Source organism: Ambystoma mexicanum, chromosome 11, assembly GCF_040938575.1.
Source record: "Ambystoma mexicanum isolate Mex_15411 chromosome 11, UKY_AmexF1_1, whole genome shotgun sequence".
NCBI classification, from domain to species: Eukaryota; Metazoa; Chordata; class Amphibia; order Caudata; family Ambystomatidae; genus Ambystoma; species Ambystoma mexicanum.
Window position 1 is genome coordinate 492,840,463 of NC_090934.1, and position 72,089 is coordinate 492,912,551.

Genomic DNA, 72,089 nt, shown 5'->3' on the forward strand with positions numbered 1-72,089 from the left:
GAGTAGCGTGAACACATTTATTTGTTTAGCACCTGTTTTTAATGCAACAATATTATATGCGTTGTTGTCTTTTAAACATGTATAACCATTTTACTGATGTCCCTAGATGTGATTGTACTTCATGTAAGGTCACAACCAATGATCCTCTAGTGTACAAAAGATTGTGCTGTAACTTTGTATTACTTTGTGTGATGTTATGTTCTGTAATCTTTTCCTGGTGAGGCCCTGGTAGGGCTGGATGAATATATTTGCCAGAACCTCATTTCAACAGATGTATATGTGATTGTATGAGTATGAAGGCCAGACACATTTTTGAAGAAGTTCAACCCAGTTTGAGCATGTGGCAAATAAACGGAGAGACCTGGTTTGAGCTTCTTTTCAGTATTAGGCAGCTTTCAGAGAGGGGTCATTCCTGGAGGCAGGTGTCGGTCATTTAGTGAGGGGGCAATAAACTATGGCAAATGGAGTAGTCAGGAAGGAAGAAAGATAGGGAAAATTACTGAATTACTGCAGGGGACTCAGAGTTAGATTTTGGCTAGGTTAAGGTTTTGCTTACACCTTGATGTTTGACGCATTCATTGGTTTGAAGTGGAAGGCCCAAGCATGTTCAATAGGGAGAGGGAATCCTATGAGGGTGAACAGCTTGGGTGACTGCAAATAGTGTTGCAAGTCAATGCAAGACGCTGTGATAGACGCTCGATAATCCTGGTATTCCCTATGTAAGTAACTGTATGTGAGACATATGCCATTAGGAAAAAACACTTCATTGAGCTGGTGTTTCACAGTAGGGATGAGCAGGAGGAGCAGGAATCCTTGTGGGAAGCTTGTGGCAGATTCAGGTTTATGTCATTTCGGTGGGAGGAAGCTGCCGAGTTGCATGGAGACAGATGATAGCCAGTCAGTGGACACCTGTTGAAGTGATAGGACCAGACATACGCAGTTCTGTGACATGTTGTGAGGAGCAGCAAGAGGGAGACTGAGTTCCAAAGTGCTGCTTGTCAGAAAATTATGCTTGTTTGATTTGATGGGAGGAAGCTGCAGAGTTTTGGGGAAGTGGGTGAAACACCAATCAGTTTCTGTTTCTTGAAATGCAGGGATCAGGCATGTTATTTGAGTTGACACCATGGAGGAGGATTGATAGGAATGGATAATCGTTGAGGACAGCTTGTTGGAGTGTGATGCTCTTCTCATTTTAGTGGGAAGAGCAGAAGAGATTGGTGGAGTTGGGTGAAACAAACTCAATTTGGTGTTTGTCCTTTGAAGTGTTGGTCAATATATGTTTCACTGGGTAATACCAAGGAGTACGAATGGGCGGAGAGGGAATCCCTTGGGGATGCTGTGGAAGAGCCAATCTTGCATCACTTTGGTTGGAGGAAGCTGTACTGATTCAAGGAGATGGGTTATACACAAGTCAGTGTCTGTCTCTTCAAGTGAAATAATGGAACATGTGCAATCAGGTGTTACCTAGAAAGGGCAACAGAGGAGCAGGAAATCCCAGAGTGCTGTCAGTGGGAGAGTCACACATGTGTAATTTATGTAGGAGGGAGCGGCATTGATTTATAAAAGCAGGTGATACACAAATCATTGTTCATATCTTAAAGTGTGTGGTCTAGACAATTGCCATTGGGTGATCCCTGGGAGGCAGAGCAGGAGGAGAAAGGAATGCAACAGGGATGCTTGTGGGAGAGTAAAAATTGTATTGTTTAATTTTGGTGGGAGGAAGCTGCAGAGGCTCAGAAGTACAGCTGCAGCCTATGTCTGTCTATTGAAGTCATTGGACAAGAAATAGGCCATCAAGGTACACGTGAGAAGAAGAACTGGAGAAGCAGGGCAAGCCTGAGGGTTGCTAATTAAAGTGTCAGAGGTGTGCCATTTTAGCGAGAGGAGGCTACAGAGAGTGAGGGAGGCTGGTGATACATCTGTCAGGGTCTGTCTCTTGAATTAGTTTCACCTGAGGAGGAGGAGAAGTTGGGGAAGCAGGGATCCTTGAGGGTTGTTTGTGGCAGAGAAATACTTGCTTCATTTTGGTGGGAGAAAGCAGCAGCGCTTAAGGGAGGTGCGTGATAAGCAAATCAGTGCCTTTCTCTTGTAGTGAGTGGATGAGTCATGTGCCATCATGTGACGTCTGGGAGGATGAGTAATATGAGAAGGGAATAGCTAAAGGCTGCTTGTGGAAGAATCACACTTGCATAATTTTGCTGGAGGAGCTGCAGAGATTCTGGGACAGGAGTGATACACCATTCCTTTCTTAATGTATCTGCTTACTTAATCCCAGCTCTCACATTTATGTGAGTAATTGCAATGTAAATTGCACAGGAATGCACATTTAAAATTGGTCCATTGCTTCTTCCATGGGCTGCCAAATTACCATGAACTACTTCCCTCCCCTTGTTTTCCTCTTACCCAGCTAGTTACCATGTTATTGACTACAGACTGGATACAAATATAGACCTGATGTGGTAACTCCACCTGAACAATTATATTGTTTTATTGGCAGATAACCATTACACTGGACGATTTATTCATTGTAAATTGCCTTTCTAGTCTTTTTTCAGGAAGCTCACCACGACATTGGACTGCTGGTCTGCTCCCTTATTAAATTGCTTTAGTTTTCACCTGACCTTTGGTGCAACGATTATCAACGTATCGGTGGAGCAGCCTTTAATGTTTGACTAATGTAGGGCAACTCCCAGCGATCAGACCAAGAAAATACAACCTGTTACGGTAAAAGACTAGGTCCACAAACTTTTGAGAAAGCTGAGAGTTTTATTTTGTGTACAAAAGAATAGGGCGACAGGGTATTATAAGCCCACTGCCACAGAGCTCTCTGACATTTTCCGTGCAAGTTTGTCACCCATGACGTGATTGATATACAGTGTTAATCCCCCACCTTCATTGGCTACTGTCTATCTACATGCTAATGATTACATATAGCCCATTATCCAATTGGTTTTGCAATCTTCTCAGTCATCTTCACAACACATGGATAACATCCTCATCCATCATGAGATGCTGTAAAGCAATTGGTTAACATCAACTGGCACCACTGTATCTTTCATCCTAACCATGAGACATGCAACAAGTTATCAGTGAGAACTCAGTGAGCAATTTCGAAGTCAACCTGGTCCTTGCAGACAAAGCAGCACTTTTCTCATCCTAGACACATTGGTACCCCCATTATGCCCTCCCCACTGTACGGGCATCATTCTTAGCTCTCCTGGGCACAAAGCATAGATCATGTTTCTATCTGTTTTCCTCTTTTTAGTAGATCCCCTGCCCAAAAGTAAACCTAGTGTCCCACTAATTAACCCAGTTCACAAAGGATTTAGAGCCCATTTCTCTGCAAATTAGGTAGACCGTCATTCTTGGGGGTGCTAATGCCTTGAATCTTGGTTCATATTTTTGCATCCGAGTACCTAAGCCTTCGCTCTCAGGAATATGACCGTGGTCCTATGCTGCAGTCCTCTGCTACTTCAGCTGAAGAAATTCCTACCTAATTAGTTCAAAGGCCTAGTGGGTGTGGGGGCATATGTGTGTTCTTTGCCCTGCCTGGGAATCGGGATGCAATGATGAGGCAAGGAATGAGGCCTCAGTTGAGTAGATGGGACTGATTTGAATACTGATGTGTGTTCAGGGGAGGAGCCCTGAGTGCTGATTCAGTGGACATCCACAGACTATTCTAATGCGAGTCCTGAAGGGCTCTTGTTGGACTTGTACTGCATTCACTGACTGCCAGGTGACTCCACCCACCTTTAAAATTACCCCTGAGGATTGAAACACATGTTGGCTACATAAATAAAAAACACTGATTACACTACTCGAAGAACCAAGTTTCCGACTGATTAATGGAGAGATTGTACTCTCACTTAGTTTAAAGTATCTAGAACAACTCTGCAGGGCCTCCAACCTCCTTCCTACTATAACAATGTGATCCCATGTTAAGTGGCACCATGCACAGACATGGGAAGAAGTCAAAAGATCTCTAGCACATTCCTCACCACACCATCAGACAGACAGCGTACCAAGACAAGTCTGCACAATTACACCTTAAAATACTGGTGATGTGTTGTGATTGAGAATAGGACACTAAGCTCTACCCTTGCACCCCAATGATGCATAGCAGTGATACCCCATTATATCAAGCCAGTGCTGTGCAAGCATGTGACCATAACCAAAAATACCACAAGTCACATGCAAACCCCCTGTTTGATATTAACGTGGGTGTAATGTTGGCAACATATGTATTGCCCTACTCTTTTGTGGAAAGCAGAAATTTGGAAGCTTATGGTAATAGTTCCTTGACAGTGGGAAGACCAAGGCCCCAAGTTTTCTCTTGCAAGCTGGTACCAGAAATGTTTACTGAGGAGATAGATACAGTGGGGTATTTACTACAGATGTTCATGGGACAGACACTCCACTTCATCATGGGCATTTGAACCAGAGGTCAGAGATTTGACTCCATGTCCATCACAATGTAATAGTGTGACCATTCCTTCCTCTACCAGACAAAAGGTGTCAGGCAGTAATGCAAATGGAAAGCAGCGTATGCACTTGCCACCAGGCGAAATATAAGCACAGTGGATAAGTGTTCCTAATGTGCATATGGGCATTTTTGCAGCAGACATCAGATCAAATGTCCTTGCCACCTTATGAATTGGTAAGACAATACAGGTCTGCTACAGTGGGCTTGGCATATGCCTCATGGTCACATACCTAATCAGCAATTGCCAGCCTGCTAATGTAAAGGTTGCTGTGGCCCAGAATCTCAGCTGCCCTTTTAGCCAGGCTTACAATACCAGAAATGCACTTCACAACCTTCAGGTGCACCACACATTGCTACTGCATAACCTGAAGACCACAGTGGACAAAATAGGTGACCTTTCCTTCCTTTACCAGCCGAAAGTGGTCAGGGAGTAATGCAGAGGGACATCAGGTGCCTGTGATTTCCACCATTTAAAGCGACGATCCGTGAAGAGCCAATCAGAAGGTGAGTTTTGGTGTTACTGAAAGGCAACATGTATACTGTGTCCTTAATGATGTCCACAAGGCTCCCCTCATTGGTCGGATGCCATGTGAATGTTTGCCTTCACACCAGCTTAGGAGGTATTGTGTGTTTCCTATGAGTACTAACCAATCGCAGATAAAGTTCTGGAGGTCAGCACGATTACACACTACACATTACAATTAACTTCTGGGGTTGGAGAGGAAAGGAATGTGGTACTCCAGGGGATGTGATGAACAAGGACGGAGACAGGTCTATTTTCTCCATTCATCTTCAACTAACATATGTCTAGCTATAGAGGCCTGACATGGTCCTACCAATCAGCTCAGTTGGATGTTCGATAACTTGAAACACTAATGGCATCTCTTTCTCACTATGCAAATAATGTTCTAACTGTATACAAGATTTGAATTTAAGAGTGGTTTTGTCAGCTCTCATCAATCAGTTCTGTTCCACTGTGCTGTTTGATTTGTGCTTGCCCAGATGTAAAAAATGGCGTTACTTCTTGCCTGATGTACACTCCTTTTGGATTACTTGTGGTATATTGCTGATGACATGCTTGTGGAGGACCCCTGATACATTTTGGAGGCGGCCCCAGCAATCTCCTCAGTCCCCTCGGCCAACTGGGGGTATTCCCACTGGCGTAACACAAGATCTGGGGGCCCCCCTGCAAGCCTACTGAGGGCCCCCCCAACTCGGCAACAAATCACGAGTTGCGCCACACTCTGGGCGGGCCTAGATTACCACGCTTGCGCAATACGCACAAACGTGCTGCAGAAGGGGTGTGCCGCACACTGCACTGGGAAAAAGATATGAATATGTGTTTTAATGCAATATCTAGCACACTTTATGAGAAAAATTGGCTAAAAAGGCACATGGTTTGCTATTGTTTTATAGGGTAACACCAATCCAATACATGCAAGTCACCAACAGTGCACATGAACATTTATGTTTTGCTAATAAAAATGCCATGCCACAATGAAAGCACGTCCAACTGGCTGCACAATGCAGACCAGTGTAGACACATAATAACATTACAGTAAAGCATGCCAGGCCACATTTAGACATACCGAGACTGGTTGCACCAACATGCCAGTCGAAGCAATAATATTCATCAAGAAGAGAGCACACATTCAAGCCTGCGTCTCTGCGGCCTCTAACAACACAGCCAAACTCTTTAAAATCTACAAGGAACTGGCCAATCCTGTTGCAGTCTCTACCTCTCCTGTTCCCTCTACAGGCCCTCTGTATGGCTTTGGCCTCTCGCTTCTCCGCTAAAACTTAGGACATCCTGTCCACTATCTCCTCTTCCTCTCCCTCTCCTCCTTCTTTCTCCTCTTTCTCCCTAACACCTGACAAGGTATCTAGACAAGTCCCATCTATGAAAGTGTTGTCGAAACATCTGCTTGCCTGCTCCTCCAGAACCATCAAGGACCACATTGACACCCTTGCTCCAGCCTTGGCTGATATCTGTAATCATTCTTTTGCCACTGGAACTTTCCCCTCTCCCAAACTCTTAGAAAAGCTGGCCATCTCCGAACTTACTCTGCACACTGAATCTGTTGGTTGTCTCCATGACCATCAGTCTGGCTTAAGAGCTGCCAGAGGCATGGAAAATGCTCTCCTGAACACATGTTAAGATCTGATCTCTAACCTTGATTCCAACATTCCTTCTGTCCTCATCCTCCTTGATGGTTCTTCTGCTTTTGACACAGTCAACCACACCATCCTGATAAATCGACTTCATGAGACCCTGGGCATTATGGATCAGGCCCTGGAGTGGCTGACCTCCTTCCTCTTGGATCGCCCCTCCCAGGTCCAACTTGGTCCCTTTCACTCCACCACCTCTCTCTACCTGTGGCGTTCCCCAGAGCTCTATCCTCTCACCCTGGTTTTTCAACCTCTACTTGGCCCCTTTGGCCCACCTGATCTCTACCTTCTCCTCTAACTTTCAGTATTATGCTCCCCTTAGCCTACTCTACACTCTTGTTTATTCCTGCTGTCATCTTCAACTCCACTCTTTCTTTCTCTCCTCACATCTCGGACGTTGCCAAGAAGTCCCATTACCAGCTGCACCTCCTGAAAGGGACTCTTTCATTTTTCAAATTCCTCCAGAAGCTCACTGTCTCCAGAACCCTGGCTCTCTCTAGGCAGAACTACTGCCAGTAACTTTCTCAATCTCCCTTCCTCTACTCACTGCCCACTGCAACTAATCCAGAACAGTACTGCGAGACCTATCCTTGGCCTCAAGCCCAGGGACCGTATCTCTCCAGCCATGAAATCTCTCCACTGGCTCCTGGTGGCTGCAAGGATCAATTTCAAGACCCGTTGCATTGTCTGCAAGGCTTTCTGGGGCTGGGGTCCGCACTACATCCAACACTCTCTTCCAAAATACCTTCCTTCTCAAGCCCTAAAGGTTAGATGCTTTTCCAGACAGAGAGTGACGGGTAGATCCCTGTCCCCTGTATGTGCCTCCCTCTGGAATGGCCTCTCTGCCCCTCCCAAACTTGAGCCAGATCACATGAAGTTCCGGAAGCAGCTCAAAACGTTCCTCTTCTCATCTGCTTTCTCTCTCTCCCTCCCGTGCTGACCTACCTGTCGGCTGTACCAACTGGTTCCTTGGCTGCCCTCAGTCTCTCTGAGTCCTGGCTCTTTCTTGATCAGTCAACCTTGCACTGCCTCTGGGCCTACCATGCAGTTAGGGCTGTAACTGTAACCCTACAGTCCCTTGTTCTCCTTGCACTACCCAGACTCGCGCTGCCCTGGCTGCACTTACTCAGAGCAATGCTGCCCTGTTTTACCCTCCCCTCTCCCTTGCACTTCGCCCCTCCCTTTCCCCTTGAACGTCTCGTTCTCACACTTGCACGATCTGAATGACACAAGACTAAGTAAGATCATTTGTCTTGTCCTCCCTTTGTTTTCCTTCCCTTATCTTGTCGTGCCTAAAAACACTTGTGTACAGGTACGTTATATATGTCATATTATATCATTTTATCACAGATTCCCTGAAAAATATACAGTGCCGCAGTAAGAAACGGCTAAACTGGCAGAACCCAAATGCCAGTCTAGCCAGGTAATTACACTTAGCAGGACTGCTTTATCAGAAATGCCCAGTTAAAAAAAGCCATAACAAACTGGTAATGACTAGACAGGCTGCGCCAAAATGCCTCTCTAGCCACTAATACCACATATCATGCCTGTTTAGCATGGACATGGATGATCATTATGATTTATTGCACAATCCCCCCCATATGATATGATATGATATGATCGTTTATTTATATAGCGCCTATACACCATGTGTTTCAAAGCGCTTCAAGGCAAGGGAGGGAACAAGGGAAAATACAACCACATTCTTACAGGCCATGAACAGTAAGGATGTGAAATTAACTATCGTACTCGGCCTGATGACATTTCAGATAGTGCAAGAGCTAAGACATAGATAAGGAAGGGAGGGGGAGAGTGGGAAGGAAATGGAAACAGACAGGCGACTACCGTACTAGGCCTGACGATATTTCTGGTAGAACTGTAGAAAAACAAAAGGTGAGGGAGGGGGTGCAGAAAGGGAGGGGAGGAACAAAACAAGCGACTATCATACTAGGCCTGACGACATTTCAGGTAGTGCTGGAGGGGTGGTGAGGAGGAAAAAAACAGTAAAGGGAGGGTGGAGAAAACAGACAAGGTTGCTATCCTATTAGGTCCAGGGACAATTCTGATAGAGTAAGTGCATAGAAGAAAGTAAGCGGAGGAGATAGGAAAAGGGAGAAGGGAAAGGTGGAGAGAACAGAGAGTAAGCAGTCAAAAAGAGTGGAGAAGCAAGAGTGGAGAGCGAATACAATTCAGAAGTCAGTAGTAACACATTATGTTGCAAGTCAGGATACAAGATGAAGATGGGAACAGCATGATTCAGGGCCACCATACATCCCCTCTCCCTCCCACCCCCTACCCCAACCTCCAAAATCTACTAATTGGCCCAGAATTAGCTCCACGTCCCTCTTCCTTGTCCCAGTGCTTACGTATGAGACTCCTTGCCTCATAGGTAAGTACTGGGATGAGGAAGAGTGGGACTAGGAGTAATGGAGATTACAGGCAGCTAAGTCGGGCAATAACTTCATGTACCTCTACCGCATCCCAGTACTTGTGTATGAGGCATAGTGCCTCATACACAGGTACTGGGATGAGGAAGAATAGGGCTAGGCGTAACGAAGATTACCAATAAGTAATCAAGGCATTAAACGCAAGTAGTGGTGCAACACCTTTGAGCTGACTGGGCTTCAGCACTCCCCCACCCCCTGAAATTGTGGGCTATGTTGACTTGACCAGGCTGACCTACAGAGCAGTTGCCGGACAGAAAAGGACACGGATGTTAAACAGCACCTGTGTTTCGCTGTTAACAACGGCCCGGCACAGCAATTACTAAAGTGCAGCATTTCACTGTTAGTACCTGCATTCAAATGCCACATTTTTTAAGCAATTGAAATTGTGATGTGGGTTTAGTACTTGCATGCCAGGGGAGTGATTGGAAGCGTAGAGAGGGAACAGGAGACCAGTCATTCTCACAGCAGTCCATAAATGGGTGTTTTCAGACTTTAAGGAGAGAGTTAAATGCTTGTAACATTGAAGCTGCACTAGAATAGTCTCACTAAAATGTGTAAAGAAGTTAGATACCCCCACACAAATATGTATGCTCCTCCCCACCATACGTGAAGTTAGCGCCTCTCCCAACATTTGAAGGACTAGCCCCCCTGAAATGTAGGTTTTGTTGCAACCCTACACAACACAAGCACACACACCATTTACAATATATACACATGCACACCCAGCCATCCATACATTTAAGTGTGGAACCTTTCACCATACATGCACACACACCCAGGCACCCACCCAAACATTTAAGTGTGCATCCTTTCACTGTACAGACACACCCAGCCACGCATATTTGTGTGCACCCTTTCACCATATATACACACACACACACACACACACACACACACACACACACACACACACACACACACACACACACACACACACACACACACACACACACACACACACACACACACACACACACACACACACACACACACACACACACACACACACACACACACACACACACACACACACACACACACACACACACACACACACACACACACACACACACACACACACACACACACACACACACACACACACACACACACACACACACACACACACACACACACACACACACACACATCATGTGGTTGAGGGGAGACATATTACTTCAAAAATAAATTGTTTCTTTTTGAAGTTACTCTGACTTTATAAAGAAATGAGTTCTGTTAAGGCCTGAACCATAAAAGAAATAATGTTTTATGAAGGCAGAGTGAATTAAAAAATAAACAATTTATTTTTGAAGTCATAGGGCTTCCCCCACCCCATGACATGGAAGCCTCCAGCCTAGGGTCTTCATGTCATGCATGGGGTGGGGGTATACCTGGACTTAAAACATATTTTTTTTGTATTCACTCTGTCTTCATAAAGAAATTACTTCTGTTACAGAAATAATTTCTTTAAAAATGCAGAGTGAATTCAAAAAGAAATAGAAAAAAGATAAACAATTAAAACATTTTTTTTTTCTTTTTTGACTCCAAGTGGGGCCCCCTCCCAGGATATATGGTTGCGGGGCCCCCTGCACTGTGGGGGCTGCAGGGGCCCCTGTTACACCAGTGGGTATTCCGCCCACCCTCCTGTGGGGTCGTGGGTCTGGCTACCGCAGACCAGTCCAACGTGCACCACCGAGGTGGCCCTGCAGCCGCTAATTCACAAAGGTCTGTCTGGTCTGGAGCGCCGCCCGGAGGAACGAGCCAACCAAGGAAGGCTTTGTGCCTAGAGGGCTTGAGGATCACCAAGACACGTGAGTTTACCCGTGCATGAATGTGCTGTATCGTGATTATATGCTGTAAGGAAGGCATGCTCCCAAAAGTAAGACAGAAACAAGTGACCACAGTTCAAGGGTGTTTATTGAACTTTGAAAAGCGTTTGATAAACACCTATCTAATCCTAAATATACAGATGGGAGCAAGAAATGACCATCAAATAATAATAACTCAGTCATATTGGTGTATTGTCAAAATAAAAGGGCCTATACTAAAAATAAATCTATTGCCAATCCTTACCTCGAAATACACATTGGGCCTCATTACACGGTAGGCGGTAGGGGATTACCAGCACCGGTAAGGGCACCGGTGTGGGTAATCCCCTACCGCCCTACTAAGAGGTCCCTCAGCGGGTCCCGTCCTTAACATGTGGTCTGCCCAAGTGTTATGGACGGTTCCCGCTGAGGGACCTCAGAGCTAATAACGGTACCGCAAATTGCAGTACCGTTTTTAGCTCCTTCCCCATTCCCATTGAGCTCTATGGGGGCTGAAATGGGAATGGGGAATGGTTCCCGGAATGGGGACTTACCTGTCCCGCAAAGGTCGGAATAGACCAGTAAGTCCCTATTCTGGGAACCCGGACTCCGACGGCGGTAGGGGGTAGCCATGGCGCTAATTGCGTGTAATGAGGCCCATTTTGTGGGGAATAATGTTATGAAAAAGAAAGAAGTGTTCAAAATGATAAGTTAGGATGTTCAGGCCGTTAGCTTCCTTTCCCCATGTTTTCAGCAAGGGACAAGGTGGTTCACTTGAGTATAGCACAGTCTCTGGCTTCTTTAGTATGGGGATACAGTTCAATCATTAGCATCAGGGCCTTCAGGGCAAAAGTCTCCTTGCTTCTCAAAGTCTCTTCACTCAGAGGGCCTGATGCAATCAAATAAAGAACAAGTTATTTTCCTCTTTAGATTTTCACAAGTATTCACTTCAGATGATTCACCCTGGATCCCCCTCAGCTCGGCTCAGATCCCTTTATCACTATGTTTGTCACCTTTGATCCCCGCATCCGGGCAAAGATCCCATTCACACAATGCTCGCCTACTTGAATCCCCCTCATCCAGGCTCAGATCCCTTTAAAACAATGTTTTTCACCTCGGATCCCCCTCATCCGGGCTCAATTAGTGTCCCTGTCATGGATGAGTTTGTACAGACAGAGGTATACTTTAAGTATTGAGTCCACTAACCTGAATCAGGTTCAGCAACCGATGTAAATGAGAAATTCCCCTGAATGCCCTATCCCCCCCTGGGTCCAATGAGGACATGGAGGAACAGAACCCCCAGGCAAACCCTCTGGGGTATAAAAACCCTGATGGACGAGATCCAGATGAGGGCTGCGTGCAGGTCCGGGCCCGATCCGTCTAGTGGGCGTATGACTCGTGACTGGAGAGGATTGACCCTAAGGAAAACGAGCAGAGATAGGTTTAGTTCTGAGTCTTCCTGAAGGGAAGGTCTCAATGAAGTGACTCGTGGAGTACAGGAGTGAGCGTGGAATTCCAGATGCCTCAAGTGACAGCCCTCCATCGGAGTGCTGCAAGGTTGCATTCAGAGAGAGATCAGCATAACCCCAGAAAGAGAATAGGGAAGGGGGAGACAGGAAAGACCCTCACCTGGCTGGAGCGCTAAGTGGAATCGGGAAAGGCAGGTTGCTCTGTGTGCTGTAAGAGATTGAGTCCGGGCTGCAATGACTATGTGAGAGAACAGCCGTAAGTATCGTTGGATGGAAAAATGGGAATGGTATCTAGTTTTTGGTAAGTCTACCGTACCGAAGGACTGGTATTGATGTTTGGGCCTACGGAAGAGGAGTTTCTGATTATCTGCGAGTGCGGGTTTGGAGTGGGAGTAAATACAGTCATGCGATGCTCGGGGGAGGCGCCGAGGGTAAAGCAACTGGAATACGAGAAACAAGATTAAGAACGGGGTTACTAGTGAGCTGGGAGGAGAAAGCTAGCAATCGGTCAATTTACTGAGAGTCCCTAAGGAGATTAGCGACGCTAAGATCTCCAGCCGCTGGCAGTTTATATCCTTTTTTCGGCACTGGAAGGGGTGGAGCCAACATGCCAGTCCATGTAGAGCCAGAGACTGGAACGGTAACCTCAGTTCCCAGCACCTTCTTTGAAAGGGCCATAGACACCCTACACTTTAGCCGCCTGCGGCGCCACCAAGACCAGCATTGCAGCAGAGACATGACAGTCCCTTGGCCGTACTCTGACCAATTTCAATTTACTTCACTTATCGAAGACTCTCGAATGAGCACAGGGTTTGGCTTGACCTGTTGCAGGACCACTTCGATTTTACAATTCCTTTCATTTTAACATTGGTCACCTTTTAGTTGGATACCTAACAGAGACTTTCGAATGAGCACCCAAGTGATACCTGACCACTCTGTCTACGGTAACACATCTTAGCTTCAAAGTTCAGTCACTCATCTGCTGTTTTAATTATATGTGCATCACTTGTCACATACACTTCATACACTGTTCTCTTCAATTTTCTTTATACAATGCTGCCGCTTGCAACCTTGGTTTCAACACAGACCAGACTTGTATCAGTCTTCTCAACTCACCGGCTGTACTGACTTCACTGATGCTGCTTTGTTGTAGGAGCCAAGGACAGTACCACAGTGGCAAACAATTCTCCCCACCTTGACTATCAACACAGGAAAGCCCTGGGTACCTCCGACACAGAATGCAGGATTCTTCAGCTTTGATTCCTGGTCAAGGGCACTTCCCTCCTTGCAATCCCAGAGATGTTTTTTATAGGAGGGCAAAAGGGGCACTTGCCCAGGGCCCCCACCTTGGAGGGGGCCCCACAAGGCTAGCTGATCTGAAGAAGTAAGATTCCATTGCTCACCAGTCTTAAATAGCACACGTCAGGATATTTTAGGGGATGCTGTTGAGGCTATAAATCCATTGCCTTTCTGTTTTGGCAAGTGCATCCTGCCTAGATCAATTCATCATTTATTGCTTTCTGTGTTCACTGTGGTAGACATAGTTTGTGTGTTCATTATGGCACAACTCTGTAGCATTATTTCCTTCCTGTGGGAATTATGTGGGAATTATGTCAATCATGTGCGATAGGCAATGGTGAAATACATGTTGATAAATTGAGTGCCGCAATGGTTCAGAAGTTAGCTCAGTGTGTGAAGCACCCATTGCAGAGATGTGTGGTCATATACAAAATTAGAATATCACATTCCAGCAAGGCTGGCTGAGCCTTTCCTATGTCTAAAGTCTATACACCTGCCTGCATGTGTACTTGGTTTTGCGGAACAACATCTGCTATTATCAGAAATGTACCTGTACCAGATAGTGGTTGCTATAATAACTAACATATCATCTGTATGGTGAAGGTCTAGAAATTGGTTTGTTCAGATGGGGTGTTGTAAGTCCAAGAGGTGAATAAGTATCCAAATTCAAGACTATGGAACAACAGCGTTCATGTTTGTATCCTGGATTTGCCAGCAGACGATACAGTGGTCCTGGACAAATCGTCTAATATATATTAGACTACTGTGTTGTATTCTGTGATGTTTGCCTTCTTGCATGTTGCTGGTATCGTTTAGCCCATTACTTGATCTTTCTTCTTATGTAGGCCATTTGCGTGGAAGGGTTGGTAGACAGAAGAGAGTGGACCATATGTTGCAGGCCTAAGGGGGATGAACAGTGGATGCCGGACAAAGAGAGTAGAAGGGGACACAAGCAAAAGGGGAGGGCATACCATTGGCAAACCAAGTAGGAAATGGTCAACTATTCTCTGCAACCGGAGGGAGAAAGTGAAGATAGGACTGGCACAGGGGATAAGGGGGGTGAGGGGTCGCGACAGGGCACTGGGAAACGCAGATGCAGCTGCTACAGAAAGGGAGAGGAGACGCACACTATGTATCATGGCAGACAATGGAACAAAAAAAACAGCAAGAGTGATGTTAGCAATAGGGGACATTAAAGGTTTATTCACAGCACTCATAGGGGAGCGAGGAGATAAGATATGAGAACAAGCGGGATACAAGAGGTGAAATTAAGTACCAACACGCATGATGGAGCCCCATTTTAACATCTGCCGTGCCCACGTGTGGAAAGTGTGAAGGAGCATGTATCCGGACAGCTCAGATTTAGGGGTGGTCATGGCCCGGAAGATGAAGCCAGATGAGGATAAAGCAGAATATATAGAACAGGTTCAGGAGCGCTAGACGATGGAAACACAGACACCTTGGGACAAGTATATACCTCTATTTTACTATATATTAGTCGAAGGACTCCCATCGGATGTCCAGTCTTCCCTAAATATAATAGTAGGAATAGAGGCAAAGGGATGGGCAGAAATACATGCTACAATAGTTAGTACACTATTGTAAGAGAAAGCAGGAGAGTGAGAGACCTACAGTAGAAAATGCCACAAAGGCAGAGAACAAATTGGTACAGAAAGAGCTTGTGATATATGCAATGGAAGGGACCATGCTCATACCTGATGCTGCCGCAGTGGCCCCCGCCCAACAGGGAGGGTTCCCCATAGGGAATGTGCCCCATCAAGGGGGTTACATACTGTTGCAGTACATTCCACAATGGGGGACACAACTGCTGGGAGTTTACCCACAAGGGGGGATGTACCCACCCGGGGGATACTTTCCACAAGGAAGAGGATGCTCAAAGCAGGGGAAAGGGGAGGATATAAAGGGGCAGGGTACCAATTCCTTGGACCATGTTTCATATGCGGGAACCAGTAGCATTTCATGCGCACCTGTCCCTTGGGCAGCAAGTGCAGGCATATCAAATTACGCAACAGCAGGGCCCCTTCATACAGCAGTTCCCACTTCAGCAGGAACAGCCCCCACAAGCACAAATGTGAAAGGGACAACAACAGCCCCCAGAGCCACACCACAAACTTTAGCAGTGCAGGTTGGGAGCGAGGGAACACCCCCAGGCATACTATTCGCCATCTGCACAGGTGCCAGGAAATACAATGGCGCTGGGACAGAATGTGGTACCCCACTACACTGGAGTCAGTGTGTTGGGAGGGAATCCCTTCTCATTCCCACCAAACATAACACCACAATAGGAAAGCCCACAGGGAGTGTGTGTGTGTCCTGTGCTACCAGTTACTGAAGGTCAATTGTCACGGTTCCAGTAACAAAAGATTTACCTTTAATGATAGGGACACAACTTGTTGTAGCACTCCTATTGTCCTCAAAAGACTCCCCCATAAACCTACTGGGGAGGAACGTATTGAGCAAACGGGATGCAACAATATCTTTCAAGAAAAATGGGCATGGTGTGCTCAATACCGGTAGAGTATTATGCCAGAGTGGCAGCCCTCCTTTAGGCAGTATATGCCCACAACACACTGTGAGGACAACCCACGCACCCGGAGTTATTACTATATGGGGTCCAGGTTCTGCAGTGGTGGGTGCTGGGGATACACAGAAGACATTTCGACCAGCATCAGAATTTCTATTTCGTTCTCAGTGCCAGAAGAAATTGCCCCGGGCACCCTAGTGTTGTTACAGCTTAAGAAGTAGTGATCCACAAAGATATGGAGATACTATGTGGGGCAAATGATGATGACATAGAATGGTATAGAGTGCTTTGCTTTTATCCAACACTGACAATAACAGGTGTGTCTGAAAAACAGCTTTTCCCAGATGGGGAATGTGAGTGGTAGGTAATGCGAGGTGCATAACTACTTGTAGTTTTCTCAGTATTTGACATATTATTTTAAACCAAAAAGTTCAAATAAAACCTAATAAAAGCCTACTCCACCAGGGGATTACCTGCCTATTCCATGATCAAAGGGGAAATCTCCTAGCATACACAAAACTGGTCCTCACCCTAAACATCAAAACAGTTAAACAAAGCATAAACAACATAAATGAAACATTACCAAACTACCAGTGTCGTGGATGACCTTTGCTTATCCTGGGTATGTCTCGTTCCCCAGGAATATTGGAGTCGATTATTCTCAGAGAAAAGTGAAGTCTTAAATCAGTTCTTGAAAACCTCCGAAGAAACAAAAGATTGTAGGGTTTAACCCTTTTAGAGACAGGTAGAGTAGAAAAGACTGCATTTCTGTCTTTCAGGTTGGTATACTTTCGATGTTGGGAAGGATATTTGATTTTAGGGGTAGAAAAGACCTGTTCTTCGGATTTAACACTTTGTTGGATTGTACCTTTAGAGTTTATCCTTCCATCTTTAATAGGTGGTTGAGCTTTATCAATCTGACAATAAAGCAATTCCTCCTTCAACCCAGTGGTCAGAGTATCCCTCTCTAAGGAGAAATGCCATGTCTCACCATGCTTAGTCTCCCCACTATGCTAGGCCTTATCTCCACCCAGATGACCCTCCCACAGTACACCACCCCAGGATTGGGATCAGGAAGGGTATTCCCTCTAATGGCCACCACAGAGGAGACTTCATGCAGGGCTTTAGTGGGGGATCTGCAAAATTCTCCACAGGAAGAAGAGGAAAATGGAGAGATTGTGTTTCAGCTTGATATACCCTGCCCTATAAGAGTGGTAGAGAAGCTAGTACCACAACTAACACAACTGGTAAAAAAGGAAGGCAGGCACACACAGGAGGATTTTAAGAAGGTCCATGAGAAACTGTGAACAACAGGATATAGGGGTGCTAAAAGGAGGAGAGGCTTTAAGAATAAAATTGAAAGTGGGATCATTGTTACCAAGAGCAAAACAGTACCCATTGTCCCGCAAAGCAGACCAAGGTATATACACCACCCTTCTTGCATTATGGCAGCAGAGCATAATACAGACATCAACGTCCCCATGCAACATGGTCATATACCCTATAAAGAAATCAAAGGGGGGATCATGGAGATTCATACACGATTCACACCCCATGAACAACATTGTAGAGGCCATTGTTCTCACTTGTGACGAATATTGCCACAAGATTATGTAACATCCCTACAAACGCAAAATGTTTCACAGCCTTCAACCTTAAAAATGGCTCCTTTGCCATCCCATTACACCCAGATTCCAGGTACCTGACAGCGTTCACGTATCCGGGTTTCGATTTGAACACACTAGGCTACCATAAAGGTAGTGGGAGTCCCCAGGTATATGTAATAGAGTGAAACAAATGGACTTGAGTAACATGCAAACGCCAAGCACAGTGATACAATACGTAGCTGATTTAATGGTGTGCAGTGAGAGTGAAGAGGAGTGCAGGGCCGACTCAGTCCACATCTCAACATTATTAGCAGACCCAAGGTACAAGGTGGATAAGGACATGTTACAGTACTGCTAGGAGGAAGTGGTGTACTTGGGACAGATAATATCCACAGAAGGATGCAAGATAACCCCACTGAGAGTAGAGGTGATACACAAGACCCCACATCCCCACACGGTGAACGAGATGCAGCAGTTTCTGGGATTGTGCAACTATTGCAGGGTATGGGTGTTCCACTACTCCACATTCACAAAGCCTCTCTTTCAGGCACTAAAGGAGGCGCAGAAGGAGAAGAGAGCAATAAAGTGACTGCAGACATGATTGACAATTTTGCAGAACTCAGACAGGCATTGGCCCATGGACCAGTGTTGTCTAGCCCCAATTACAAAGACATTTTATTATTTGTTTCCCCATTCAGACGTCTTTGTGATGACTGTGGTCCAAACACAGAAGAAGCTGCAGGGACACAAGCTTCTAGCCTACTACAGTGGTCTCCTAGAGGATTAGAGCGGGGTGCCCAAGTGGGGACATGCAGGGCTCTGGGTGTGTGGGGTAGAGACACAAGATAAATATGGTGGCATAACACTTTGGGTTTTGCTGTGTCGTCAGTGTCAGGTAAAAACCACAGATTAGTAGATCACATAGGGATTTAACACAGATAGGCCCAACATGGCAGCCCACATAAAAAATGCGCAGACACGATAAAGCTCTTGGGTGCTGGAAGAACAATGCAGGCTGGCCATGCACAGTAGACAGCAGTCACTGGGAACGGAACCTGCTGATGCATACAAGGTCGGTGAGCCAGCTGACCAGGGGCAATTACACTCACAAGAATATGTTCAGAGAGTCACACTCGTAGGATGATCAGCGGATTTGAATTGCCCTTGGCAGGTGGGCTTGGCAAGAAGGATGTGGGGTGAAGGAACAAGCCATGAAGAGCCAATCAGAAGGTGAGTTTTGGTGTTCTCTTTAGGCAACATATATACTGTGTCCTCGATGGTATCCACGAGGCCCCTCATTGGTCAGATGCCATGTGAATGTCTCCCTTCGCACCAGCTTAGGATCTCTCATGTTCTTCCTTTGTGTGCTGACCAATGTCAGATAAATTAATTCGGGATGTCAGCCCGATTACATACTACACATTAAAATTATCTCATGTGGCGGAGCGTGGAGGAATGAGGCACCACAAGGGAGGTGATGAACAAGAGGGGAGACAAAACTGTTTGCTCCAATCATCTTCAACTAATACATGTCTAGCTATCGGGAACTGACGTGGTCCCACCAAACAGCTTAGTAAGATGTTCAGTAACTTGAAACACTAATGGCAACTGTTTCTCACTATGCAAATAATGTTCTAACTGTATAAAAGATTTTACCATAGTGGGCAGTTTTGTAAGCTCTCATCAATCACTTGTGTTCCACTGTGTTGTTTGATTTGTGCTTGCCCAGCTGTAATAAACAACATTACTTCTTGCCTGGTGTACACTACTTTTGGATTACTTCTGGTATATTGCTGACTACGTGCTCGTGGAGGACCACTGATACATAACCTTGCATGGGTATCACCAGGTAACTAGATTAAAATATAACATGGTGCAAATGATGACTTTATTTAGGGACACGTTTTAAAATAAAAGTACACATTTTTCATCTGAATACATCCTCAGAGGAGGATTTTCCAAAATCATTTCAAGTACGAGACACTATGCAAATGCAGAAGGATGCTTTGCTGCAGTGTTTTCGACATCACTTAGATTAATAACACAGACAGCAAGAAGAATAGCAACCAACCCAAATGTTCCCAACTGCAAAAGGAATGTGAAACTCAGCAGGACAGACATCAACAATGACTAGCACTTCACTGACACTTGTTGAACGCTTATTGAACAGTGCAGGCACAAGCAACAGAGAGGGGATACTGTGGAACACCCTCCTCGGTGATTCAGGCATATTGCATTCAAACTGTTCATCAGCAGGAATAGACAGAGTAGCATCAACCACACGGTTTCCTGATGCCTATCTACTGGGCATTGTGCCTGTGGGATATGATATGATACCCAGTACAGTAATAGCACAGTAAGTGGTCCTTCTTGGAACCAGCACGTGTGCGAGTACCTGTGGAATCACTAAGCTGCCCAGTGAAAGTATTCAGTCTGAGAGAGTTTTTAGTGTGGCTAAAAGGAAAAGCCTCACAGTGATGCACGTTAAACTATTGGCATTTATAAAATGGAACGTTCACTCCATTGTGGAAGAGTATGGAATGTCATCTTCCCATACCTATCACAACAGCTCAGATAATGACAGTGGGCCTCATTACACGGTAGGCGGTAAGGGTTTACCGGTACCGGTAAGGGCACCGGTACCGGTAAACCCTTACCGCCTTACTACGAGTCCCCTTTGCGGGACCCGACCTTAATGGCTGGTTTTACCAGCCGTTAAAGTAGGGTGCCGCAAAGGGACCTTGGAGCTAATTACGGTACCGCAATTTGCGGTACCGTAATTAGCGCCTTCCCCATTCCCATTATGCCGTATGGGGGCAAACATGGGAATGGGGAAGTGCCTTGGTGAATGGGGAATTACCGCCCCCGCTCACCTTGGAGTAGGGCGGTAATTCCGCCATCCACCAAGGCGGACACGGTAAAATACCGGCCACATCCATGGCGTTAATAGCACCATGGTTACCGCCTACCGTGTAATGAAGCCCAGTGATTTGTTACCTGGTAAAAGTCAGACACAGAAATATTGAGTGATGAATGTTTTGTGGCGTGTGTGGCTTAGAAACAGCTTGCTGTAGGAGTGACTGAGAGGTTCTGACAAGTTGCTGGCTTAAAAATACCATTGCCTATTATGACAGAAATATTTTTGAATCCTACTATTTTCACAATTGCAAGCACCACTTGTCAACTGTTTTTAAGCTTTCTGAAAAGGTTCCGATACCCACTAAATTTCTCAGGAACTGTCACAGTCTGCAGCCGTCTACTAAATTTCTCTACCGCTCTCAACATATTCAGCCATCCACTGTGGTGTTCAGGCTCTCTCACAGGACATAGCCGCACACAGAATGTCCAGGCCACAGATAAACATACAACATCCGGGGTGCTCTTACAGGGCTGTGCTGCACATTGTGCCATCACCAACACTGAGTGGTAGCTGGTCACTGGTGGTCTCAGGAAAGGCTGGGGAACATTTCCTTTCCTGAGACCACCAGTGACCCAGCTTCCACTCAGTGTTGGTGATGACCAGGGAGTGGACTTCAGTACATGCTAGTGTTAGACTGCAGCACAGCAATGGCATTGTGTATGGTATGCCAAAACCACTGCACTCGTCCTGCCTTTCTGTTTTGCCACCAGGAAATCTGGTTCCTAATGACCCAGGGCAGCCCCTTTTTCCATTATATACCTGCTTAACCTTCTTCCTATATGCCTCCACTAACATCCCTCAGACTCCTTTTCCCTAATGGTCTTTCCTGGTAGCAAGGAAAATAACTCCCTCAACAAGGGCGATGTGGGATGTGGGGGCTGGGGTGTTCATCACTGCTTGGGACTCACCCTGTGCCTTAATTGCACCCACCACAATTGGAGGCACATTGTAAAGCTCCTGCTCAAACACATCCACATCCTCCCGCCCTGCAGGTATGCCTAAAGCCTGCTGATGTGACTCCACTTGGCTTGTCCGCCAACTGAGGCTTCTCCTGTCTGTCCTCTTCCATGTCCTCAGGACCCCTTCCTCCTCGATACTCCCCACAGAGGCAGGACACTTTCCATATTACAACAAACATACACTAGGACCGGTTACACTAATAACCTTACTTTTTGTAGAGTACACCCTAACAAAAGAGTCAACTTTATATTGAGAGACTAGTAATCAAATAATCTCTCTGAGCCTGTCTTGCTTATTGCAGTATTTAATACAAAATTTGCAAAAAAATCTATTTTACTGAATGATTCAAATAAAAAAATCTGGTTCACAATTTATAAAGTTCTCGACCAACAATAATGCATTTATGACATATCATATAGCATTGTATACAGTTTATCCCTTGATAAGCAAATTGTGTGTACAACTCATACAAGAAACCTACAAGCTGTTTGTTTGTTTGTTGGTTTATTCATTTCTAATGCGCACCAGACCTGGGGGTATCGGGGCGCAGCAGTTAAAGAAGATGCAAGGCTTAGGTTACAGAGTTACAAGTTATGAGCAGAAATAAAAACATAAATACAGGTTATGAGCAGGGGTATTACATATATACATCAGGGATAAAAGCATATATACAGGTTATAAGCAAGGAACGTATATATATATATATATACACATCAGGCCTATGCTAAGAAGTACTTTGAGGGAATATACAGATACAGTACAGAGGTATATGGGGCCCATCGGTCCAGCCCACAGGTCAGTCAATTTGAGCAAGTTAATGTAGTTGCGTCTAAAGTTCAGGTATGGTTGATCTTCTCTCAGAGTGTGTGGCAGAGAATTCCAAAGTTGGGCTGCATTCACAGGGAAGCTGCTGCCACCTACCTTGGCCAGCTTGAATCGGGGATATTGAGGCAATTGGCGTTACTAAGTCTCATGGGTCTAATGGATGTTCTCCTGAGGAGTCTATCCCTGAGGTAGCTGGAGGCAGCATTGTCTAGTGCTTTATGGGTGAGGGATGCTGTTTTTAGTAGGATTTTATTTGGGTCGAAAGCCAGTTTTTTTGGTGCCTAGTCGCTGAGATATGTGATCTTCTGGTCACACCAAGTGCAGCTCTTAAGGCATTGTTTTGGAGGATTTGTATCCTGTGAATGATTGATGTATTGGCGCTGATGTAAAGGGTGTTGCAATAATCTAGCCTGGAGAGTATTAGGGCTCTTGCCAGGATCATGCAATTGTCACTCGACAGAAAGGGTTTGCCAGTGCTAATGAGCTTACAGGTTTAGGCGGTGGCCGAGGCCATCGATTTAACTTGTTTTTTAAAGGAGAGGGTGGAGCTGAGGCAGAAGCCGAGAGTCTTTACCTCCTTTGCCACCTTGATGAGGTTCCCATCAATTATGAAGAATGAATACTCCTGGCCTAGTTTCTTGAGGATGGTGTGGGAGCCCAGGATGATAAGCTCGGTCGTGTCATCATTCAGACATAGACCATGAGTCGCCATTCATGCCTGGATGATGAGATACACCCCAATCACCAAGGCCAAATCCTTGTCGTAATCCCCGGAAAGTGGGAGGAAAATCTGAGGCTCATCTGCGTAGTTGGTGTAGGTGATACCCCGAATGTCCAAATCAACGAACAGGGGCTTATTGAATACATTGTATAATGTAGGGGAGACACAAGAGCCTTGAGGGACACTGCACGTGATAGGAATAGGGTCAGCAGCTGCTGAGGGGGAGAAGATCCTCATGGTCCTGTCAGTAAAGATTCAATCCATCTAATGGCTTCTTTGGAGAAGTGGGCTGAAGAGTCCAGGTGGCCGCATAGGACCTTGAGGTCCACGAGGTCGAATGCGGCAGAAAGGTCTAGCACTAGGAGGAGCGCTGTTTTCCCTTTGTCTCTTAGCTCATCAACCTGTGTTTTCAAGTCGATGAGGGTGGTTTCCGTACCATGTAATGGGCAGAAGCCTGATTGTCTTGCTCCCAAAAGTTTATGGAGTTCCAAATATTTTTGAATCTGAATATAAGCAACCTTGTCAAGTATTTTAAGCAAGAAGGGTACTGTTGTGATCGGACGGTAGTTGGTAGGAATTAGTTGGTCCAAGGTTTGCTTCTTTAGCAGTGGGAGCACCCAGGATTGCTTTAGATTCATGGGGATGATGCCAGATGCAAAAGAGGCATTAATGAGTTTAGATATAAAAGGGGCAAGATCTATTGCAGCATCTTTTATGAGCTGTGCTAGGCAAAGATCGCCCTGGCAATTAGATGGCTAAAGTGAGGGAATGATTTTTTTTCTACCTCAAGTGTAGATGTTTTAGTGAAGTGGAATCTGGCGGGAACATCAGATAATGTTTCACTGGGGGAGGTCTAAGTTGTTCAACTGGGGTATTGTGTTAAGGATGGCTTTTATTTTGCTATTTTGTTTTGGGTGGTTACTTTGTTGGAGAGTTCCTGTTGAATATCTGAGCACCATGTTTTGTTTTTGATGCAGATATCAGGTGTGGGGATAGGAGACTCTAATTCTTTTAATAGGATGAATAGTTCCTTCATGCTGGAGTTGGCGTTCGAGATACGTTCATTGTAGGAGTTGTGTTTGGCCAAGCAGATTTACTTTTTTTATTGGGATGAGACTTTAGTTAGTTTGGATTTGTTGGCTTCTGAGGGGAGTAATCTCCAGGCGGTTTCACATCTACTCTTAGGTGTCGTAAGGAGTCGTAAGACTCTTAGCTGTGGGGTGAACCACTTGTTTTGGTGGGTTTTAGGCTTGCTGGGTCTGAGTTTAAGTGGTGCAATATTGTCAAGCACAGTTAGCATAATTTTATTGTACTCATTGACCAATGAACCTGGATCCAGGTTGTCAGCCAATGAGTTGTGGGTCGGGAGGATGGCTGGGATCACTTTGTCCACAGTAATGTTTTTTATATTACTTGTTTAGCAAGCTGAAGTAACCAACGGGAGTGGTCTAGTAGTAGACAGTGTGAAAGACACGAGGAAGTGGTCTGTCCACAGTTGCAGGGGGATGGAGGTGCTATTGGCCATGCAATTGTAGTTAGCCATCCAGTCTAGAGTTCTTCCTTTATTGTGGGTAGGTTCACTGATTTTTTGGGATTGGCCAAGTTCGGACAGGATTTTAGCTGTGGTTATGGCGTGCTTATCTGAAGGGTCATTGAATCCTAAATTAAAGTTGCCTAGTAGTAATAGTTGAGTGTTGGTTTTAAGGTTGTTGGAGAGTAGGGTATGGATGTCCTCCTCAAATGTACCAAGTGGGCCAGAGGGTCTATAGATTAGGTGAATAGTGAGGATCTGTGAGTGGAGCAGCAGGAGTTTCACAGTGAGGACTTCACAGGATTGCATGATTTGGAGGGGAGCAGGTCTCAGAGAGAGGCATGTTTTGGATATAATGGCAATACCTCCACCTCATATTTTGTCTCTGCCCTGTCTAAGTATTGTATAGCCGTCGGGACAGCTAGTGAGAGCATTGGTCCTACCGCATCATGTAACCATGATTCCGAAATAGCAAGTCCAGTTTATTTGCCAATATTAAGTCATAAATGTCTGTTGCATGGGCAACCATGGACCTGGCATTTATAAGAGCTCCTTTAAGTGGGAAGGCCTCAGTTGTGGCTATGGCAGGGATGGGAATATCCATGATGAGTCAACTATCTTAGGTTTCTGCACAGTGTCATGCTTAGTGGTGGCATACGGGCGAGAAGGGAAAGTGACAGTGCTGGCATTGTTAACTTTATTACTGGTATGGAGATTCATTTTCTTGTTTATCAAGGGCAGTTATCTAGTAAGGGGTTCAAAATGTTTGGTTAATCTGGAGTGGAGTCTGGAAGTCCTGTAGCTTAAAGTGCAAGGGTTGCTTGCGAATTAACTCGATATAGGCGAGTCACTGGGTTGCCTGGTGGTAGGAGTGCTATATGCTGACATTTTAGTTGAATTAGGTGGGACTTGTGCACCAGTGTGAAGGAGCCAGGTGCTGTGCAGTAGAAGCCAGATGCAGTACACTAGGATGCTGATTGTAGGTAGTATACTGGTAACATAGACGTTATGGGTATTGGTGTGCATGTTGTGGAAGGATGTTTGGTGGTGGTTGATGCAATTAGCTTGGGCGCTCTAAAACTCATCAAAATAGGCTAGTTTGATATTAGTATAGGTGGCCGAGTGAAGTCTAATTTAGGCTAGAGCATTTGAGTGGGTAGGCTAGGCTAACATTGTAAGTATGGGTCAACTACATAGTGGGCTAAGACAAAGTAGCATAAAAGGTTAGTCCAGAGCTATGGTCAAATAACAGATAGGTAAGGTCCGTCAGCAGTTGGCAGATGCAAAGGGTGATTCAAACAACACAGAGGGGCAGTAGGCTAGTTAGATGGGCAGTTCGAAGTGCGCTAGTGTGACTAATTTAGTACTCATTGAGCATTCATAGAGTATGCGGCAGCCAGTGTGGAGTAGCAGCAAGGCTATACAGAAGGTGTGTTATGCGAGGCTTATCGGGTAGGCTAGTTCAAGTATCCCAGGCAGTGTAATTAGCACAGGCAATCTAAGGAGGGCTAGTCCAGATATCACAAATGGTAGGACATCCGTAGGAAGGTCAGAGTAGACAAGTTCAGATATGTAAGTATATATATGGGGTTTTATTGCCAGCATACAACATGCAGCATGGAAATGCAGCCATGCCCAGTTTTTCAAATTGCAGACATTATTTCAGTAACAGCCAGCAGGCAAAGTTGTCAGAACAAAAAAAAACAAGTTTTAGCACAGTGTGATGCCATTTCAAAATAAAGAGGCGCACAGTTTTATAAATTAGGTGTTTTCAGGTGTGCAAACTGCATTAGAAATACATAACTGATTAACCTTGTACTAACTCCATTACTAGTATACTAATTTCAACCCATAACATTATAATGCAGTTTTCTACGTGCACAGTTTGAAATTCATTTTTCCATGAAGAGATGCACACTCAGTTTATGTGAGCATTTTCTTTTTTCCTCTTTTGGAGAGCAGAAATATGCACCTGAAATCTTCATTGTCTTGAAAAACGAAGGCTGGTACAGGGCACATTCTTGTTCTGATCGGTAGGGGTTGTAGGTGGATAATCATTGTCAACAGAGGGCTGTTTTCGAATTTTCGTAAGGAATGAACAGGTGGGAGGATTCAGTTTGTGCTGGGCAGAGAGATGGACGGTGCTACAGCTGATGAACTCCAGGTGGGTGCGAGTGCTAGCTACTAATCTAGACAGCTGTCAACTCTCCACACATACGAAATACTTTGGCTGTGGGTCTGCAAAAACAGCAACGTCATACGGGACTTCAGATATCACTGAGGAAAGCTGAACGAATGTGAGTTGATACAATTTATTGGTAGTGCAGGGAGTTTAGGAAAAAGAAAAATACTGTATGTTTATTTCTCTTTATGTTCAAAGTGCTTAAAACTAAATACGTTTTTGCAACATGCCTGTTTGTTTCTGTTCTCTTTTATATTTTAGCAGGTGATGCTGTAATAATCATGTGGTAATATGTATTGCTGTTTAAAATTGTCATTTAATACAGAGTGTACCAAAAACAAAGACTGAGACTTTGGTGTCATTGATGCATCTGTGAATCATTTCTATATAGGGGAATCACATAGGTGATGTTTATACCAGAGTGGTAGCGCATTTGCCAATTTACCACTGTATGTAGAATAGCAAGCAAGGGAAAGTGAATAAATATCTGCAAGGTAGGAAGGTGTGTACGTGTTATGAGTGATTCCTTCTTTGCATGCTGAAAAGAAGGAGTGTCAGATTAGGCACATAGATTACTGGATGTACATAAGCCAGTAATACCAGCCACAAACCATAGGTGGCGTTCTGAATAAACTCATTGGGTTCTCTAAAGTGTCACAAGTCTATCGGCTCTCTACAGGTGACTAAAATACATTTTAATAGAAAGGAAAGGTTTGTTTTTATGATGGGGTTGCAGTATATAAAAAAAACATGCTCACCACTATACAACAATAAGGTAATTCTGAAAATACCACTAAGTAAGTTACCACTAAAATTACCACCAACCCAAGCTAATAATAAGTAAACACCAAAATAGAGTAATACCAAACTATATCTAAAGGTAAGGCCAGTTTACTGCCAATTTACCACTAAATAATATTATGGTAATAAAAATACCGCCAAATCCCAAATTTACCCCAATAAAACAAATCCTCTTACAAGATTTGTGCGTTGGCCAGGAAAGTGACTTTACTGGGCGTGGCAAGCATGTTCCACACTACCATACGTGCATTAAAGGGAACTCATTTTGTGAGAGCAGTGTGACAGTGAAGTGAATCTCAGAAGGTCCCAAAATGATGCCATATTCCCAGAGTTGGTAAAATATTTGGAGGCAAAATAATATGCACATGGAACATGGTCATCAAATAATGACACAGAGTGGCATGACCGTATCTATGGGGAAGTTCAGAAAGAACCATTGGACATCATTTGAAGAGGGTAGCATAATTCAAGTTTCTCTTCTGAGATTATTAAATGCTGCTGACAAACCTGCAGAGAAAGATTGTCTGCTACGGCTATGTGCCAAACATTGTTCATTTTAAATAGGACTCTGTGAATGCAAGAATATGATGCCAAGCTAATTAGCAGACTAAAAGTCGAATTAGATGAAGCTATTGAACAGGAGAAAAAGTTAAGAGCAGAACTGGAGGTATGTCAAAAGGACATGCAATCAAAGTATAGACACTCAATTGTCTCAAAGGAGAAAACAATTTGAGGACAGTGAGCAAGAATTAAAACACTTGAAAGGATTGGTAAATCACATTAGACAAGATAAAGACAAGGCTATTTTAGAAATACAAGTTTTACAAAAAGAGAACTTAGAGAAAGAAGGCGAGCTTCAGAACATTGAACAAGAGATAGCTAAAATGTTTCAAGAAAGAGACAAGCGAGACAAAGAGTTTAATGAATGTCAAATGCAAATGAGTGATATGCAAAATGTTATTAATAAGATGGGTGTTGAAAACACATACTTGCGTAAGGAGGCAGACCGACTCCTAAAAAGTGCAAGGATTTGGAACAGCAGATATGCAATTTCAGATCCCAGGACAAGCGACAGGGCACCACATTCAATGGGATTGAGGTGTATTCCATGTCTACATGGGGAGATAGCGTCGTAGTGGTTGTGCCGGTGTCTGAGCTTGGTTGCAGTGCCTTTGGGGGGTTTGATACACCCATTGGGGGTTACCACCAAAACCATACACCTGAGACAAGGGTTAAACCACAAAGTAGTGCAATCCCAAATATAGCGCCAAATAGTCCTATCAAGATAATGAAGTCAATCAAGGCCCTGATCAAACCGTGCAAAAAAGGAGGGGAGTGCTGTATAGAGGACCACTTGGAAGCGGTGCACAATATATTTAAAGCCCTACACATACCTAAGGAACAATACAGACAATACTTTCACTTAACTCTGGATGCCCACACAGCAAGCATCATCAGGGGATTAAATGAACAGCAGAACATGTCATGGGCAGAATTTGAAAAAGAGATTAGGCGTCATTGTTCTCCATTCCATTCATTACAGGAGGCAAAGAAAGTTCCATACACGATTACAGCTGGGCCAAATATGTCCCCTGCCAATTTCTTCAAGACTTAAATAAAGCTTTTTCTCATTTTGATGTATCTTTTGATCCCAATTCCAATGAGCTTAAAAGTGCCTATTTTTATGGTTTGCAGAAAGTCATTATTTCACAGTTGGTCCGCGAATTTGATCGTGAGAAGTCCCTTGAATGGATTGTGCACCAACGTACAAACTATATGAAGTGCACTATTGTCAGGGTAGAGAGAGTGATATAATGAAAGAAACAAGATCAAAATCTAAAGAGTCCTCGGCAACAGTAATGGAGATCAGGTCAGCTAAAATGTCACTTGAGCCCGCTCAAAGTCCAGGCAATAATAATGTGACACCCGAACAGAGGGGTACCCCACAAAGGCTGCCGCCCTCTGCACCGATGTTTCAGTCACATGATCCTAGTAATAGGGAGAGTAACATTAGCCCTAGATACTTAGGAGACAGACTCCGGGCAGGATATCGACCCAATATATCAGGCATGAACAATAATCAGAGACAAAATAAAGATCAACAAAGTAATAGTCCCTTACTAGACATTGGGGACACAGAGCAGATTTGACCCTAACAGCATGATATATGGTAACCAGGACAGACCCCGGTATGCGGATTGTTTTACTGAAAATGGGAATCTGCATAGGGGACAGTACTCACAAAATGAGAGACAGGACACGAGAACGAATATCAAATATGCTCCACTTCAATACAATCGATCACCGCCACCAAGGGATTACAACCAAAGAATAGGTAAACCCCGCTCCCCGCCCCACATGAATCAAGAGTTCAAAAACAATTCAAATATGAATCATTCTCCTAAGAGATATCAGAATAGATTTAACCAAGGGGAGAACAACCAATATTGGCATTGGCCGCAAAGAGAAGATTCTAGGGATATGGAAAGATTGCAGTATCTCGAGGCCCAAGTGAAAAATGTTGGCTGAACAGATATGAAAACTCTGTACAGCTCAATAACAGTTATCAAATGAAGGGGCAGAAGGTCATAGAAGTGACCTGGTGGCTTCTGATAATAAGTGACTAAATATTCATGACACTTGCAATGATAAACAGACAGATTCCCCTAATCCGGTTTTGCATAATGACCCTGAGCTGTTTAATGATTTAAAAACGAAAATACCTGCAAATGAACATGAGGCAGAAATTGCAAACACATCTATAAAAGAGATTTGGTTTAATCTAGCGTTGAATCAAATGTTGGAAATTTGTACAAATGAAAAAGGAAAACGAGAAGAACATGAAATTCCAAAGGTACAAAGAGACAGATTTAAGAAAGACAACTCATACACGGATAAAATAATTGATGAGAGAGTAGATGTGAATGTTAGAACAACCTCCCTAGACAATCAAGATGCTAATAAAATACAGACAGGAAGATTAAGTACTAAAAAGGAGGGTACAGAGCTGTCACCTGAAGAGTTCTTTGAGCCATAGATTTTTGAAGAAATAAAAAAGACTGGTGTTATGTCAAAAACCAACAAAGGCCCAGAATTAGAAAATGACAAATTATCAGGTGATTCTTATGCGCATATTCAGTTGGAGAATTTCAGTGTGAACTCTGATGATCCCAGGATTGAAGGGTGAACAGTGGCCACCCTCCAAATGATCTCTAAACATGGGGAGATGAGTAAGGTTTCTCAAATGTAAATGGACAGAAAGGATGGAAAAATGTCCTTTTATTAACGATGTGCTTAGCCAAGAGTGAGAAGGGTCTAAGAAAAGTGAGTCCTGAAATCAGTAAAAATGCAAACTTTTTGTGTGTATTAGAAGTGAGAAAAGACATATATTATGCTCCCATTACTCTGGAAGAGAAGTGCAATACATTTGCAATGATTGACACAGGTGCACAGGCCACAATTAGGAATTGGTCAAAAGTATTAATGAAGGGACATCTCCACAGAATCAGATCAAAGTGAGACAGAGTGAAGGCCCAGTACATAGCTTTAACGGTGAGGAGGTGCCTATCGAAGGTGTCACTGAAGTTGACAAAGATAGGAAAACACAGAATGAAACAGGTAGTATTGATCACATCTATTTGTGAAATTCCATTCTTGTTGCGAACAGATTGCCTGAAAAGATTGTCTCCTCTCATTGATGGGGTAAATGGGGTTCTGTTGTCTTTAACCAAAAAAACATTAAGCCCTAAGAAAATAAAGTCACAAAATGGCAGTGTAAATGAATGGCATACTGTTGCCAAATGGAATGATCCAGTGGAGGTATGCCTCCAGAATAGCTGTGTGCCTAGTATCACAGTTATTTTGAAGTGTCAGGATAAAATGCAAAGTGAAAAAGAAAAAAAAAAACAATCTGTGCATATTTATTTGGATCCTAGGACGAAATGGCCAACTGAAATAGATGAACACACATTGCACTTCTATTTAAAAGAGAAGAAGTGTAAATAGAACACCATCCCTAAAGCAGACACAGAAAAACACATCACCACTCTTGCTGAAATACATATGGAAGATGAGCAGCCATGGATTCATATTGGTATAAATGGGCATTCTAAAATGATAAAAGCCATTTTGACGCTTGAACAGGAAAGGAGTTTTAATAATGAGAAACTATTGCTGAGTATAATGGAAAGGGAGGATATCCTGAAATTTAAAATTAAAAACCAATACATCTCTGGTTTGGGCAATCCAAATATTGAAAATCGAATTGCAGGGAGGTGTATGCTAAAAATGTATGTTGGACAAAAGAACATCTACCACAATGTGTGGATAGTTAGTGGAACACAAAATGATTTTTATTTGGGCAATGATATCATGCACAGGATGTGTATTGTGTTAAATTTCCTTAACCAAAAAATATGGTCCCGGCAAGGTGGGCCTGCACCCGAATTTGAAGACAAAAGAAAGGCTTATCATTGTGCACAACTGTTGCCATATGCAATTGAACTACAAGTGAAGAAGGATATTAAAGTTCCTGCATTCACCATGCGGGTTGATATAACACTAAAGTGCAAGAATGGACAGCAAATGAAGGATTCTGATGCATGTGATTGCTTGAATGAATCCATGAAACAGCAAGGGCTGGATTATGAATATACCCCATTGATAGATGTTGGGGAGGGGTCCATCAAAATCATGGTGGATAATATAGGATGTCAAGATATTCATTTAGAAGATAATTCCTTGCTAGGAATGGCCATACAAAAATCACATTATACTGCAGATTTCAATAATATGGTGATTGGAAATATACCTGTGAGATATGTGGATGCACAGGGTGTGTTGCCAGAATATCTGGATTCTCAACCAAAAGGGGTGTTCAAAATTCAGTCTGTGTACCCTTATGATTCCAATGAGACAGTATGCTGTCACCAGGAGAATTGTATAATATTTGACTTAAATGAAAATGAAATGGGAAATCAGCACATTGAAATAGAGGCTGATATGCCAAAATATTTAGAGGTGACAGCTCTGTAGAGAGATACAGCCACACAATTGGAAGAAAGCACAGAGGTTCCTCCATTGGAGGATTTCCCAGAATTTTCAAAAATGGTAGAGGAGCAGATTCTGTTAGCAGATGCCTGTGATAGCGAAGAGGATAAGAATGAATTGAGAAAAATATTTATGGAAATTAAGGAGGTTTTTGCCAAAGACACAATAGATTGCGGTCTAAATGATTTACATGTTGCCACATTACCAGAGGGGTTTGGTAGAAATCCAGTATTTGTGTGCCAATATCGATTGCCACTGGCATGCTTGGAGTCATTGGCAGAGATAATTAAAAACTTGGAGTCTAGGGGAATTATAAGACCTATTCATAGTACCTCCAAAAGGTCAATGGTGTCTGTGTGCAGACTTGAGGGAATTAAATAAAAGGGTGCCGGTGTCTAGATGGCCACTGCCATTCATTGATCAAGGCCTTGCTCAGGTGCATGGGTCAAAGGTATTTACCACATTAGATCTTACCTCTGGGCACTGGTATGTGCCATTGGCAGAAGACATTCAGAATTTATTTGCATTTTCATTTGATAAAATGCAATACGCGCTTGGTCTAGAACACCATTTGGGTATGTCAATAGTGGGAGCGAATTACCTTACCTCTGTGTACTGTTGTGTGCCATTGGCAGAACAAATTCAGAATTTATTTGCATTTTCATTTGATAAAATGCAATACGCTTGGTCTAGAACACCATTTGGGTATGTCAATAGTGGGAGCAAATTTGGCATATTTTTGAGGAAAGCTATGCCAGATGCAGGGGAAAGAGGGACCATAGGATGTTGTAGATGAAGTCCTGAAAAAAATTGAAAACTTAAAAAGTCATTTTGATGAAATTAGACATGAACTTGACCAATTGCAAAAGGCTGGTGCCAAAGTATCTTTAAAGAAAGCCCAATGGTGCAAGAAAAAGGTGAATGTCCTCGGCCATGAAGTAACTGAACACGGGTTGAATCCACAAAAGGAAAAGGTGGAGGCCATACAGAAATTAAAGATCCTAGAAACATGAAAGGTTTAAAAAAGTTTATTAGGAATGACGGGATATAACAGAAAATGTATTGAAAATTATGCTGAAATGACTCAACCATTAACTAAACTATTGAAGCTGAATACGCCATGGAAATGGGAAAAGGAGCAATCTGAGGCAGTTGCTAAATTGAAAGAATGCCTCATAAAGGCATCATGCTTGGCCTATGCATAAAGAACAAAGATTTCTTTATAGAAATAGGATTCACTGAGCACTGTATGTCAGCAGTGTTATCTCAGGAACATGATTTGAACCACAAAACTATTGCTTATGCGAGTAAGGCATTCTCTCAGGTTGAAATTAAATTCAGTGAATGTGAAAAGGCTCTTCTGACCACTGTATGGGCGTTACAACATTTTCGTCCCATTGTCCAAGGGGAGAAGGTGATCATTGAGACAAATCATCAACCATTGCAGTTTTTACAGAATAAATGGATTATATCACGCAATATAGCACAGTCCAGAATTACTTCATGGACATTGACATTGCAGGGCTATCCTGTAGAAGTGAGATATGACCAGAATAAAAAGAGCCCAATTAACTCAAGGGTTGGCAGATCTACATGATTGTGCAGCTGAATGTGTATCAAATGAAGTAGAGGTTGAGTCCAGTTTGCAGGAGTTTGAACAATCACCACAAAAAGCGTTTGATGAAAATACATGCAAGGAATTACCAACTGTATATGTTGATGGATGTGCTTTTCACATTGAAAATTACAACAATAAACAGTTGGTGTCAGGGATAGGAAATGTCTGGTTGAGATGTGAGGACATTCCTAGTATAGGAATGAGAATTGGGTTTAGGAGTAGCCAGGTAGCAGAGTTGGCAGCCATTTATAAAGCAATTACTATTGCAGTTGATAACAAATTCAGTGAAATTGTCCTAGTGACTGATTCTGATTATGCACAAAATAGCTTTGTAGAATATCTGCCTGGCTGTAAAGCAAGAGACATGCTCACTTATAACAAAAAGACCCTCAAACATGGGAAAATGATACAAGCTATAATTAGTGTCAGAGAATGATTTAACAGTATACTGGAGGAAAATTTGTGGACATTTGAAAGCTCCAGAAGAGGATAAGGAGAGAAATGATAAAGCAGATAAATTGGCCTAGATTGGGGCTGTTGTGGGAGAATTGTTGCCCATTGAACACTTATTTGTGACATACAAATAGATGCAATTACACACTCTAAATCTCCAAAAGAGGTTGAATAACCCGTAGTGCAATGGAGTTATGATACACCAGATCAGGATCTGATTAAGGAACAAAAAGATGACCCTGTTTTGGGGGTCTATTATAATCATTTGATGGACCCCGAACAAAATCCTTTAACTGAAAGTGATTGTATAGGAAAAGAAGAGTTGAGAGTGTTATTAAAGAATAAAAAAGGATTAAACTACAGGATGATCTAATGATCAGGGAATCCATAAAAGGGCAGATACAGTGGGTTGTACTTCTTTCATTCAGCGAGCTAATGTTGCACCATGCACATGATGCAATAACTGCAGGACACAAAGGTTCGAAAAAAAAACTTTAGACATACTGAAAGATTATGCTTACTGGCCCCACATGTCCCAAGATGTGGAATTATATATCAGGGGCTGTCTGGTATGTGCAGAATTTAAACATGCTTCACCAATGCATAGAGCTCCATTGATGAAAAGAGGTCTAACTCTTCCATGGTTGGATGTACAAATCGACCATGTAGGGCCTGTAAAGAGATTGAGTAGGGGAAACTGTATGTTTGATGTCGAAATGGGTAGAATGTATTCCTGCACCAGATTGTAGTGCGCGAACAGCACCTACATTGCTGGTAAATCACATATTTTCAAGATTTGGATTACCACAAAGAAAAGAGTCAGACAGAGGAAGTCATTTCACAAACACCTTAATGAGCAAGGTGTGGCAGATATTGGGGGTAAAAAGGAAATTGCATATCGCTTATCGGCCCGCCTCTGCTGGGAATGTTGAAAGTTACAATAGATCTGTCGTGGAGATACTGAAGAAGTTTGTAGCGGAGGCAGGTTGTAGTTGGGATTTACAATTACCTTTAGTATTGATGGCCATTAGATCAACTCCTGCTAAAGCGACAGGTATCAGTCCTCAAGAGGCGTTGACAGGAAGGAAAAGGGTACTTACACAACATTTATTATACAGGACACATGAGCAGACAGTTGTGAGTGCATCTACAGTTCATGAATATGTGGAAGAACTGAGAAAGCATTTACAACATGCATTTGCATTTGGAAAGGGCTGCTGATAGTGCAAAGTCATATTACGATAAAAAGACATCTGTGAAAGAGTATAAAATAGGTGATCAGGTATATAAGTTTCATTTTGGGAAAGGTAAACATAAAAACTCTAAATTTCATGCGGCATGGCAAGGTCCCTTTGAAATAGTGGATAAAGTGTACCCGGTAGTCTATAAAATATTAAAGACAGAGGGTGAAAGGGTGACAGAACAATTTGTTCACGTTAACCAAATCAAGGCCTGTCATCCGATACATGAAGTCAGAAGACTTGAACAGATAGAGACAGGTTAAGTGTACTGATTACATGGAAAAGAAAGATGCAGTTGACTTTTTCATAATGCATGTAACCTAATGATAGGGTGGGATATGTCTCACACCATGAGAAACCGGATATATTGTTTAATGTGGAGATAAATGCAAAGGAAAGTACCACATTTGGAAAAAGTGTGGTAATATGCATTGATGGAAGGTGCTGAATCAGATTAACTTAATATGGTACAATATGCTAAAATAATTTACATGAACATTGTTGTGATGTATAATAATGTGAAATATAAATATTATAGTTTTTTCTCTAACATGTGCTTAGTTGCAGGTATTCAGAAGAATAGATCATAATATTTCGGGCCACATTTTTGTTCTTGGCAAAGTAGTAGAAAGGGTTCCATGTAATAATGTTGCCACAAAAATCTCGCCATACAAAAATATCGCCGAAAAATGGCCGTTTTTTGTGGCAACATTATTGCATGGAACATGCGGAGAACACCCCCGCAACCCCCTATTTATTTTGTATTTAATTATTTATTTATTAAAACATTTTTTTGCCCCTGTCCCCATATATATGGTCATCCAAATAATATCGCCACAACCTTTTCCCGGCGATATTATTTACGGCGACCACATATATGGGGATAATATTACCTGATACCGTAGAAAGGGTAAAATTGGTAGTGTGTTATGTACTTAATCTGTTCCTTTTCTATTTGATTTAGAAACAACTAACTGACATATTGGTAGGGGTCAGAGATTGCAGGACAGGAGGATGCAAGAGGTGATGGATTCCTGGAATCCACGGGAGGAAGCACAAGTAAAGCCTCTGGACTGAAGTATGGAGGTGAAGACACAGAGACTGGGATGCCAAAAGAGGTGATTTCTGTAAAAAACACCCAAGAGCGCCAGGATGAAAGAATTCCACCGAAGGGATGATGTAATGGAAATTTGGTGATCAGGACATCTCAGAGGTGTGGTCATGAAGATGGTGAATGCCAACGGAACAGTAGTGAATTGAACTTAATACTGCAGCGTTGCTGGTGGAGCATAGTATCCTATGTGACTGAAAATGGGAATAATGGAGACTCACAAGTTTGTTATTTTATTTAATTGTTTTAGTTAGTTATGTTAGTCATTTGTTTTATCTATTTATTTTATTTTATTGTTTTGTTGTCATGTATAAGAAATGTTGATTTCACACATATAAAAAGACTATGATTGAAAAGACATTCAAACATACGTGGACACTTCGGTTGGAAATATACGTGTACAATATTCCGTTATACATGCACATGCACATGTGTGTGAGGACTAATGAGCCCATTTGGGATCTGTTACTTTTGTTATGATTAAGCAATAGTTTGTTATGAAATGTTTAAATATTCATTTTAATAAGATGCTATTATTTCAATCGTGGTTTATCTAATAACAATGGAAAAAGAGAGATGTACATTTTAAAAGGTTTCTTCCAATTATGGGTTTGTTAGCCAGAATTGTCGGTAAAAGGAGGGAATATCTAAGAATGTATATGGGGTTTTATTGCCAGCATACAACATGCAGCATGGAAATGCAGCCAGGCACAGTTTTTCAAATTGCAGACGTCATTTCAGTAACAGCCAGCAGGTAAAGTTGTCCGAACACACAAAAAAAAAGTTTTAGCACAGTGTGCTGCCATTTCAAAATAAAGAGGTGCACAGTTTATAAATTTGGTGTTTTCAGGTGTGCAAACTGCATTAGAAATACATAACTGAATATTCTTGTACTAACTGCATTACTAATATACTAATTTCAACCCATAAAATTATAATGCAGTTTTCTCTGCACAATGAAATGCATTCTATGTTCTACGTGCACAGTTTGAAATTCATTTTTCCATGAAGAGATGCAAACTCAGTTTATGTGAGCATTTTTTTTCCTCTTGTGGAGAGAGAGCAGAAATATGCACCGGCAGGAAAGAAAAACAGAAACAGTTGTGGTTCAAATGAAATCTTCATTGTCTTGAAAAACGAAGGCTGATACAGGGTGCATTCTTGTTGTACTGATTGGTAGGGGTTGTAGCTGGATACAGAGGGCTGTCTTAGAATGTTCTCAAGGAATGAACAGGAGGGAGTATTCAGTTCATGCTGGGCAGAGAGACGGACGATGCTACAGCTTATGAACTCCAGGTGGGTGCGAGTGCTAGCTACGAATCTAGACAGCTGGCAGCTCCCCACACATGCGAAGAAGTTTGGCACTGGGTCTGCAAAAACAGCGAGGTCGTACGGGACTTCAGATATCACTGACATTGGTGAGTTAGTGCCAAGTAAGGAAAGCTGAACGAATGTGAGTTGATACAATTTATTGGTAGTGCAGGGAGTTTAGGAAAAAGAAAAATATTGTATGTTTATTTCTCTCTATGTTCAAAGTGTTTAAAACTAAATTCGTTTTTGCAACATGCCTGTTTGTTTCTGGTCTCTTTTATATTTTGCAGGTGATGCTGTAATAATCATGTGGTAAGATGTATTGCTGTTTATAATTGTCATTTATTACAGAGTGTACCAAAAACAAAGAATGAGACTTTGGTGTCATCCATGCATCATCTGTAAATCATTTCTATATAGGGGATTCAGATAAGTGATGTTTATACCAGAACGGTAGCGCATTTGCCAATTTACCACTGTATGTAGAATAGCAAGCAAGGGAAAGTGAATACATATCTGCAAGGTAGGAAGGTGTGTAAGTGTTATGAGTGATTCCTTCTTTGCATGCTGAAAAGAAGGAGTGTCAGATTAGACACATAGATTACTGGATGTACATAAGCCAGTAATACCAGCCACAAACCATAGGTGGCATTCTGAATAAACTCATTGGGTTCTCTAAAGTGTCATAAGTCTGGGGGCTCTCTACAGGTGACTAAAAGACATTCTAATAGAAAGGAAAGGTTTGTTTTTATGATGGGGTTGTAGTGTATATTAAAAAAAAACCATGCTCACCACTATACCACAATATGAGGTCATTCTGAAAATGCCACAAATAAAGGTACCACTAAAATAACCACCAACCCAAGCTGATAATAAATAATCACCAATACAGAGTAATACCAAACTATCTCTAAAGGTAAGGCCAATTTACCACCACAATATTACGGTAATAAAAATACCACCAAATCCCAAATTTACCCCAATGAGACAAATCCTCTTACAGATATCACATTTAGGGAGCAATACACAGGTTAGATCAAAGTAGGCTAGTTCACCTTATCGCATACGGTAGGCAGTGCACAGGTAGGACAAGACGAGTTAATTCAAATATCATATGCGATAAACAATACACATTTGAATCAGAGTAGACTAGTTCAGGTACCACCCACAGTGTGCAATCCATAGGTAGATCAAGTGGTCTAGTGCATATAACACATGCAAGTAGCAAGGTACAGGTATAATGAGGGTATTGTACTATGCAGGTTAGTAGTCTAAATTACTGTGACTAGACCTACACAATGTAAACCAACAAACATAAACACTCGATAATTAACATTGGTGAAAACACACACTGTGATCATTAAGAAAATGCTAACACCAAATTGAAAAACACACTAAAAGACACAATAAATTAATCTCAATTCTAAGCATTTATCCAACATGTTTCTTTCCCATAAAAAAACTATGAAATAGATGTAATAAGGGAACAATTCTTCAGGGGGTTTTATAGTCATACGGTAGCCGTGTTACACTTATTACTGCATCTGGTAAAAATGTGTTTTTTTAAAGTCCACTTCTCAGGCTGTGAGACTCTGCAGGGGAAGAGAAGGAGAACAAAAAGCACAACTAATTACTGGTGGTGCTTGTAACTAATAAGTCAGAGTCGTTAGTGCTCACATTTTCATTTCATAGTGGCATCATTTTAACACTTATCTGAGTTTGACTCGGTGAGTAGAGTAGTAGCGGTCTTAATCTGCTGACCCATATGTGACCTAAGGGGGGCATGGAAGGGTAAACCAGAACTTGGTTTACTTTCTTTGGGACAGGTATAGTGTAGCCGGTCAAGTGGCACAGCGAGTAGAGCGCTCACTTTGACACCCGTGCAGAGCTTGCTAATGCAGGTTCGAATCCCAGCAGGGCCAAACTCATCTTTCGAGGTCGATAAATGAGCACCACACACCGTGGGTAATAATAAGCAGCGCTCAGATACCTGAGGGTTCGTAGCTCTATATAAGTGCCAAATTATTATTATTATAAAAGCTTCAATTTCAAACGATTGTTCATAATTCTAATTAATTGGATAATGGTGCCTTGACACTCTTAGTATCAATTATAGAGCAGCTACTAACAGGAAAAGCCCATTATTTCAAATGTTTATAATCAGGTAGGCACTTACTGTCAGTTGGTACTCCAATAGGTCTACTGATTCTTCGTCCACTTATCGTTGTCGACTGTTAGGTACTGCCTGCCATGCTCAAACAATTGGAGTTGTGGTCAAATAATTGTAGGCGCACCATCATCGTGGGGATACTCACTATAAGTAAGAATAATCCATTTTGTAGATAACGTGCTGCATGAAAATACTACTTTTTATTCTCAGTCCCATGTCACCTCGTGTGCTGCTGTGTGCAGTGAACAGTCAAGGCTAGTGTCTGATCTGTTTTAGGAATGAAATATAGCAAGGGCTTTTTTTTAAAAAAAAATCACTAATTTTGTTGCCCTGTTAGGATGGATGTTGTTTATTCGTACCTGAAGTCAATACATATGTCTGCTAGATTCATTTTGAGCAAACACGCCGATCCCTGGCTGCATCGCCACAATTGCACGCGCCATCAGAAAAGCATCACTGTGCTATATCGCATGCATATGAGTACAGTGTGCCGTCATGGCTAGTATCCTATTAGTTAGTTTAAACCATGGGGTCTCTGAAAGGCTAAAAAAGATTGCACTGTCTGATGCTAGACAGAGAGATGTTAACCATACGTGCCTTCGTGAAACTGACCGGACATCCGGATTTCAGTTAAAGGCATGGTCAAGTAAAAGTGTTATTGTCCCTACGGGTCGGCCATGTTTTTTTAAGCCTAAGTGGCTCGATTTTAGAAAACTTTCCTATGGACCTTACCCGAGTTTTCGTCCATTTAACGCACGCAAAAACAGGCACCAGGGAGCTGCCATTTTGTGATAATCCTATCATTTCCCCCATCGCCCTGGCTGACCTGCTTTTGCGGCACTAAATCATATCCCCCGCCCTTGAGCCTGTCATCAGCAGACTAGTACCGCCCCTTTCCCAACGCCAAAGCACGTCTTGTGTCAACATTCGCTGCGCTTCAGCTAATGACGTGTCACCATGGAAATGGCAGGACGCCTCTTTCCTCAATAAGTATAAACAGACCGTTTCACAACACACAGCAGCAGATTTTCGATTCCATTCCTCTCTCTGTGTTACTTAGAGTATTTTGTGACTCGTTTCTGTGCTCTGGTTAGCTACCTTCGCCGCTTGTAGCCTGTGTGAACACCTGTACCATCTCGGAAAAATTATTTTACTTTGTTTACCACACAATGGCTACAATAATGCCCTACATGTACGAGCCCGAGTATACCAAGGAGGAACTACTGGAAAGGGAAGCACGCTAAAACGATGGGGATTCGGACGGCAGTTGGCAGGACGAATCAACAGATGAAGAGCCTGGGCCTAGTCGCATGGACGGCGTCTCCACCTGGTGCACATGCAATCGGTGCGAGCTAATGCCAACTGAGGAGGAGGACTGCTGCTCCCGAGAAAACTCGGGATGCCTGGCCTACATTTCGGAAGGCGAGCCACGACCGCAATGCATCACCGAGCTGCCAGACTTCAGGGCAGCCTGCCTCACATGGGCCGTGTTGAGAATAATGATGGTGCTTATGCAACAAACGTTTATTAAACTTATCTTGGTCATTTAAAAACAGTTTGTTTCATTCCTTTTCACAGGTGGTACAGGCTGGTGGCCTATCGTTCCTTTACATGGTGGCTCCACGGGAGGCTTGGACACCCCGTTCGAAGAGTGATACCCGCCTGTGCCGTTCGTGCCATTAGAGAAACGTTCCCGAGTGACAGCGGTCAGTACAGGGGATTTTCTCTCGCTGTGCTGCAACCTGACCTGTATAATCTTTAAAGTCTTGTATTTTTGTGTCATGAAAATAAGCTACAAAATAAAACACCACATATATTTTAACAACCGTTGTTTCGATTTTTTAAATGAATCAAGTGTGTCTCCATTCAAGGATGGACGTCAGACATCTGTGCTCCGAATGGGTGAAGCTCTGGTCACTGTGAAGCAGGGTGGTCACTATCTATCTAAGCTAACATAACATATCCCCGATAATGCATGCACTAAATAACACTTGTTCAAGGTCTTTCAGTAGATTATGTCTCTATAAAAGTCACACATATATCTATACTAACAATTACCATTGGATTATACAGGCCTTGGGGTCTTGACCACTATAACACACTGGTTGAAGTGTGGGTCTGTGCTCACAAGAATCTCCGGTATGTGGCATTTGTTATTGATAAGCAACAACATACTATCAAAGGCGGTTCGTGCCAGTGGATGAGCGCTGGCATGGGGGGCTGTCAGGGGCGCGAAAGTCCAAGGTGCCAAACTGCATGTACACTTCAAAAGGTATCCCATGCCAAGGGGCCATTGCTCACATGGCCTCCTCAGACCCCGTGTCTCCAGCCAGGCCTCCCCTTGAAGCAGGCCGCCCCCCTGCAATCCACATAAGTGTGTCTCCATTCAGCAGTCTTCCTTTGCCTTATCTGCACGCCCCAGGCCCATCCATCCCACCCCCTCTATCAAAGGCGGGTCGCAGCCGGGGATGCGCGCTGTCAGGGGCACGAAAGGCCAAGGTGCCAAACTGCATGTACACTTCAAAAGGTATCCCATGCCAAGGGGCCATTGCTCACATGGCCTCCTCAGACCCCGTGTCTCCAGCCAGGCCTCCCCTTGAAGCAGGCCGCCCCCCTGCAATCCACATAAGTGTGTCTCCATTCAGCAGTCTTCCTGTGCCTTATCTGCATGCCCCAGGCCCATCCATCCCACCCCCTCTATCAAAGGCGGGTCGCACCCGGGGATGCGCGCTGTCAGGGGCGCGAAAGGCCAAGGTGCCAAACTGCATGTACACTTCAAAAGGTATCCCATGCCAAGGGGCCATTGCTCACATGGCCTCCTCAGACCCTGTGTCTCCAGCCAGGCCTCCCCTTAAAGCAGGCTGCCCCCCTGCAATCCACATAAGTGTGTCTCCATTCAGCAGTCTTCCTGTGCCTTATCTGCACGCCCCAGGCCCATCCATCCCACCCCCTCTATCAAAGGCGGTTTGCACCCGGGGATGAGTGCTGGCATGGGGGGCTGTCACGGGCACGAAAGTCCAAGATGAAAAACTGCATGTACACTTCAAAAGGTATCCCACGCCAAGGGACCATTGCTCACATAGCCTCCTCAGACCCCGTGTCTCCAGCCAGGCCTCCCCTTGAAGCAGGCCGCCCCCCTGCAATCCACATAAGTGTGTCTCCATTCAGCAGTCTTCCTGTGCCTTATCTGCATGCCCCAGGCCCATCCATCCCACCCCCTCTATCAAAGGCGGTTCGCACTTGGGGATGAGCGCTGGCATGGGGGGCTGTCACGGGCGCAAACGGCCAAGGTGCCAAACAGCATGTACACTTCAAAAGGTATCCCACGCCCAGGGGCCATCGCTCACATGGCCTCCTCAGACCCCGTGTCTCCAGCCAGGCCTCCCCTTGAAGCAGGCCGCCCCCCTAAGACCACGACATACATACGTCATTCATTCACAAACACACCCCTGTTTCTAATACTTTATAAACCACTTGATATGTCTCATGAGAACATCTTTGTGCTTTGCAAGTCAACTCCTGAACGTGCTACCTGGCAACCACTGAGATCTATGCTAATCTGCTCGTCGTCGTGCTATCCGTGAACTTCTGTGACCGCTTAGAGCAAACCCATCAGTGTGTTACCTGTGGCCACCCACCTATTCTCCTGCAACATACTGCTCTGCTTGCTGAATCCAACTGTTTGTTGGTCAAGGTAAGGCCATGTATCCTAGTCATATTTCGCAGATTTTTAAATTTCTATCTATTTGCGAGTAGAGTACACAATAGTGCTATGTTCATTGGTCTCATTGCTATTGACTTGAGTTTCCATTGCTATGCTATCAATAGATCTATTTATTTTCATCTGTGTCTATTGTCATCGAATTGCATCCTTCGGGGTCCAGTCTATAATGTAAGCATATTTCCTTCTCGTGCAAGACAGAACATCCAAGGGACGAGTCACATGTTCAGATTTTAGTCACATCATTTATACATTTCTGCAACTTATGCAAATACTAAGCCGCACATAATGAACTGGTATAGTTACTGCGACCAAAACAAACCTTGCATTGATCATTGTATGATTCATTTACTTTTGTATCAAATCTTTATTCTTGAAGATTGTATAATAATGTCGATATTTACTTTTCAGATTTATCAACAATGCCTGCCTGTTCGATTAGCGGTTGCCCTTCGAAGACCCATGCGAAATCTGAAGGCACTACAATGCATGTATTCCCGAAAACTGTTGATCGAATAAGAGAATGGGTCAGACATTGCGGATATCCACTGGATGAGCCGGAAAGTAGAGTCCAACAAGTCTTACAGGACAATAGGGGTGATCGATACCGCATCTGCAGCCGGCATTTTTCCTTGGACATGTACACAACATCTTGGGTAAAAAAGAAGAATAAATGGCGAACGACACGGAAATTGCTCGAAAACGCTATTCCCACTCTATTCGTCCACATTCCGCCACCGGTGAGTCAAGTGTCCGGATTTAGCTTTAGGCCTTGCGGTAGTGTGTAGGTAGCCGAATGGATTAATTGATATTGTAGGTGTTCTATCCCTTGTAATAATTTCGATATTGATATGAGTGTATAGTTTTTTGAATAATGACATTTATCATATATTCTTTTTCGATTTCATAACCCACAAACGCAATGTATATATATATATGGGAACTGTGCTGTATTGAGCATTTCTCAAGTATTCTGTCGCCTTACATGGCTATTTTTAATATTGGCATTTCATTATCAATCATTAATTTACCTTTACAACTTCTTGACTATCCCTTGAATCTGAAGCAAGAACATTCTACATCCTTGACGTGGTCGCAGTTATCAACCACTTCTAGCGCGTATCAGGTAATCTTACTAGGCTAATCCGCTACAGACTTGTTTTATGCATGTCAAGTAATAGTTTTATTCTATCGTGTAATTATTTTACCGAATGTTTGGTTAGTGCTTTCCAATTGATATGCACCTTAGTTATCGTCCACTGGTGTTTGTTTTCAGTTATAATTAGTGTTATCCATACTAATGCAAGTACTGTCTTTCAGGGAGATGCTGAAGAGTCCGACACATCTACAACATTTCTAGATGTTCTTCACCAGCAGGAGGTATGGATACTGACAGCTCCATCGAGCGTCATCATCAGAGCTGGAATTCTTGTTGTTTGATTGTTCTACACAATGTTTCATTCGTGGTTAGCCGTTGATATGTACCTGTGCTGTCGACCCCAGGTGTGTGTTATGTTTTCACTATTGTAATCCTCACTAATGCAAGTACTATGTTTCAGGCAGTTGATGGAGCGTCAACCCCTGCACTTGATGCAGAGCCTGACATTCAAGTAATTCCAGGGGAAGTGGAAGCGGGACCATGCGTATACGAATCGGCGCAACAGCTTTCGGAAGTGCGCACTACATTTGCAACATCCATATATATTCTTCAGCAGCACGAGGTATGGATACTGACAGCTCCATCATGCGTGATCATATAACGTGATTCCATTTGCTATACTTTCTTCCCTATTAACGCAAGTGCTGTGTTTCAGGGAGACGACAAAGCTTCCACTACAATCACAACATCCAATTTAGATGATGCAGATGTAAATAAATCGCAGAAATAAGTCGATGAAATGTGATCATATTTAGATTTTCCTTGATTCTTTTAGACAATGCATCATTTGTGGTTATCTCTTTATATGTACCTGTGCGTTCGACCCCAAGTGTGTGTTATGTTTCCAATATTGAAAACCATACTAATGCAAGTACTGTGTTTCATTGAGATGATGGAGCTTCCACTACAATCGCAACATCCCATTTTTATGATGAAGATTTAAAGGAATCAGAGAAATAAGTCGATGAAATCTGCATACTTATATTTTCCTTGATTGTTTTAGACAATGCAGCATTTGTGGTTATCTCTTTATATGTACCTGTGCCGTCAACCCCAAGTGTGTGTTATGTTTCCAATATTGAAAACCATACTAATGCAAGTACTGTGTTTCAGGGAGAAGCGGATGCCTCCTCTCCAATACAACCATTCATGGCAGTCCATGCAGAGCCAGAGGTATGGATACTGACAGCTCCATCGAAATAGATCATCACTGGTCGAATACTTGCCGTTTGATTGTTGCACACAATGTTTAAATCGTGTTTGGCTATTGAGATGTACCTGTGTGTTCGTCCTCACGTGTGTTTTATGCTAACAATATTTTGATACATAGTAATGAAAGTACTATGTTTCAGGGAGACGATGGAGCCTCATTCCATGCTGTCTATGCCGATACAGAAAATATAGTCGTTGCAGCGCAAGAGGAAGGGAGGACATGCGGAAACGAATCGGAGCTACAGCGTGCAGATGTTGAAGGTCGAGTCAAAAAAGTTGCAAAGAAAAAAAAAAAAGGTTAGTTACAAACAGTTCATAACTTTAAAAAAATGTTTGTGCTGGGGACTATTTTATGTTTTTTTCCAGTCAATTGGACTACACTTTATCTTGTGTTTAAACTGAACATCCCTTTTCCAATCTCTCCTCCACTTACCCGTGGGTGTCAGAACTATACATACACAGACAGTCAAGTGAATGAGAGATGTTGCTTGCCAGACCATGTACACTATGGAGGAACTATTAATTGAGGCGAGGCGTGTTCAGGCTCGAGATGCTCATGTCCAATGGCCAGAACATGAATTAACTGTGTTTGGAGACTACAGCAAAGTTGCATTGGACCATTGCTACAGTGCGACCGCACCACCACAAGAATATGTCATTGAATGTATTGAAGATAGCTCTGAAGTAGTTGCAGATCAATTCACACAATCTACACCCGCCAAAAATTTGCCACCAAAAAACCTGTTGACATTGTTGCGTTCTCCCATCAATGTTGAAGTAATAGATGTCGAAATGACAGAGAATGAACCAGCAGCAGCATCCATAGACGCATCAGAACTTGATATCAGCGATATTACTTTCCAATGTGTTGAAATCTCCACAAAGTCACAGGCCGAAACAACGTTGACACAGGATGACAGTCTAATGAAAGAGAGCAAATACATTGTATTCGACAGTTGTTTGATGGAAATTATAAGTATGCTGAAATGTGTGCATTCCATTAGAGGGAAAAAGTATGTGTGAAGCCATTGATTAATGTGACTCGTCAAATAAAAGGCAGTAACGTCAAAATAAATGCCGCCTGTAGATTAAATAATAGGTTCTCATGGTCTGCACAACCGATGCTGGGGAAACTGCCAGCAGGCAATCTACTGTGTGCAGCTGCATCACTTTTTAGTTGCTCCAGTTTTAGAAAGTTAGAGGCTTTCTTTCAGTTTGTGGGACTCCATTTAATTTCTAAAGCGCTGTACTACATATACCAACGTGATTATCTGTTTCCGGCCATTAGTGATGCTTGGAAAATTGAACAATTGTCTCTAGCAAGTACATTCGAAGGCAAACGATTCAGGCTAGCCGGCGATGGACAGTGCGACAGCCCTGGATTTTCTGCCAAGTACTGCACCTACCACTTTCAGGACATGGATAGTAAGAAAATTGTGAGTTCGGTGGTCGTGCAGGTAACACAATGTACATCGTCAGTGGCCATGGAGAAACTAGGATTTATAAAATCAGTGAAATATCTACAACCAAGGGGAATGCACATCGACCTCATAGCCACGGACAGACACGTTTCAATTGCCAAGACAATGAGAGACCAGTTCCCACATATTAATCATCAATTTGACGTATGGCATCTTGCTAAATCAATCAGTAAGAAAATCTTGGCTGCAGGAAAAAAAAAAGATTTTGAAAGTATTTTGCAGTTTTCCCATTCTATCACCAACCATCTTTGGTGGAGCTCAAAAACTTGTGAAGGGTCAGTGGAAATACTACTTGAAAAATGGCGGTCACTGATGCAGGACTGTACCAACGTTCACCGCTGGACAGCAAATCAACATTTCCACCAATGTGAACATGGCCCTTTGTCCCCAGAGGAGGCACGGAAGAAGAAGTGGTTGATTCCATCTTCACCGACACACAAAGCCATTGGGAAGATTGTTTTTGACAAAATCTATCAAGAGATTTGAGAGGACTGACAGAATTCTGTCACACAGGAGATTTGGAGGTGTTCCACAATATGTGCCTAAAGTACAGGCCAAAGCGCTTGCATTTTAGCTTTCGGGGCATGAAACATCGCACTCTACTAGCGGTCTTGGCCCATAACAGCAATGTCGGACGTGAACAATCTAGAACTAGGGGTAAAGTAAGGATGCCTCGCTACACTAAGGTGTTTTCAAAACGAAGTAAGCAATGGGTGATCAAACCAGTCTATGATGAAATGCAGTTCGACTTTGTGAAAGGCCTTATTGTTGCTGTGTTAGAGAAGCACAGATATGGAATTTTGGACGTTTCTGTGCAGAGCAGTGATCCATTGCCACCGAACATTGCGACTGTGCCATGCCCACCCGAAGCACAGCTGGTTGTGAAGTACAAATCCCGGTTTAAATAATTGCAATACGATTGTCTTTTTGTAAATAAATGTTATTGTACAGTGTACCTGTAACCCTAACCCCTACCTTCACCATCATGGGTGGCGAACAAGCTGGGTGTCATCTTTGAATTCTCTCTATTCACCTCATATATATGTATGTATATATTTTTCTCATGTCTCATCTCATGTAAATGTAAATGCTGCACATTGTTGCGCACTCTTAACGGAGGGGAGGCTTGCGTATTGCAAATAATAAAACAAACAAACAAACAATAAATCTCACTTTTAACTCAACTCATGTGGTACTTTATACTTTCCCTGACCTTCCGCCAAAAATTAAATGTCTCAATTTGGGCTGCAAAGCTCGCAGACAACGGGGACAAAATTGGGGCACTTAGAACGCGCCAAGCGGGCCGTGGCATTTGGGAGAGAAGCCAGTTTGCATTTGCACATTGAGGCGCACTACATAGAGGGATTCTAAACTTCAAGTTCTCACAGATGCCTATACTACGTGATGTTGCAAATAACAGCGGCTTTGATTTTCAGCTTGCGCCCAGATGAGGCCCACAAGTCGCACTGGAAGTATAAGGGCCTATTGTTTTTTTACCTTGAAACAGGGACCATGCCGAAAGAACTACATTTGAAGGAGGTGCGCAATAACGTAAGAGACGATAAGGCAGAAAATTCAGAAACTAGACCGAGTTTCATTTTAGTTCAGTATACGAAAAATCGTTGTCAAGGGCATGGTCCGTTTTACAGACTGCATTACGAAGAGACACAATGGAAATTTCAAATATAATGTAAGTAAATCTTTACACGCTTTTATACCGGAATGAAGATTTAATGAATGGATGCATGAATAAATGAATGAATGAAGAGCTAGGAAAAGCAAGGAAAACGTGTTTGTAGTGGGCACATGGGCATGCAGGTCCAGAGGTCTCACCGATCTCGGTCCTTGGCCCAGCCACTTTTCCCTGCACTGCCTACCTGCACTACGGGACTGTCTCTGTTTCCTTCAGCCCCTTCTCCCGGGAATTACCTTGCACTTGCCACCAGCTGGCCCTATTATTTAATTTGTATTCAACTAACCATGTACAGCACTTTTACCCCCCCCCTTCCCCATGCGCGATCAGAAAGACACCTGGCCTAGTAGGATCGTTGTCTGTCTGCCCTTGTTCCCCACCTTACTTGTCGCGCCTTGAAACACTTGAGTATAGGCGCGTTACAAATGCCATATCATATATCATATCATTCCTCACGCATGTAGACTAACTGTCGTTTATCATTGTGTGTTGGCCGCAATTTATTTCGTTACTTTTCGCATTGATTTTAGAGCCGAACATACTCCATTAAACTATCCTTGCAAGCAAATAGTTTCTGATCAGCTGTAATAAATAAAACGAGTAATATTAATGAAGATCGGCTGGCGAGACTAATTATAATGTTTTTGTTTTCATAACAGGTATTTGCTCCCCTTCTGCTACTGCCATCGGTTTGAGACACCAGCAGACGGGTTCTTCGTGAGACACCAGCAGCTTCGTGTGAACAACTGGAGCACACTGACAATTTTATGGGACCATCGACAAGGGCCCACATGCCCTTACGCTGTACTAGTGGCTAGAAGCAACATATCAACCTTTACGATGGACTAGTGCCTAGTTGATGGAATAGCCTTGCGGTTCACCGTGCTTCCAAAGTGCTTCTTTTAATGAAAAGCAACACCCTGTGTACCATGGTGGATACAGATAAAAGAAAATAAATGGCTTTCGGAGTTCATATGGCAATTGCTGAATATTCTCTAAACATTTAATGTCAAATAAATGTACTTTACCAAATGTACCGTGTTGCTGTTTGATTTTAAAGTACAGTTTCATATTCCGAAATTGTGGCGCGCTGTGTTGTGAGATGGTCTGTGTTGGTTTCCGGGTTCTGTGTGGAGTCGCGTAGAAGACGACTGGGCGCGTTTGCCTACGCAGCACAGTAACGTCACGGAGAGAGGCGGGAAATATGAATGTTTGGATAATGTCAGGCTCAGGGGCGGGGGAATTGATTTAGTGCCGCAGAAGCAGGTCAGCCAGGGCAATGCGGCAAGTGATAGGATTATCACAAAATGGCGGCTCGTTGGTGCCTGTTTTGTCGTGTGCGTTTAATGGACGAAAACTCGGGTAAGGTCCATAGGAAAGTTTTCTAAAATCGAGCCACTTAGGCTTAAAAAAACATGGCCGACCCGTAGGGACAATAAAAGTTTTTACTAGACCATGCCTTTAAATTTAAATGCTCAAGCGAAACCATAGATCTGGCGCCGCATCAAGGTTGTATGTGCTCCCCGAAACTCATGTAAATGTTTGGTGGATACTGTGGCCAAAAGTAATTAATAGTCACATTGTGCACATAGTACTTTTGTAAGACTCCTAGTCGGACGTTTGTAAACACGGGCTCCTGCAGTTATGCAGCAAAGGGAAACCTTAAGCCTGAGGCTCCGTATTAATTGCGTAGGTGCTCCTGTATTAGACAGACCACAACAGGCATCCAGTTAGGCATGCGGTTGTTATGCTTATATTAAAATAAGGCCTTCTCACACTTGAAACCGCAGCGCGATAATAGCACTTCTTACCGTCTGCCACACAGATCCGCGGTGGTCCCATTCGCGTTAGCGTTATATGGATGTTCGAGTATTCAACAGTCAGTCCTTCTTCTCTGATGCTGCGTTCCATATTACACCTCTAGGTTGCTTGCCACGGCAGCCGCTCCTAAATGTGGAACAAGCATCCTTGCTTCTCCACTAGCGCAGTCACGCCTCTTTTTCGCCTCTGTGTTAGGCCCCCCTCAGACAGTCCTGCCACTGCCTCCTCCTCTTCGACTATTTTACCTGAGATCTCCGCAATGCTCCAGTCTCTCCACTTACCAGCAATGATGCATAGCCCCTGTCTGTAAACTAGCAGCAATGTATGGAACAATGTCTCCACCGCCTCCATCATGGGGCAGCTGATTCGGCCTATGTGGAGAAGCTTAATGCCTCCTTTCGCTTCTTGTCTGTAGCACATACTGCCACCTTCAACTGCTGTGTACCTCTTGGGAACTTTGAGGGTGCGGGATTGTTAAAAATACAGAATTTCAGTTTCATTTTTTGAAAAGATGAAAATATTAAACATGTGTAAGAAGTATGTGCAGACGACTCAGTAAGTAGTGAAACTGAAACACGTGATCTGTTGAGCACAGACCGGTGCAAACTGAGTCTGGATCTTGTGCACCTAAAACTGCAGAATTGATGTTTTACAACTCAGACGAATGAAATGTTGGTGTTGTCCTGCTAGTAATCGAATAATCAGCCTGCATGATGCACACTGATGCGTGCAGCAGGAACGCCACCCACCGAGCTATCACATTCATTTACTCTCTGAATTTGAACCTCAAACCACTCTCCACCTGGTCCTAACTGTAATACAGCAAATCCATATTCCGCTCCTGACCTCGATCATAAACAAAGCCCAACACCTGCTCCTAATGGAATTGGAACCAAGATCCTACACCTGTTCTATACCCTCAATCTTAATCCAAATCCTATCCCCTTGCTTTAGTTTAGCCCTAATCCTTAATATTAACCAAACACAAAGCAAAAACTCGAATCCAATCCATAACCAATACTTTTGCACTAATCCTAGACATTAACTCCAAGCCTTGCACTTGCACACTTTAACTAGACGGTGGTGACATTTTCATGTTGCACTAAGGAAGACATTAGGCAGTGTTTAAATGAGTTGCAGCCCTGAGCTGCTCAATATCCAATGCATAAATTAAGACACATTGAAAAATAATTAAGCTTAATTAATAGTAAAGCCGCTGCAGTGTTTCAGCGTTACACCCGCTCGCAGAAACTGCCCGCGAGCGAGAGTGCTTAGTAATAGTTTCACAACACCTAATTGATTCTCCATCCTTTACATTAGACAGTTCAGTTTAAAGCAGACAGTAAGAAGCGAAAGCCAAGAATGGCACTATCATTGTGGCTCTAAATTTAGAAGTATGGTGGGGAGCTATCAACTGCGAGGATATATTCCACCCAGGGGTACTGAGTGACATCTGATAGCTAGCAAGGTGCTCTGTTGTCCATTATACTCAAACGTTCACAGCTACAGTGCTAGAATGCAATGTCCTGTATGGCCCCTCTGTGTCCCTGTTCCACCCCTTTGCAGGCCAGCATTGCACGGGGTGTAGATTGAAGGCATGAAAGGTCTGTGTACAGCATAAAACATGTGACGTTTACCTAACCGTACATGCCTAAAACAAAAAAAAAAGATACTTTGCAGAGAAAGTACTGCGTCCCCCTGCAGAGACATCATTTCAGTTGATTATGAGTCCCATAATCCTCTGCTATGATGTAATCGTAGGAAGATAACTATTTCCATTTCCAAATGCTGTGATAGCAAGCCACAGATAACTGCCCTGTTCGTATAGACTCGGCTACACTGGTAATCGTTCGCACAGTGGCTGATGGTCTCTATTAAGATTTGTTTGTGGAACACATCAAACGCCACGAGTTGCTTCTGTCATTCAGGAACTGAACCATGGTTTCAATGAAGTTGAACTACTTGTGGAAAGAGGTTAAGTTATACATGTGTGCAAAACAGAGGGCAATCAGCAATGACTAGTAGAAAGAGGGAGAACATGCCTGAAGGCTGCAACCAGAACAGAGAACCATCTTCCACCAACTCTGTGCTCCTTGTGCGTAGGCAGGTGAATAAGCAGAGGAGAGTCATGTATGTATTGATTTATTTATGTTGTACAGTTTGCTAAGCCCAGAGGCATCAAGGCACTGTTTACAAGCATTCAGTTCGTTTAGATCTCAGCAGTGGACATATGTTTGTTTGTTTGTTTGTTTGTTTATTTATTTATATTGCGCACCAGACCCTTAGGTTACCGGGTGCAGCAACAAGTATATGCGAAGCTTACAATGTTACAATGTTATATAAATGAATTTACAATATTACGCCATATTACACAAATTACTAGAATGTACAGATAAAGAGTTGCCGTATTTACATGAATGTACAGTTAACAATATACATGATTAGCAGTAATAAACATAAAGGTTGATGTCGCGTCGGGGTGCATTAGGTAGGACTACGCTTGTGAGTGTTCGGGTGTTAAGTCATTGTTGGCGATAATGTGTTTGATAAGGTTCCTTCTGAAATGGGGGAAGGGTTGGTCAGCTCTAAGGTTAGGTGGCAGGGCGTTCCACAGGTTAGCAGCTTTCACAGGGAAGCAAACGCCACCAATTTTGGCAAGTCTGAATCTAGGTACTGCCAAACAATTGGAGTTGGCGAGTCTCATGGGTCTATTGGAAGTTTTTCTTTTTATTTTGTCCATCAAGTAGCTAGGAGCAGCATTATTTAAGGCCTTATGGGTTAATGAGATCATTTTTAGCTGGATTTTATTCTCAGTAGAAAGCCATTTATGTTGCCGCCTAGTCGAGGAGATATGCTCCCTCTTTCTTATTCCTAATGCAGCTCTGAGAGCATTATTTTGTAGAGTTTGAAGTCTTAGGGTAGTGGCTTTATTGGCGCTACTGTATAGGGCATTACAGTAATCAAGTCGGGAAAGAATTAAGGCTCTAGCCAGGATTAGGCAGCTGGTATTGGACAGGAAGGGCTTGCCTGCTCTGATCAATTTACAGGTGTAAGCAGTGGTGGAGGCTAAGGAGTTTACCTGTTTAGTGAAGGACAGGGTAGAGTCGAGATAAAAACCAAGTGTTTTTACTTCCCTCGAGACTTTAATGACATTTCCGTCTATGCTGAAGGCTGAGTAATCTGGGCCCAATTTGTTAATATTGGCTTGTGTGCCCAGAATGATCAACTCTGTCTTATCATCATTCAGGCAAAGACCGTGAGTGGCCATCCATGCCTGAATGATGAGATACACTCTATTCACCAACTCCCCATCCTCACTGTGATCCCCAGAAAGTGGGAAGAGAATCTGTGTATCATCTGCATAGTTAGTGTAGGTGATACCGAGATTGTCCAAATCATCGAACAGAGGTTTGGTGAATATATTGTAAAGGGTCGGAGAGGCGCAGGATCCCTGAGGGACACCACAAGTAATGGGTATAGGGTCAGCTGCTGCCGAAGGGGAAAAGACTCTCATAGTTCTCTCACTCAGAAAGGATTCTATCCAACTGATGGCTTGGGTGGAGAAGTGAGCGGCAACGTCCAGGTGTTTGCAGAGGACTTTGTGGTCCACAAGATCAAACGCAGCTGAGAGATCTAGTAGGAGGAGGAGGGCTGTCTTACCCTGATCTCTCAGTTCGTCTATTTGGGCCTTTAAGTCAATCAGGGCTGTTTCCGTTCCGTGTAGTGGGCGGAAGCCAGATTGTCTAGATCCTAGTAGTTTGTGCAGTTCAAGGTAGTTTTGAATCTGTATATAGGCCACTTTGTCCAGGATCTTTAGCAGAAACGGAACTGTGGTGATTGGACGGTAATTGGTGGGGATGAGAGGATCTAAAGTTTGCTTTTTAAGCAACGGGAGCACCCAGGATTGTTTTAGGTTAGCTGGGATGATACCTGTGGAGAAAGATGCATTGACAAGTTTGGAGATAAATGGTGATAGGTCTCTGGCAGCGTATTTTATTAGCTGTGCTGGGCAGATGTCACCTTTGCAGTTGGATGGTTTGAGGGTGAGGATGATTTTTTCAATCTCGAGTGTGGAGGTTTTGGTGAAGGAGAATTTGGTATGTTGAGGCGTGTGGATCGCCTTAGGTGGTGACAGTGTAGGGAGTTTAAGCGAGTCTTTTTTAAGTTGAATTTTGTTTTGGAGGGTAGTAATTTTATTAGTTAGAGCATATTGGATGTCAGAACACCAGGTCTGATCTTTAGTGCAGGTGTCTGGTATGGCAATAGGTGACTCAAGTTCCTTTAGGATGGAGAAGAGTTCCTTCATGCTTGATTTGGAGTTGGCGATACGATCGTTGTATGAGTTTTTCTTAGCCAGACAGACTGCGTTTTTGTATTGACGGGAGATAGATATTAGGTTAGCCTTGTTCTCAGCAGTTGCACATATTTTCCAGTTGGATTCATATTTTCTCTTGGTGAGACGTAAAGCCTTGAGTTCGGGCGTGAACCATTTATTTAGATGGGCTTTGGGTTTACTTGTACGCATTTTAAGTGGGGCAATTTTGTCCAGAGTATCAGTCATAATTTTGTTATACTCGTGAACTAAAGTGCCGGGGTCTAAATTGTCAGGCAAGGCGTTTAAGGTTGGAAGAATAGCGGGTATGACATTATCTATTGTCATATTCTTTTTGTTTCTTGTGGGGCATGAGGGTGCCATGGGGACGACTGTAGAGGATGGTTGGGAGGTTAGGAGGTCAAAGGACACTAATGAGTGGTCAGACCATGATAAAGCTGAGATAGAGGAGATGACTGTAGTACAGTTAGAGTCAGCGACCCAGTCTAATATTCTACCTTTCGTATGGGTAGGGTTGTTGACTTTTTGGGAGAACCCTAGAGAGTTAATAGCTTGGGAAATAGTCGCGGCATGCACATCTGTTTTGTCATTGAATCCTAAGTTAAAATCCCCTAATAACAACAATTGAGAGGTGGTTTTAGCATTGAGGGTTAGTAACTTGTGTAGATCCTCTTCGAAGGTCCCAAGTGGGCCTGGAGGTCTATAGATTAGGTGAATAGTTAGGGATTGATTATTATTTATAAGGAGTTTAGCAGTGAGGGCTTCACAGGATTGTAGCGTTAGTGCATATGGTATTGTATTTTTTGTAGCAATGTCTGAGAACCTAAGTCCACATGATCTCTGTCGCCTGAATCTTGGGGTGATGAGTCAGTTCATGTGGGTGGTGTGGGTGGGCCTTGCAGTCTGCGCTTTTTCAAACTTCAGCGACAGGTACATGGGTGCTGAATTTAAAAGCCATTAATGCGTGATGGCTAATGTTTTGAAAAGGATGCGTTCTTTGATTGGCAGTCAATGCACGCTCCTTCTTGCAGCCGAGATGTGTTCACATTTGTGGATTTTCAGAGCTGCATTAAGAGCATTATTCTGGATCACCTGTAGCTTGCTAATGTTGCAACCGGAAGTGCCTGCAAATAGAGCATTACAATAGTCAAGCCTTGAGCCAATGTGGGCCCTGGCAATGGTGAGGCAGCTGTCAGTGGAAGGGAAGGGTTTATGGGTGCTAATTAGTTTGGGGGTGTAGGCTGCCAAGGATGTGATGGCATTGACCTGTCTCATCAGTGAGCGTGTAGAGTCTTAGTAGACTCCCAGGGTCTTGACCTCACTCGAGACTGTGATGATGATGCCATCAATGGCAAAGTATGAATATGCTTTGTACAGTGTGTTTAGCGTGGTTTGGGAGCCAACCAGGAGGATCTCAGTCTTATAGTCATTGAGGCACAGTAGGTGGGGTTCCGTCCATGCTTGGATGGTTAGATAGACTTCCTGTAAGGTATTTGAGTCAAAGGCATAATCGCTTGAGATAGGTTGGAGTAGCGTAGTATCCTCAGCATAATTGGTGTATGAAATGCCTTGGGAGTCTAGAAGATCAAAGAGGGGCTTTGTGAAGATGTTGCACAAGGTGGGTGAAAAGCAGGAACCTTGGGGTTATCGGCAAATGACCGGGCTGGTGGGGCAAAGGCAGTAGGTGAGAAAACTCTCATGGATCGGTTGGAGAGAAAAGAGGCAATCCAGGCGATGGCATCAATAGAGAAGTGAATTCTGAGCTGAGGTGTTGGCATAAGATTTATGGTCCATGAGATCAAAGGCAGCTGATAGGTTGAGGAGGAGGAGCGCTGACTTCCGTGCATCTTTGAAATCGTCCATTTAATTTGTTTAGGTCTAGAAGTACATTCTCAGTCCTGCAACCTTGTCTGAACCCAGATAGTCACCTAGGAGGTTGTTTGATTACAGATGAGTCTGAATCTGGAGGTATGCTGCATGGTCCAAAATCGTGAGTAGGAATGAGACTGTGGTAATAGGGTGGTAGTTTGTCGGAATGGCTGCGTCTAGGGTGTTTTTTAGTAGTGGTAGAACCCAGGCATCCTTTATGCAGGTGGGCATGGAGCTGGAGGCAAATTATGTGTTAATAAGTGAGGTTATGAAGGGGGCCAGAGCTTCAGTGCAGTCTTTAATAATGGAGGCCGGGCAGACATCTCCTTGGCATTATGAAGGTTAAAGACCGTTGATGATTAGGAAGACTTCGGGTGTAGAGGCTGGCTTGAAGCTGAATAGCAGGTGGTTTTGCATAGGAGCTGCCAGCTCTGGGTGGATGGGAGTGTGGTTGTTCAGGATGTTAGTCTTCAGTTGAATTTTCAGCTGAAGAGAACTGATGAACCACATGCTATCTTTGGTGCAGTTGACGACTGGTGGTATCGGGGATTCCAGCTCCCATAAGATGGCGAAGAGCTCACGTGTGTTTGAGCTGGCTTAAGTTATTCTGGAGTGGAATGTGGAGCTTTTAGCTAGCAGTAATACTTGTTTGTAGGCTGTTGCTAGTGAGGTAAAATTAGCTTCGTTGGGGGCTGAAGGGTTGTTCTTCTAGGCTATTTCAGCTGTCTATTTGTTAGCACAGAGGGCTTGAGGTCCACAGTGAGCCAGGTGTTGCAATGTGCAGAGGTCTTGGCTTTGCGTTGGAGTAGGGGTGCCACACAGTCAATGGTCATTCTGAGGGCTGAATTGTAGATGTCTACAAGGATAGCTGGATCATTGGCAGAGGGTGGTGGGTCGGTGAGAAGTTTAGCAGGGGCAGGATGCAAGAGGGAGTGATGTTGCAAGTGTTCCTAGTTACTGAAGGCAGAATGAGCATGGTGGTGGTTGGTGTGATTCTGGGTATTGGTAAATTAAATAACATTATGGTCAGACCACGGGCATGGCGAGTTGGTTAAGACTTTAATGTTGCAGTTCAGGTTTATGATCCAGTCTGGCAAAGGCACCTTTGGAGTGGGTAGGGTTTAGAATGCATTCCAAGAAGCCTAGGGCTTCGATGGCGCTGGCCATGGAAAGAGCATATGAGACAGTGTTGTCCTTGTTGTCCTTGAAGCACAGGTTGAGGTCTCCCAAGAGAATGGCCCTGGAGGTGGGTTTGGCATTGGCAGATAGGAGCTGCATATTATCCTCTTCAACGGCACAGGGAGATCTAGGCAATCGATTGATTAGGTGGATGGTGATTGTGGCAATGTTTGAGATGGTTAATTTGACTGTGAAGAGTTCACTCCAAAGGAGGTTGATAGCTGAGGTTTTGTGGATGAGTAAGGAGACTCTGATACTTGGAGCAACCCCGCCTCCTCTGGCATCTAGTGTGTTATTTTGAAAGATTTTGTATTTGTGTGCCGCAGCTAAGGATAGGGCAGGCCCAGATGTGGCCTGCAGCCATTTTTCTTTGATGGCTAGCAGGTCTACATTGTTGGCAGTAATGAGGTTGGAGATGTCCCAAGCATGTTCTGGGATGGATCTTGCATTGACTAATGCACATTTCAGTGTTGGAGCTGCAGGGTTCGTGGTGACCTTGGTTTAGGCTGGCTTCAGTAGGCAAACTGGTGCATTTTCACTTAGGCTTGTCTGTGGTAGTTAGCTAGTGATTATTGTTAGGGTTGATATTGTGGTTTAGGTCAGTGCCTGGGGCATTTTGTTCAGGTTGTTGTACAATGTGAGTAAACAACCTAGTTGTTCCTTTGTTGGTGGCGGTTATCCCTTGTTGCTTAGGCCAGTGGACTGCCTGTTAGGTGATGAGATGGTGATCTCCTAGAGGAGAGATGAATGTGCCTCATGTTGCTCAGACATGGAGCAATACACCAGAGCTTGCTGGTTGTTGGCTCACCAGTAGGGTGTATCAATTGTCTGTTTAGAGGGGCAACATAGGTGCATGGTGAGTGGTGATGCCTGGGCCTCTCACAATCAGTTCTGCTGTCAGAGAGAATTCGGTCTGCACAGGGAACAGGGTCAACTGGTGCTGCAGCAGGGGTAATCAGTCTAATCAGTCGTTGTGTCATCTTTGGTGTTGGTGGCTGTGTGTGGTGGTGGGTTGGGGGGTCCATGAGGCAGGTAAGGCATATGTCAGGGTGGTGCTGAACAAAGGGTTGATAGCTAGTTTTCGCTGGCTGTACACAGGGCTGCAGAGTTGCTACTCGGAGGGGAGCAGCATGGGTATTGGTAAGGACCAGAGGAAAGGTGGCTGATGGGAGAGGGGCTGAGAGAGGGATATCCGCATGTAGCAGAAGGAAGTTTGCCATGGACAGTGTGAGACTCTTGGCTGTGGGACAGAAAGTGTCCTGTTTTTTGGGTGCTCTTGCCGGTTTCGGCCTGACTGGCAGCGTTTGTGAAAGGTGCTAGCATGGGGAAGGGAGACTTGGTATGCCCGATGGGGTTGGTGCTCAGGGAAGGTGCGTGGCTGTTCCAAGGAACTGGTGGGGTGAATAATGGTGAGGGCTTGAACGCAGGGTGCTTTAGCAAGCTGGATGTTATGTCTAGTGGGGGTAGATAGAGGGTGGATGGAGGCAGGCAAGTATCATGTAGGGGTTTTAACACAAGTCTGTGACATAAATCAGGATTATACGTCCAATACACCTTACCTTCTTGTGTTTTGCTTCTGATGAGCACAGCAGAAGCATCCTCCATCCTGGCGATTGGCATGGGAGTGTTGAGGGTGACTTGGATGAGATAGTGGGCTTACTGGAAGATTGGTGTACTCCGGCAGCGCTAGGCAAGCTCGTACAGGCGCAGATAGTTTTCGATAGATTTATGTTCCTGCCTTGGCGCACACCATTGATTGCATTTGAGGAGGCTGTGGGCCAATCCGGAGCCCTAATGCTGGGGGCTTGCTTCGGTAGGATTCCGAAGCTCACAAGGGGCTTTTTTGCTGTGCAGGATGCCGTTGGCCATCTTGGAAGGGCCTTGCGGCTTGTTTGTGATAAAGTGCTCCGTAGCACAGGCTGTTACAGGGGGCACTTCACCTTCATGGGTTAGCCATCCCAGTGAAGGTCTTAGTGTCTGCAGCTGGATCTTCCCAATGACATAATGATGATTTCAGGTGTGCATATATTGTGCGATCTTCTGTCTTATGAAAAGTTGATTCTGCTTATAGAAAACGATGCTTATCATGTGCATGGACATGAAATCATATGTTTTTAGAGGGAGCCAGTGTAGTGTGCCGAAGGTACGGGAAGTGCTGTCATATGGACCCAGACAATAAAAATTATGGATAGCTGTATTCTGCCGCTCTCATTTAGGGCCTGAATTCAGGTTTGGTGTCAATGCTACAAATAAGTGGGATTTTAAATGCTTCTTATTTTTACAATGCCACTTAATTATAGGTTGGAATCACATGGAATATTTACAGAATTAAGTTAATAGAAAGTGCTGCTTGGGGTAAGTACGCATATTTAACCTGTGCAGTACTTATCTATGTAGCCCAAGCAATAGATATTCCATGTGGGATATTTAAAATACTAAGGGCCTCATTACACGGATGGCGGTAGGTATTTAGCGTTACCGGTAATGGAATACCGGTAACGTTAAATGCCCATGCGGATTACGACCCGGCTCACCGCCATTACCGCCACTGCTAATTACGGTGCCACTAATAGCGGTCAGTCCGCGTGCGCGCGACCAGCCAACCCGTAAATAACGACATGCCGCTAATACCACACCATCACAAGGCTAGTGCACACGGCAATAGCGCCATGGTAAATACCCCAAACCCCTTACCAGCATGGCGGCAATACCGCCATCGCGAACCACCCTTTAAAAGAACTAAGCAGTGTCAACACCTGCCACAGGTGGCCAAAATCAGAACAGGTGGAGGCAATGGAAACTGTGGCTGCTCAAAAGAAGCACACCACACCCCTTCCCACACCCCTTCCCACACCAAGATGGTTCCAATACTGGCAGCATTACATGGCCTGGAGGACCTGATTGCAGCGCTGCTGCTACAACAACAGGCTGCATAGAGGAGAGGCAGGAGGAGGAGGAGGGCCAGACAGGCACAGCAAGCACCACCACGCCACCTAATCATACCACAGAGGCACCCACCAATTCCCCGGATCAGAGCCAGTCCATTTAACCTAACACCTAAGCAGATAAACACCCTGTACCGTCTGGACCGGGACACCATCACCAGCATCGTGGACATGATACACAACGACATTGTGAGCCTCATAGATATCCGAACTGCCATCCCCCCTCTACTCAAGGTGGTGACAGTGCTCCACTTCCTGGCCACAGGAACCTACCAGCATACAGTGGGGCAGATGCATGGCATCTCCCAACCAGTATTCTCACGCATACTGAACCAGGTACTCGATGCCCTCCTGAAGCATGCACCCGAACACATATCCATGCCACAGACTGCCCAGGAGATTGCAAACACCAAAGTTGGCTTCTATTCACTGGCAGGCATCCTAAGTTGCATTGGGGCCATCGACTGTACACATGTGGAATTGGTCGTCCCACATCACAATGAAGTAGTCTACCGAAACAGGAAGCAATTCCACTCCATCAATGTCCAAATGGTATGTGACACAAACAAGATAATCACACATTGCTGTGCCCGATTTCCAGGATCTACCCATGATTCCATGGTCCTGCGGAACTCAACTATCCCCCGCTACATGGAGCGAAAAATGGGACAACGTTCGTGGCTACTTGGTGAGTTCCATGCCAAGCACATGGCAGTTTGATTGGGGGAGGGATAGATAGATACTCCAACTGGGTGTGCATTGGGGGGGGTAGATAGATACTCCAACTGGGTGTGCATTGGGGGGGTAGATAGATACTCCAACTGGGTGTGCATTGGGGGGGTAGATAGATACTCCAACTAGGTGTGCATTGGGGGGGGGGGTAGATAGATACTCCAACTGGGTGTAGCCTGTAGTCCGTCGCCCAAATGCACATACAGATGTACGCTAATGGGCATCTGTGAGGGCAGCAACGTACTTGGGATGAACGGACATGCAAGTATATGCCACACGACACAGCTGACAACCCAAATCTGGTGACATCAAACATCAATCCTCATCCACATTGCACGACACTCCATGCCACGAAATACACAAATGTCATCCATGCCGCCAACATAGTCATGCAGCACTCCTACAGCACAACATCAACAATGCATTGTGCCCTTGGATGCATGCAAAGGTATACCCCCTAGCTATGGCAATGCACCACAAACCCATGGCACCACTGAAGTGTTGCCTCTCAGCATGGCAACAGCAATGTCGGAAGGACAGTACACCACCAGTGTGGTACCAAATGTGCCTGCCCACAGGGACACCAATGACCTGGCCTCACCCAGGACATGGCAGTCACTGTTGGAGGCATCAATGGGGCATGTCTACTTGCATGCTTGCGCTCACCTTTGCACAAAGCAGTCACACAGACCATATTCATTGATGCAGTTTAATGTGTACATGATTCATAATGATAGGCCAAAGTATGTGACATGAACAGGCCACACATGTGTCAAAAAGTAACAGGAACCCATTCCTCCCCCCATGTAGGTGATGACGGCTATCCCCTGAAGAGGTGGCTCCTCACACCTGTACGGAACCCACAGAACAGGCACGAAGAAGAATACAATCATGCACATACCCGTACCCGCCTCGTCATCGAGCAGACTTTTGGACTTCTGAAGTCACGGTTTAGGTGCATTAGCAGGTCTAGTGGCGCCCTCCTGTATGGCCATGAGAAGGTCGCAAAGATCACCATGGCATGTGTCATGCTGCACAATATGTGTATGAGACGGAATGTGCCACTGCCCCCTGACGTTGAAATGGAGGCACCTGATGAGGATGATGACGGGAATGAGAATGGAGGTGAAGGGGATGCAGGTCATGCAAGAGGGGATGGCCAGGAGGGACGTGCTGTGAGACAGCATTTGATCAACCAAATATTCTAACATGTAGTCATACTGTCACCTGTATATGGCTGGTGATGCACTGGTGTCTGTTTGTTAGCTCACAGTGGACCTTGGCGTCAATAAATTGATCATACACAATGAAGGAGTCAAGGCCTGTGTTTTGCTCAAACAACAGTGTATTAATGAACAGAAACAGAAAAATGTGCAAGTCCCCAATCATCCCGCCACCCTTACCCCCCCACAACTGTCCCATCACACCCTCCCCCCCACAACTGTCCCATCACACCCTTCCCCCCACCCCCCACAACTGTCCCATCACACCCTTCCCCGCACTCCCCACAACTGTCCCTCATGAGTCTCCAACAATGTATGTGCCCAGGCATGCACAGAGGTCAATGGACATTCACGCCCTATTGTTCATTGCCAGGGCCAGCATTTGGGGGCTGGCTGGAGGTGCGCCTGGTGGTGCATGTAGAGCGTCTGATTGGGCTTGTCTGCCGCGAACTGGTGGTCGAAGAGGTGGCAGACTGTCCTGGTGGAAATTGGCGCTCCATTGCATCTGCAATGCGTGTTAGCACCTCCTGGACGCGTATCAGCTCCCCACACAGCCTGTCTGTGCACGACTCCATTCCCTCCCTGGAGTGCCTGGATGTCTCCCCGAGGTCAGCCCTCAGACGGGCAACCTCATCCACATGTTGACCTACGAGGTCTGTGAGAGCCTGCTGGCGCTGGATGACGCTGGCCAGGTCAAGGGCAGTGGCGGCCTGTGGTGGTGTGTCTGCTGCGCATCCTGATGCTGGCTGGTGTGCAGATGCCGCCTCTGGGGGGCTACTGAAGGCCTCCATGGACTCGTGAATGGTGACGTGCAAGCAAGGTGTCTGTAGGGGTGATTGCTCGGGGGTTACAGCAGGGCTTGGGGTGTGCATAGGCAGATCGAGTTCTGTGGGCTCATCCACGTCGGACAATGGGGCAATGGCTGCCGCCTCCCCTGCCGAACTGGCAGCAGCTGAGGGTGGACCCTCCGTGGCGGTGATTTGGGGGGGGGTGGACCTCCAGAGGTGGGGCAGTAGGGTTTTGCGTGGCACTGGCAGTGGCGCGCAGGAGTTGTTTTGGACGCTGCAATAGGGGCCTTGGCCTTTTTCCACCTGATGTTGTTGGTGCGTCCTCGCTGTCTGTATGCGACCCTGTTGGGGACAAGAAGGGGGATGTCATTGGTTATGGTCGCATGTACTCAATGCAGGCTACATCATGAATTCATTTGGGGCCGTTTGAACTTCATTGTGGAGGAAGCAGGTGAGGTGTCATTTCAGTGCCTCATCCATGCAGTGTTGTGTGTGGCACTTGGCGCTGTTTGTGCATGCATGTGTGTGTGTTGGGGTCTGGCGCTGACATGCGCAGGGTGGGATGCATGTGTGGATGCCGGGCCATACATGCAGTGATCCAGGGCTGCCATTTGTGGGGACTTGTACATTAACATTGCATGCCTGCATCAGTGCACTTACCTCCATCAGAAGTGTCTGGCACGCCGTGCTCCATCCTCCCGAAGCCCTCAATACATTCTACCCCGATGAGGTTTGCACATGTCTCTTCCCACTCCTTCAGCTTGATCGGTGACCATGATCCTCCAGCGGTGGCAGTCTTGTGGTTCTCAGCCAGGATCATCCTGACCCGGAGTCTCAGGTCGTCCCATCGTTTTCTGCACTCGCGTACAGTGCGCGTGCTGGTGCCTACAGCACTCACTTTTGTTGCCACTTCGGCCCAGATTGCTTTCTTCTTTAGGAGGGTCTCCCGCCGCATGTCATTTGTGAAGACCACGGGCCTCATTACATGGACGGCGGTGGACCAAGGTGCTATTAGCACCTTGGTCCATGCCGGTAAAATACCGGCACCGCCTTGGAGGAAAGGGGAATTACCGCCCTATTCCAAGGTCCGCTGGGGCGGTAATTCCCCCTTCGCCCATTGCCCTTCCCCATTCCCATTTTTGCCCCATAGGGCATAATGGGAATGGGGAAGGTGCTAAGTATGGCACTGCAAATTGCGGTACCGTAATTAGCTCCCTGGTCCCTTTGCGTGTTGGTTTTTAACGCCTGCAAAAAGCAGGCGTTAAAGTCTCCAACCCGCAAAGGGACCTCGTAGTAAGGCGGTAAGGGTTAACGGTCACCGGTACCATTAACGGTGACCGTTAACCCTTACCGCCGTCCGTGTAATGAGGCCCCACTTCTGCATTGTCCGCTAAGGTCTGAGTCAGCATCAATAACTCCTCAGTGGAGAACTTCTCCTTTCGCTGGCGGTCTGTTGTTTTTTTTAGTGCCTTGGGCATGGTAACAGTGTAGCAATGGGTCTCAGGCAGCAAGGTAACACGAACAGGTCCAGGGGACAGAGGATGGCAATGGATTGTGTTTTTAAAGATGGCCGCCGTGCTCTTTCCCGTGCCTGTGCGATGATGCTATTTCCGGTTCCGGTATTTAACGGTCACCGCTATTAGCGGTGGCCGCTATTTGCACGATGCGTCAAGGCGGAGTTGCTATCTGCACTGTCGTGGAAGGCGGTAAGTGACTTTTGGGGGAGATTAGCGGCAAGGCTGGAGGGGCATTACCGGCATGGCGCAAAGCTCGTGTCCGCATACTTGTAATGGTACGCTATTAGCGCACTCCTACGAGGGCGGACACGTTAAGGGCGCCATGCCAGTAATTTGCGGATTTTACCGCACAACGTGTAATGAGGCCCTAAATCAGGTATCTGGGAGGAGCAGGATAGATTTTGGCAATATACTCAGGAGAGAGAATTACTTGAGTTGTGTGTGGGAGATCAAAAGAGGATAGTTGAAGTATTCTTCTGAGCAAAGACCTATACTATTCAACTGTGTATTCTTGGGCTCCTGGAAGAAACCTGCATCCGGAATCAGGTAAGTAGATACTCACAAGTTTATCATACTCTGAATACGGACTGGTTGCAACATTCGCAACAATGGATAAGATCTGATGTCATGTATCCATTATTTTTAAAGCAGCTATAAAGAATTGTTGATTGGCAGCAGAGATAGGTAGTGTTTACTGTAATCCTATTCCTATGACAAAATATAACACGCTATGTTTTGCAAGCATGGACCAGCACCTTGAATATGCCTAAAGAAAAACTAAGTGCATCACTTAATGTCATGCGTGCCGGGTCCTGGAAACAGTGGCACCGATTTCGGTGGGGTGGCCATTGAATGTTCCACCATGTTGTTTCTTCTACGTTAGGTGACGGTCTAGTCTTTCACTGCTCTTCTGTTCAGCGTGCGGATTGCTGGGAGGTACTTATTCCCCATCCTCCTAGCAACCTGCACATTGCAACGTTGGAGTTTCGCTTTGCCACATTTCCGTGTGTTTGTTCCAGCGCTAATTTTCCCTTTTTCCACTCCTGTGCTTTTCCACTGCTCCGCACCATTTTTTACCGACGGTGCCGCTCTCTCTCACTCTCTCTCTTACCTCTGACCCACTAGTCATCTTTGCCGGGCTCGTTTCACCTTTTCCGCTTGGCGGTCTTTCTCTGTTGCCTTTCTGATCCAATTCTGTTCTACTTACTTTCTCTCTCTTGTTTCTCTTGCTCGGGATCCTCCCCGCTCGTTCTTCCCTCTTTTCCACGCATTCTTCTTTGTTCTACGGACTTGCATCCGTTCTGCCAACCGTTCCTTCCTCTTTGAAGGACTTTGTTGTTATTGTACATCTACTGTACCTGCCGGAATTTCATCTCCTGCCCGTGCTGCTATCCAGAAACCATTCAGCTTCCTCAACCAGTTACTGGAATCACTCCATTTGCTCCAGCATTTCTTTCCACGCTCCCAAGAACCGGACTCCACCGACTGAGGGTTCTTTTGTAGCCAAAGGTTTTTTCCCCTCCTTTCTTGCCTGTTTGGGTGGAGGGGGCACAGCGGGCTACAGCTTACAGGTGGCAACTGTGGCTTCCCATCGAGATAGACTTCAGACGTCATCTCCCCACCAATATCGAGAACCAATTGGGTACAACACAGAGTCCAGTTCCACAGGTGAGGAGTTGGAAGAAGGTAGTGGTTCAGAGGAAATAGAAGTGTATTATGACATCTGTGACACTTAATTTCCTTCACTGTGTTACGCTAGATGCAAACTGGATTGCCCATCCGCAAGATTATGTACACACCCAAAATGTTGCATTGTCTACAGTGCCGCAGAGTAGGGATGCAGTTGGATGTCAAGATAGCTCTAAGCAAATAATGATATTACCGGTCCATCCTGGCTAAAGATTTTACGCACTACATGAACAAACACAGCAAATGTAGTTTAGATGTTTGAACACTCGACATGTAAAAAGTGCAGCCATGGGAGCTAGGTTCAAACCTCTCCTTCAATGACTTTTCTACATGTCAATTAACATGGACTGAAATGGCCTACCATGTCCTACAGTTGAAAGTGAATAATACTATTGTCAATTTTACAAAGTATAATTGTTCATCTTAAACAAACACACTGCTTGTTCGACATATTATGTATTTATGAAGGTCCCATAGTACATCTGGTAAAGAAAGGAACACCCATACCACTGTATTGCTTTTGTGGTGAGATTAGCAGTGGCTACTAAGCATGCCACAAGCAAGCCTGTGTGCGAATGGCTAGCAGAACCTGCAGATTGAAATGCATTTTAGAAATGTCTAAGCGACTTTACTCTGCTGTACTTCAGGCCTTCTTGAAAGGCAAGGGGTATCTTTTATAGTTCATTGATGTTCCTCATATGCCCATCACAACAGCAACTGGGAACCAATGGGACTTTCTCTGGTGTAAGGGTCGACACGTTCAGGGCAGCCAGGGAACTGGAGAGAGTATTTGAAGAGGGAAGCCAGGACTAACAGTCACATAAGGTAAGGCAAGCACATTGCTTGCAGTGTATTCATTATAAAATAATGTCATCATTTGCTGGAGAAGACTGTGAGGAAAACGAACATACGTGTATACAGACACAACTGACCACTGCGGCCTACTCTTCTTGGCGAATTGCTTCCCAAAATAAACGTGGGATAAAAAAGCATTTATTGACACATTAGGCCTCATTACGACCCTGGCGGAGTGGGTTTACGCCATCGTTATTCGCGGCGGACCCGTCCGCCCTACTACGAGTTCCCGTAGCGCCATGGAGCGTTTTCCGCCTGGTTTTTCCGGGCGGAGAAATCCATGGCGCTACGGGACCTTGTTGTTAATTACGCCACCATATTTTACGGTGGCGTAATTAACGCCTTCCCCACTCCCATTATACCCTATGGGGCAAAAATGGGAATGGGGAATGGTAAAATGGGGGATGGGGATTTACCGCCCCGCCAAGGTCGGAATGGGGCGGAAAATCCGCCAACCCCCATGGCGCTATCGGCAGCTTTCCGCCGTGCTCCATGGTGCATTTTGCACCGCGATTTCCGCCAGGGTCGTAATGAGGGCCATTGTGACCAAACTGAGGAAAAGCATCCACATTCAATTTAGTGATGCCCTTCTACAGAACAAGTCCCATACACACATTGATTGTGTAGGAGGGATTAAACCTGGTACATATTTGAATGCAATCTGTCAAATGCATTCTCAGGAATCAATGGTTCCATGTGAATATGTTGCCTGTATAATGTCGTCAGGGGGGGTTAATTTCTTCTCCTGACCCCTAAGACATTTTCCCCAAATATTCTAGGGGGGGTGTCATTTACTATAATACACTCCAATCCCAGAATATTTGGGTAAAGTATTTGATTTTACTTGGGGTGCATATTTGGGGAAATGTCACCCCCTGGCAGCATTTTCCTTGATGATATGTTCCTTGGAAACAAATCAGCTTCTTTCTCTTGGACAACCACATGATGCTTGAATATGCCTCTCTGGCACTGTACATGTATTAATGAGAAGACAGTCTTGCGCTGGCACGGCTCCTCTCCCAAATTGTAGGGTCTTGCAGCCTCCACCCCAATCACCTGCAAATCCAAAGCGGCCTTCGTGATCTCCAATGAGGCTTTAGTGGAAGCTGATGAAGACCTTCACTCCCTTGATAGACAATCAAAGGGCGGAGAAGTTCTAGACACATATTTAGGAGCTTGTATCTGAGAAAATTGCAGAAGTTAGGTGAACCACAAAATTAAGTATTTTCTGTATTCAGACTCAACTGAACTACGTGAAATACTGCTTTTGAAATATTGTTTGCCCGAATAAACTGTGGTAAAAAGAGCATTGGTTGATCAAAAATGGGCATTCTGAGGTAAAATATGAATTTAGAATAATGATGACTTAAGGTTTCACAGTACAAGTGCCATGACATCATTGGCCATAGAGGCAGAATTTGACTGGGGATTAATTTGAATGTCATTTAATGATGTCATTCTTGGGACTCAACTGAGATTGATAAATCACAGCATGAGGGCACCCACTTTGTTCCTCCCAAAAAAAAAAAAAGAACTCCACATCACTGATGCTCACACCGAATTCCTTGTGTTTTTAAGTTTAATCAACTAGCACAGCCGGCACAACGTTGTATCATCTTTAGTATTAAAATAGTGGCTTTGTTAAATGGCTGAAACAAAACAAAAATAGAGATCAACAGTGAAGAGCCAATGCCTGCTGGTGCAGCACATTTGCCCAAGAACATAAAATGCAGATGCCTTCATGGCTTGTTCTGTAGCTTTAGAGGCTGCTGATGAACTTCCCCCCTTCATATGGACATTAAGGTGAGGTAGTGTGTGACAGAGGCAAACGAGCAGTGGCAAGACAAGCTTTAATGGAAACTATTTCTTATATGAGAACATTGGATGACCCTCAAAATTAAGTATGAGCGTCAGTGATAAACAGCTTTATTCTTCTGTGTATATTTATATTAAATATGTTTAATAATGTGGATCAGGCTACAGAGAGTCAAGTCATCAGCATGTATTGGATGCCTTTCTTAAATGGGTAAAAGGCAACGTTTAAAAGAGGAGAGCATTGATGGTAAGGATAAAAAACAGCCTGTTTGGCTCCTTGCTTACCTGCAGGTGAGTGTTCTGACCCTTTGTCCATCAATGTCCTGACTATGACATGCACCTGAATGCTTTTGTGCTCGAGAACATGAACCTGTGTAAAATGTAAACAGGATATGCAGAAGCAGGAGATTTGACCAGTGTTAGATGACAAGTAGAAACCTAGTGAGGAAATTATACGAATATAGGATGCTTCACATCTTGATCATGTATATGAGATGATTTGGGGACAAAATAATGGCAAGATATGTAGAATGATATGGCTGTTTCAGGAGACAAAAAACGGTGATATATATACACATGTCTTACCCATGTAGAGTAAGCTCCAATGCGTCACATTTTGCTGTGCTCTGGTATTTGGAAAAATTTCAATATCTGCCTCATCTTGTATCATGCCATATATATAATTAAAAAAATAGTATGTTGCATGATTTGCATAACATGATTTCACTGGGTAGACTCATGCTTTTTTCCTCAGATCCAGGTCGACTTTCAGCTCGGGCATGGCTCGGCTCTTCCCCTAAATGTTGATGTTTGCTCACAAAAACACACTTGCACACAAATGAGCACACAGTTGACCCTTGCATACTTCCTCACTCTGCTGTTATTTAAACATACCTAATGGTGAACAGCCGGCTGTCTGGGGGTTTCTTGATATGGGGATGTGGGTCCTCCTTCTTTGTTACTTTCTTTTACGATGATGATGGGCACACAATCTATACCTGGCTTTGTCAAAGATAAGGATAATCCTGGAGATATACTTGTCTTCAATTCACTATTGAGTTAGATGGAGATCCTTTGTAATTGGGGGATGATGGTGTGTCTTCACTAGAACACACTTCCTCCAGAAATGGTTCCAGGGCAAATCAATACTAATGGGATGTCTTGTACTCTGTCACAAGCAGGTGTGGTAAAGTTGATCAACGGTTCGCTTGACACATTATCTATGTGGTTTAACAACAGCTTTATTGATTCTCTTCAATAAACAGGCTGGACTAAATTCCTATAGGAGGTTCAATCCATACAGAATAATAGCAAGTCAACAATATCAGAATTGGTTA